The sequence below is a fragment of the Eschrichtius robustus genome, chromosome 3 (genome assembly GCF_028021215.1).
Source record: "Eschrichtius robustus isolate mEscRob2 chromosome 3, mEscRob2.pri, whole genome shotgun sequence".
Classification (NCBI taxonomy): domain Eukaryota; kingdom Metazoa; phylum Chordata; class Mammalia; order Artiodactyla; family Eschrichtiidae; genus Eschrichtius; species Eschrichtius robustus.
This window is the reverse complement of record NC_090826.1, coordinates 126,039,062-126,111,150: the sequence shown is the minus strand read 5'-3', so window position 1 is coordinate 126,111,150 and position 72,089 is coordinate 126,039,062. Positions and strand designations below refer to the sequence as shown.

The window sequence follows — 72,089 nt, the reverse complement described above, 5'->3', positions numbered from 1 at the left end:
TGGCGATAGTCTGACCCCATTTGTAGTTGACGCATGATGTGACCCGAGGCTACTCAGCAATCAGGGCTCCCAGGAGTGTCTTATGGGCGGATACCCGGGCCATCCCAACAGGCCCCACCTGAGCAAGGCAGTCAGGTTTCTTGAGCTCTACCTTCAAGGGAAATATGCACCATTGGGTAGGTTACGGCTTGGTATTAGGCAGATGTCTTTCCCCCAAGAATCCACACCTTTGACCTCACGTCTGCGAACCTCTGCCCTGTGCCAGATCCATGGCTACCTTGAACTTTGCTAAATGTGCATGTGCACTTTGCACCCCTTCCTCGAGCCTCCAGCAGCCAGGGCTCTTCAGGTCTGCCTGCGGAGCTATCGCCCGGCCCCAGTTCTTCCGTAGCCTCCAAGATGGAGGAAGAATACGCCCTGCAAATCACTCTGAGGCGGGAGCTGGACATGGACCACAGGTGGTCCCCATTCAGATTTGCTGCATGAAGGGACCCAGGTCTCCCCAACAACCCAACAGGGCTCCCAGGTTTCTATCATGGGAGGATAATCTGGCTAGCTGGCCAGGCAGCCAATTTCCCTCCAGCTCTGCCGTAACGGGGAATATTCTCCAAAGAGTAAGTTAGGGCTTGGAATAAGGCAGAAACCTGGTTGCTCTAAGAACCGGATACCATGACCGAGACTCTCTGGAACCTTGCCCTGTTCCAGACCCCTGGCTCCCGTGAGCCACGCTGCATGCACATGCGCAGTACAAACACCTTCAGTGGGCTTTGGCCTACTAAGTTCCTTAGGTGTGTGGATCTAGGGCCCAGCACAAAGAACCTGCATAGCCTACATTGTGGAGGAAACCCAACCCCCCAAAATCACATGGAAGCGATGGCTGAAAATGGGCAACAGTCCGATCCAAGGGTTCTCCAGCACCTAGGGCTTCCAAATGACTCTTACTGAGGGATACTCACGCCAGCCTGCCCAGACCTGCCCTGGCAAGACAGTGCAGTTTCCTGCAGCTCTGCCTTCAGGGGGAACGTGTACACGAGAGGGTTAGGGTTTGGGATTAGGCAGATGCCTTGTACCCCCAATAGCCCCTCCTGCAACAAGTCCTCTCCAGACCCCGGCCCTGTTCCAGATCACTGGATCCCCTGAGCCGTGCTTGCTCAGGCCTGCACAGCACCACCCCTTCATCAGGCATTGGGCAGCTGGGGCCCTCCGGGTCTTGGAGCTACAGCTGACCCCAGCCTCTTGCATAGCCTCCAGGAGGAAGGGAGCCTACCCCCGCAAGTCACTCTAAGGAGGCAGCAGCAAAAGGGTGACTGTCAGTCCTGTTAAATAACAAAAATTCAACAGAGTAAATTTAAAAGATCTAAGTGGCTTTATTGAATCAGCATCATCCCACCTAGCACGTAGGGTGGAGCTCCAAGGAGCTGTACAAAATGAAAGGCTATTATAAGTGGGAGGGGGAAGGGAAGAGGAGAGTGCAGATTACCTCATCCTCCTTTCAGGATGGAAAGGGCCTATGTGCCAGTTAACCTCATTAATGCTGACCAGAAAAGTCCAGACGGACAGGTTAAGACTACATTACTGGGGAAAGTTGAAATTGCAATTAGGTTAGGTCTTAAACCTTGGTCTAGTGATGTGAGCTTAGCACAATTGACTCCATTTTGAGCCTGTTGTTTCTTCTGTAGCAGTCCCCATTTGGACTTGTTGCCTGATGGGTCCCAGTCTTCTCCAGCAACCAGGACTTCTAGGTGTCTCTTACAGAGGGATACCCTGGCCATTGCCCCTGGTCCCACCCTGGTAGGGGAATCCAGATTTCTCCTGCTCTGCCTTCAGTGGGCATACGCCCATTTGGGTAGGTTAGGGCTTGGACTCAGGTGGATGCCTTGCTCCCCCAAGAGCCTACCCCTATGACCTGGCCACTCCTGTGACCCAGCCACTCCCACCCGACCCTTGCTCTGTTCCAGATCTCTGGCTCCCTCGAACTGCACTGTGCACACCTGCAAAACACACACCCCTTAGGCAGGCCTTGGGCAGCTGGGGCTGTCAAGGTCTCTAGAGCTAGGGCCCACCCCAATCACTTTCATAGCATCCAGGGGAGGAGGGAGCCCCACACACATCAGTCTGAGGTGGCAGCTGCCAATGGTCGTGTGTCAGTTCCCACTAGGACTAGCTGCCAGTTGGAGCCCTGGGCTCCTGTGTCAACCAGAGGTCCCAAGTGTCTCTTACTGATGGATAACCCCTTAGCCTGCCAGCCCCTGCCCTGGCAAGGCAGTGCAGTGTCCTGCAGCTCTGCCTTCAGGGGGACTATGGGCACTTGAATAGGTTAGGGATGGAATAGAGTAGATGACTTCCTGTGGCCTGGCTTCAGCAGATCCTCGCCCTGTGCCCTGCTCTTGGATCCCCTGAACTGCTGCGCTCCAGAAGCAGTATGCACCTTAAGCAGGCCTTGGGCAAGATCGAGTTTCTTACCCTCTGTAAACTTACAGGTCTCAACTGCACTGAAATTCAGGGCAACTTAGATGATGGCGAAACAGAAAAAGAAAAGGTATCTGAGAGCTATCGCCCTTGCTCTGATTCTGGCTTCCCCTCTCTGGCCTTTTGGCATCTGCATGCCATCTCTAGAGCCCCATGAATAGCTTTCAAGCAAGCTGAAAACCTCACCGTCAGCAAGAACATGGCCTCTGCAGGTGTAACAGCCTCAGCTGAAACAGGCTGGCTTCTTAAAGGACTTTGATGGCACTCTTTAAAAAAGTCCTGTTGAAGTAGCAGCGTGTGGGGGTGGGAGTGGAGAGCAGGGATGATGGGGTGGGTTCACTAAATTCTAAGGACCATTTGGTCTTTGGCGGACAGGACTCAGGTGTTCTGGACCCTAGCAGAGTGGTCTTGTCTTCACTGTCTCCTCTCTCCCCATTTGTCCTTTTCCTTCCTCTGGGATGCAGCTTGCAACAAGGTTGTGTCACGTGATGGGCTGAATCATCCCCTCTCTGAAGGCTCTGCCTTAAAAGCAGACGGATTGTTCCTGCTGAGCGAATCCTTGTCGATTAGAAAGCCCCATCCTGACATCTGCCTGGGGTGCATATATTATCTACAAGACACTCACTAATACTGCAGGCATGCATCAGAAGCTGGAGACCCCTAAAGCATGCAAAACTACCTCCCCTAGAGCCAGCAACCTTTCAGGAAACCTTCACCTTTTAACTGTCAAGCGACCCAGAAAAAGGGCCTCCGAAAACCACAAGCTCTGTCTCCTTGCACACCTGCAGTATCGAATTGTCAGGCCCTAAGCATCAAGAACAAAATTGCATTGTATTCTCAGAGGCGTTTCATACGTGATGACTTGGTTTGGGGGTTTTCGTTTGTTTCTCTGTTTTGATTGTTTGCCTATCCTATTCAGAAGGCAGCTTTCATCCTGATGACATTTCGGTTATCGCCATGGCTCCCTTTAAAACTGATAGTTTTGCATGGGTAGCTCTTTCTCTGAAAGGAAAATCTGCAGTATCACTTCTTTTTTTAAGTTCTGCGTCAGAAGACAGCCAGGACGCAGTGGGGGGCCGTTGGTGAACCGGCGCTTTGCTGCCACCTAGTGTCGGCGTGCGAGATTGACGCGGTAAAGAAGCAGGGACCGCTAATGGACGTGGGGGGATCTTCAGACGTTCACAGTCAGTAGTCCACAGATGGAAGATTTGCCTGCCGGCTCTGGGCCTAATGCGGCATGGCGGTAGGGGTGAGGGTTGTGCAGAGTGTTGGGTCACATGGTTGTTTCTGAACGGTTCAGCTGCTAGGCCCTGATTTAAGAAGGCTGACCACACACACCGACAGACAGAAAATGAGGCTGGCACCTGACCTCCTACCCCATCACCAGGGCAAAGTTGGTGTGACCAGCACTTTCCTCCACTAACAACAGAACTTTTCAGTTTCCCTCTGGTGAGTTCTCCCTCCCACCTGAATCCAGTAGCCTTCCCCCCCACACCCCCACCCCCACCCCACCGGTGTCCTTCCCTGGTGAATAAGTGGAAAGAGGGAAGAGAAGGAAGCAGAGAAACATAAGCAGAGTGATTTTCTCTGGGTTCCTCAGTCCCCTACAGAGAGAACGCTGAGCACTAAAACCAAGACTGTTGAGGGAGAGAAAGTGATCTTGAGTCCGTGCACTGAAATCTCCAGGAGATGCAAGCTATCACGGTGATATGAGTAGCTTCTCACCAGGAAGGGCTGGAGAGGACCCTGCGAGTCAGCTAGAAACAGGAAAAATAGCTTCAAGCTAATTTAATATGTCTGATGGTTGGTTGTGGTTCATCTGCAAGTTCAAAGCCCCAGTTGCAGCACCTGGTGTGTACTTATGTATACCCCAATTTGGGAAAACTCACACAAGACTTCTTCACACCTTTAACAAAAATACTGCGAACTTCAACTAATCAGAAGGGTCAGGTACTAGAAGGTTGAATTCATTTTTCTAGTTAACTGAGAATTAATGAAGAAATTGCCTCTCTTATCCAAGAAAATGGTTGCTGGTACATAGTTGCAACTCTCACACGTCTGTGCTCTATTCAGTATTTCCGTTAACACAGAAAACTTTGAGACATGCTGATCAAATTTGATACAGCATAGAGTGCGGAGGATTGATGATGCATTATATGGCAAAATTCCATCCAAAAAATAATTCAACAGGCTAGAATCCAACAGACTTCTCTTATAAGAGATAAGACTAAAGTCCTGCAAATAGGTTTTTTTTCTTTAAGTTGACCACACAGATACAGGATGTACAAATTTGACTTAATAGCAGTCGATGTGGGGAAACCCAGGTGTTTTAGTTACCTGATACAGCTGCCCAAAATGGCAAAACAGCCTCTGGCAGCACTGAGAGAGGTGTCAAAGATAAACAAAACCAGATGCTAGTTAAAGGACAGATTTTAATCAGTAATATACTATTGCAATAGGGAAAAGAGTCCGGTGTGAATCTGACTCAACTTTGACTTGCACAGAGGCGACCAGGTGTTTTAAAGGGAGAATGAGGGAATAGGGAGGGAGGGGATGCGCAGGGGCTCAGTAGAGTCAGGAAAGTGAAAAAAAAACAGGAAGAGAGTTGATCCACGTGAAACCCATCTGGGTTTGCTAACTGGTGCTTACCGAAGTTAAACTCCAACATCCCACAGAGGCTGGGAAACAGAGACTCTATCTTCAGGTGTTGGCTGGAACAAACAGTCGATTCTTTGGCAGCCTTGTTTTCTTCGGCAGGTACTTTCAGTGGAGCTGAAGTCATCCTAGGGATATGCCCCTGAGCTGTTAGAAATCATATTAGTGTTTCGTTTAAATCTTTATAGGCCAAAGTGAAGGCCTAGTTGCGAAAGGGCTCAGAGGAGCCTAGCTACAGTTTGGTCAAGGAGAGAATTTTTGTCAGAGGTCATGTTTGGAGCAGGGAAGATAGTAGTTCTACTGATTACTGCAATGGTAGGATCATGCCTGCAGTGCTGCATTCCATTCTGGCCACCACAACACAAAATGGAAAGGGGACCAGGATAATGAAAGTTCCGGAAATCATGTCACATGGGGAAAATCTGAAACTGCTGAGGAATGGAAGAATGGAAGACCCAGGAGAAAATTAAAGAGCTCTGGGGAAGGGGGAACAGAATTAAAAGCTTTCCAACAGAATTGTTTAAAACAATCAAGTAAACTGAATTGTGAGAAAATGGGGGTCCCGCTGAAACCACGGGTAATCATCGGTTAAATCCATTACACCTGTAACCTGCCTTCACTGACCAAGGTCGTTTTAATTGTTGCTACAAAAAACTTGCATGTCCTCCAAACAACACTTAGCCTAAACAATAAGAGGTTTGCCCCAGTTGTTTTCCAGAAGCTTGGAGTCACCTGTGTCTAGTTCGAGCTGAGCCAGGTAAAACTGGATAGGACCACTGACCCTAAAACTGGACCTGCACAAGTGTCTAATGAATGACCTCGACGTCAGAGGGCCAAAAACTCTTGTGCTAAATGCCACCATTTTTTAATGTGCATCCTATGAAGAAGCATACAACTCAGATATGCCTGCACAGAACACCACTTAGCTCACCTTTTCCCTACCTCCAATCACCTTTCTCCAGGCCTAAGACCACCCTGCTTCTTTATCCCGTAAATATCCCAAGCCCCTCACCTTCGGGGAGGCAGATCCGAGACTTGTTCTCCTATCACCTCACTTGGCTGCCTTGTAAATAAACTCTTTCTCGGCTGCAAACCTCGCTGTCTCAGTATCTGGTTTGCTGTGCACTGGGCAAATGGACCTGGCTCAGCAAAACCACCATATATTGAGTTGGCCAAAAAGTTCACTTGGGTTTTTCCTCTTACAGAAAAACCCGAATGAACTTTTTGACCAACACAATAATTCAGAGTCTAACCACTGTGAGAGATGTCATAGAAATAATTCCTGTCCTGGACAGGACTTGGTCACTCTCACACACACACACACACACACACACACACACATACACACAAGTCTCTTCCTGGCTCAACTACTTAACCAGCTGTGTGAACTTAAGAAAACTTCTTAACCTCTCTGAGCTTGTTTCCTTTCCTATGAGATAATAATGGTGCCCATGTCATAGAATGGTTGTAAGAACTAAAGGAGATAACAAATGTACAGCATCTAATTCTTGGTACATTAGCAAGTGTTCAACAGATGTTACCTCTTACATCAACTCTGAGAGTTAATGATCTGAATTTCCCCATTAGCTATGGAGAGGAAAATATAACACAATGGGGCAGATCATAGACTCATGAGCCAGATTCCCTGGATATCATGCCCAGTTCTACCACTTAAATAATTTAACTTCTGTTTCTCCATTTCCTCATCTGTAAAATAGGTATCATAACAGTCCTTACTTCATGGGTTTTTTGTGAGAATAAATGAGTTAATATATGTAAAGTGCTTAGAAGAATACCTAGTATGTGTAAGTACTATATAAGGTGGTTTGACCCACTGGATTAGTTAGGAATCTTTGGTGACAAGTACAGTCATTCCTCAGTATCCTGGGGAATTTGTTCCAGGACCACCCCCCTGCCCCTTGCAGATACCAAAATCCATGGGTACTCAAGTCGCTTATATAAAAGGGTATCGTATTTGCATATAACCTATGCACATTCTCCCGTATACTTTTAAATCATCTCTAGATTACTTGCAATACCTAATACAATGTAAATGCTGTGTAAATAGTTGCCAGAACATGGCAAATTCAAGTTTTGTTTTTTAGAAACTTCTGGAATATTTTTGCCAAATATTTTCAATCCACAGTTGGTTGAATCTGAGGATGCGGACCCCACAGATAGAGACAGCTGACTGCAAAAGAAACCAAAGCAAGCTGTATTAAGCTAAAAGAGGATTTGTGGCAAAGATTCAGGGAACTCTCCTGATGATGGCTGATCTGGAACCAGAACCTGAAAAGTGCATCCACCCTCATAGAGCTTAAATCTAGAGGGGAGACAGATATTAATCTTATACTCACACATGTTTAATGTAAATTCAGCTAAGTGGCTGTGAGATAATATCACAGGGGACTGACCTCTCCAGGGGGACTGGGAAGGATTTCATGAGAAACTCAGTGAGGTGAAATGGTTCTCAACTGGCACAACACCATGCACCCGTGGCCGTTGTGAAATCCGAGGGTGCTTTTGGTTGCTTCAGTGCCTGGGACCACTCCTGAGCAGGGACGCTGTACGCCCTGCAAGGAGCAAACAGTCCCACGCAAGGAAGCACTGTGCTACCCAAAATGCCAGTGTTGCCCCGATGAGAAACAACGTGTCATATCAAACTAGAGCAGGGCTGGCTTCCTTACTTCCATCATGGGCTTTCTCCTTGAGACCCAGCAACACGTGTGTTTCTGCCTCTCTGCTTTGTTTATTCTTTCCCATCTGGTTTATTTACTGAGCGTCTACTAACACTTGATTCTTTCCCAAAATGAACTTACAAAGTGTTAGAATTTGGGGGTGCCAGTCCCTCCCCACCCATGCCTCTGGGTAATAATCCAGAGGAGTATAAATACGAAGAACAGGTAAGCAGGTAAAGGTTGAAGGATTAGTAAAGTTGGGTGGAGCAAGCAGGTTTCAAAATAGAAGAAGGTACACTATGACAAAGATAGGTAGATAAGAGTGAAAGAGAGAGAGAGAGGGATTTGTTATAAAAATTTGACTTGATGCAATTGTGGGAGCAGGTTAAGCAGTCTCTACAAGTCTGTCATCTTCACATCTCATACTGGAGCTCGAAGTCCTCAGGGCAGGCAGTTCGGAAGGGAAGTGGAGAGCAGGGACAAGCTGGAAATCACAATTACGAGCCAGAGCCCATGAAGAGGGATGGAAACCAGGGTCAGTTTCAGTTCTTATTGCCTTGACACTGATGGCATGAGTGTCCTGCTGCAGCCGGGGCCCTTCATCGTGGAACTAAGCCAAGCACCCGGCCCAGGAACCAGAGAAGTTGAAGGAGCATCAGGGAGGATAGAGCAGATGCAGGTCCTACCATTGCCTCCCTCACCCAGGTCATCCAGTGGATAAGCAAAAACATTTGTGAGTTGCAAAGTGGCTGCTCTTTACCTCTGCCCATAAGAATCTCTCTCATGGCCTATCCTTACTAGAAATACATAGGAAAAGAAATTCTGGGAAATATGGTACAGTCTACCTAAATTCACACATTGCAAAGCCACCACATTGGGCTGGAGAATGCGTCTCAGACCTGAAGCCAAAACAAGGCACTTGTCTCAACGCAGACCTTGGGGCAGATCTGGGCAGCCCTGGTCTAGAGAATGACAGTGAGGGGAGTGGCCTACCTCACATCCTGGTGGATGGCAGAATGGAGCGCTCTGGACGGGGGATTCAGGCTGCTTTGCCAACGTGGTGACCTGCCCTGGGGTTTATCAGGAAGCTAGTGAAGTTTAAGTTTTAGAGCCCTCACTTGCAAACGCCCTTCCAAAGCCGTGGGGGCACTATCAATTTTGTACTCACAATTTTGTATTCCCAAAATTGTTCAGATTCAGGTATCACACAACTTGAGTCTGTCCTGCAACCTGTACTCTAGTTAACCTGGCCCAGGGGTGTCTGATCATCACTGATCTCTCTAATAAGATGAGCTATTTCTCCCCTCGTGGGGAAAAGCAAGTGAAGAGTGGAGAGGTGGCAGAATCTTCTTCCCCCAGAACTCTTAGGGGAAAAAAATATTGCCTGAGTTTCCTTCTTTAAGAGCGATGATGGAACACTAAGGAAGGAGGGAAATTGTAGCATTCTGTGAAGAAACCAGCCACCCAATGAGTTTGCTCGCAAACTCATTTCCTTTTCTTCATAGTCACAGATCTAGACATTTCCCATCCTCTGCTATGGCCTGTGACAGATTTCTAATGGAATATGAGAGGAAGTGGTATGCACTATTTCCAGCTTTCACTGATAAGAACCATCTGTACACTTCTGTCCGTGTTCTTTCCCCTTCTGGCTGATGGGAAAGAAAGAAGATAGCCACCACCACTACCACCAAAGGAAACTCATTCGAGAGTCTGTGTTAAAAATGGTGGAGGGGGCTTCCCTGGTGGCGCAGTGGTTGAGAATCTGCCTGCCAATGCAGGGGACACGGGTTCGAGCCCTGGCCTGGGAAGATCCCACATGCCGCAGAGCAACTAGGCCCGTGAGCCACAACTACTGAGCCTGTGCGTCTGGAGCCTGTGCTCCGCAACAAGAGAGGCCGCGATAGTGAGAGGCCCGCTCACCGCGATGAGGAGTGGCCCCCACTTGCCACAACTAGAGAAAGCCCTCGCACAGAAACGAAGACCCAACACAGCCATAAATAAATAAATAAATAATAAATAAAATTAAAAAACAAAACAAAACAAAACTTAAAAAAAAAAAAAATGGTGGAGCCACAACATGGCGTCTTCCTACCAGGAAGCCACCTTAGAATGTCACAGGAGTGAAAAAACAAAGTCTTATTGAATAAAATACTAAGATTCAGGGTTTTACTTGTTGCAGTACCTAAGATCCTTAACAAAGACACATACCTATGTAATGTAATAAGGAAAGTTAGATACATTTAAAATTAACCAGTTTTTTAAAATCAGAAATAGAGATCTTACAAACAATGTAGTACAGGAGGCTAAAGAGAGAAAGAGCTGTTTGGTCATCAGAGAAAGCTCGATGGAGAAGATGGATTGTGCGCTGGACATTATAAATTAGAGTTTTAATAGGAAAAGATGAAAGGAGATAGTTCCCCATGAAAAGAACAGTAAGAGCTGAAACTAAGATGTGAAAAGAATAATAGTGGACTGGTTAGAACATACATTTTATGTAAGAGAATAGTGGGAGATTAGACTGAAATAGTATGTTGATTCAATTTTGGAATGTTTTAAATGACGGGCTAAGGAATTTGACCTTTATATGTACGTTGCCAACAGTGAGTCATTGAAGGTTTTTGAGCAGAGGGGTGCCATATCCAGATAGGACTTCAGGAAGATGGTGCTGACATCAATTGCAGGATGGCCTGGAAGGCAGAGAGGAGAACCCAGAGCCACAATCCAAGGACACCGTAACCAGTGTCTGGTTGAGAGCAGCGTTCAGGACAATTCTCCGTGGTTCTCCCTCATCTTAGTTTTTGAGATAATGTGAAAATGTGCTGTAAACTCCCAAGCACAATACAAATACCATGTATTAGTCTTATTATTACTAACATTATCAAATGAAAAAGAGAGGATGAAATTCCAATAAGCCAATGTTTGCTGCTTAAGAAAGCGACCCACACAGAGAGTTGGATGGGTGGAGAGAGGGCAAAAGGTTAAACTAATGACTAAAGTGAGGTCTGGGAATTAATTTTTAAAACTGTCCCATTCTCCCCATTAGCATGAAAAATTCAGTCATCCACATCAGAACCAGTGGGAAACATCTCATGAGGAGTTGAAGAGCTACAGAGAAAGAAATATACTGGGAATTATTGAAAAGAAGACTCTACCATAAATAATGGTGAGTATATCTTTGGTGACCGTAAAATTTTACTTTAAGTACACCTTCAATGCTGCCTTCTCCTCCTAACTTCATTTATCCTCCACTCTTCTCTTTTTAGGTCCACAAGTTGCATCATAAAAGATACTGTGACCAGCAGCTTCGCTAAAATTACATCTGATAGCACTTAGCCAGGATTGAAGGGAACAGCTCTAGATCCCTAAACCTAGCACATTACTGGAGGCCACAGGCTTTTTAAAGGACTTTCAATGTCCATACAGGATAAATTGGAGGGAGGGAGGATCAAATTTGTGTTTGCTTTTGTATTTGGATAGAAGCAAGAGAGAAGAATCACCCCAAGGGGCCGTAGAACCAAGGAAATACTTTTCGACTCTGCTACATTTTAAGTGCATTGCACTGAAATATTTATGCTTGCTGCATTGTAAATATACAGAATCATATAAATGCTAAACTCGTAACATTATTAATTTATCAGATATCTACGGGCCTATGTCTCCAATAATCACAGAGAGTCTTTAAACAATAAATAACTTTTTAAAAAATACCAAGATAAAATAATGAAGTCAGCAGGAATGCATGGATACTTAATGAAGCACAGAAACATGAGGTCAAAATAGAGGAAAGAGAGTTCAGTTCAGAAACACTCACTGAGCCTCTAGTGTATAACAGGTATTTGTGTTGGTTTCTAGAAATACAAAAATGAAGGAGACCCAACTGCTGTTCTTGGGGAGCTTCATCCAGTGAGATAGAAAGATGCCTAAAACACTAAAACTGGGACTATGATAGAAACTATGACCTTCAAAAGGCTACATTGTCAACAAAAGAGTGACATTGGGAATGTTCACCAACCGGCATAGGAAAAATTACATGGAAGATCATCCATCTTTGTCTGGGCTCTGGGTGAGAGAAAAATTCTCCCTTTATTGTTTAAACATTTGAACTGAGACACTGGATTGGTTCAAACATTGGAGACAAGAAAACCCCAAGTTTAACAATTAACATTAAAATTGGGCCTGGACAGGCATGGCAGAGGGTTTTTCTCCAAGATGGTGGCAAGAACATTTCCCAGGCCACGTGTTCTTCTTCCAGTGTGACTTTGGCACACCTACTATCAAAATGTAGAGTCCACCTTCCCTCGCCCTTGAATCTGGGTGGGTTGAGACTATGACAGAAGTGATATTATATGACTTCCAAGGCTATGACATAAAAGGCAAGACAGCTTTTTTTTAATAGACTTTATTTATTAGACCAGTTTTAGGTTCACAGCATTATTGAGAGGATGGTACAGATTTCCCATATACCTCCTGCTTTTACACATGCAAGCCTTCCCCCTTATCAACATCCCCCACCAGAATGGTACGTTTGTTACAACTGTTGAACCTACATACACATCACTATCACCCAGAGTCCATAGTCTACATCAGGGCTCACACTTCATGTTGTATGTTCTACGGGTTTGAACAAACGTATGACATGTATCCTACATTACAGTATCATACAGAGTATTTTCACTGCCCTAAAAATCCTCTGTTCTCCTCCTATTCATCCCTCTCCCCACCGAGTCCCTGGCAACCATTACTCTTTTTACTGCAAGATGGCTTTTTTCTAGTTCTCTTCAGGATGTTGGCTCTTAGAACTCGGCCACCATGCCAAGAGCTCAAGCAGTCACTTGAAGGGGCCACATGTAGACGTTCCAGCCAACAGTTCTGGCTGAGGTCCCAGCCAACAGCCAGCATCAACCACCAGACATGAACTTAAGAAGCCTTCAGATGAGAAGCCTTATGAAGCCTTCAGATAAGAAACCTTCAGCACTTGGTTCCTCTCAGCTGAGGTTCCAGGTACCATGGAGCAGAGACCAGCCATCCCTACTCTGCCCTTTTTGAATTTCTGTCCGACAGAAGCCATAAGCATTATAAATCATTGTTGTTTGTACCACTATGGAATATATGCCTGACAGGAGACAATTTCCATTTCGACTCGGTGTCAATGATCACTGAGTTCGCCACTTAGAGGTCTATACCTCTGATGACGGGATAAAATTTCCACACAGCAGCTTCCTGGTCTGTACATTTCAATCATGTTTCTCTTCCATTACCCAAACTCCTCTAGTGCCAGGTGCCATAGGGCGTGTTTGTGTCACAGTGCAATCTCTGGCACTGCGTTTTCATGTCATGACCAGTAGGAGTCTCCCTGGATGCCATTTTTTGCAGGATTGATGGGAGACCAACCATAGCATGGAAATGACTGAGAACCCCATATATATATTTCACTAAATCCAAATTCAATTTCCTTTTAGTCAGATTCCAAAAATGCCCAACACTACCCAATACAAAGACAAGTGTTACAGAAGGAGATGGAAAGAAAAATTGGACTTAACCAGATGGTATAAAAATATCTTCGATTTGCAAATTTTACAAAAATATATGATCATATGAACATATTGCTGTGTCCCTTCCCACAGCATTCATTGGAAGAGGCTTATACAAGCAAGGAGCCCTAAAGCTAAGTTTCTTTAGCTTTCACTAGATCCACCTCTGCTAACAAAGAAATATCATTCAAAACCTGTACAGAGAAACAAACTACTCATAAGAATTATGGACACAAGAAATAAAGAGGCTTTTCATAGAAGAGAAGCTCAAATGGCCATAATACTATGAAAAGATATTCAACCTCAGCAAAGATGGAAGTTAAAACAACCAGATAAAATTTTGGCATTCAAATCAAAAAATATTAATAGCTCAGTAAAACAGGGTGTTAGCAAAGTTGGAAACTTACATATTACTACTGAGATCGTAAACTGATACAACCAGTTTAGAGAACAATTTAACAATACCCACCAAAGTTGAGCTGTACCTATCCGAAGACCAGGAGTCTACTTTTGGGTGTCTATCCTACAGACACTCTCACAAGAGACATGTACAAGGATGTTCATTGCATCACTGTTGATAACAGAAAACAAGTGAAAATTAACTGTCCTAAGTAGGGGCATGACAAACTAAGATTTGTTCATAAAATGGAAAACTAATAAATGATGACAGAACAATTAAAATGAATTAACTGTAACTAGGTTTATAAATGTGGGTATATTTTTAAATCATTTGTTGAATTGCTTAAAAATGTGTCAAAATGACTTGTAGAGGTTGATATCATTTACCTATAATTTAAGATATATAAAATCATTTTGTGTATTAGTTATGGATCCATATACGTTAGGAAATTTACAAGAGCATACCTGGGAGTGATATACGTCACCTTCAAGATTGCCAAGTACTGTGAAGGATCTAAGAATTTGCCCTCCTCCTAAACTAACAAGTTAGCTTGCCAGTTTTATGGATGCTGGCAAAAGACACGAGATTCCTGGGTCAGAGACAAAGCACGTCATCACTCACGGCAGAGCAGGCAGCACGTGCTTGATGTTTGCATCAGTTCCCCCTGCCTCGCAAGTCTCACAAGGGTGATGCTGAGTGGCCCAGGTGGAGATTGTACACACAATGGGTTTCTCTCATAGCTGAGGAACCCCCAAGCTTTTATGATGAACTGTAAGAAAACTTGAACCCTGGAGGGAGACACTCTCTTTACTGTACCAGATAGTAAACAAAGCTGCCCTCTGCTCGTAGGGAGAAAGCATCTCCATCTTCTAAGATTGTTCACTCCACAAACAACCTTGCAAAGATAGTCTGGGACAAAATCTGTCAGTGCTTCTGCTCAAAAGATGTGCAGAAACATGAGCAACGTCTCTGAAAAGTTATTTCAGGGAAAGAAATGTGGGGAAATATATTGGAGTGTGAAGCTTTAGTATCTGTAATATTGTTTTTTTTTTGATAAAAGGGAAAAACTTTTCTAATTTAACATAAGAAAAAATTTTAAAGAATGATTTGAAGTAGATATGGCAAATGTGAACATCTATTTAATATTGTTGGTGGGGATATATATTTCTGCTATCTTATTATCTGTAACTTTCTGAATGTTTAACATATTTAAAATATTCCTTTTTAAACATGAAATTAATTGCAGCCAGGTGCTTTCTAGCTGCTCCCATCTATATTCACACAGGCCACTTTATGGGGCTGTTCTCAGAATCTTCTCTCCTTTGGCCAAGGGAGCCTCCATTCCTGGCTTCCTGTCTTTGACACCAAAACTCAGAGAGGAGACTACAGTTGGTCTTTGGATACACAAAAGATTTACCTATATTTCAAAAGAAGTTCTGACTCAGTCTTCCTTGGAAAAGCAAACAGCTAACTGAGGTATTTTGCTCAGTGAGGGTAAGAGGGCAGAGGGTCTATTACTGTGGTTTCCATTTCTGGCTAAATGAGGCTAATGGCAGTGGGATCGAGAAAAGGAGGTGGTACAGTTGAACCAAAAAGTATTCCTGAGGTGGCATAGACCAAGTTTATTGACTAATCAGATGTGGCAGACGAAAGAGAGCAATTCTCTGATAACTCACAGGGCTCTAGTACCTGAGTCAATGGTGATGTCATTCATCTAAACAGGGAATATATTGAAAGAGAAGTTATTAACTTCAGGTTTACACGTGTTGACATTGAGGCACTCAAAGGACACAGAAGTGGAGATGTCCTGTAGGCCATAGTACATATAGGTCTGGAACCAAAAGAAGAGGTCTAGTCTCAAGAATTTATGAGTCATTGGCACATGCATTGAAAGCTGAAGCCATGGGCTGAGCATATCACTCAACAAGCAGTAGGTCTTAACTTTGGAGAGTGATGGATGCTATTGGAAATCTAATGAAAGCTACGGATCCCTTACTTTTACGCCATCCCCATCAAAATTACCCTATGAGCATATACATACATTTCTGCCTACACCATAGCCCTTGCTTATGGAGTTGCTGGTACCCCAGGTTTCTGTATATTCATTAAATGAATTAAGGGCATTCAAGAAAGTGCCCTTATCTTACCTGTGGTGTAACACTTCAGGACTCATAGGGCACTAGCCTTACACAGCAGGAGACCAGGGCGTTGGAAGAAGGTTGTGCTTTCTCTACTTTCATTTCCCTCCCTACGTAAACCCACTAATGGGGTTCCCTCCTCTTAAACAACAATCTAATGATTGATCCTGGGCAGTTTCATTATCACAAGCCCAGGGCCTCTGTTGGACTGCCTGTGGTTTGAACTGGTAAATAAATCCTATGCCTGTGGTTGTGAGTGCTGTGAGCCTGCAGGACTCACCAGTTCTGCTTCCTGATTCGTTACGCGAAATCTCACCAACTCTGGGCCATGCTACAAGTCTGGAGTTTTGCAACAACTTGGAGAGAAGAAAATCTTAAGATGGTACGCAGCGTTTCTAGGTCTCAGACCATATCAAGCACTTGGCAGGGAGACACTCGCTCGAGCTAGGACAGGTGAACAGAGTTGTCTGTAATGAAACAAGCAGCCACTTTTACTGTCTCCAGCACTTCCGGCTGCTCTAAGCAACAGCTTTATTTCCTTCTGTAAATAGTGTGCTAAGTAATAGACCCACCTACAGGATACTGAGAAAAGTGCAGCAGTAGGAATTTAAGGCCACAAAGGAGGGCTCATCTGTTGGCTTCTCTACTTCTCTGCTCATCTCTGCCCTATTCCTTTTGAGAAAAATATTCACTCCTTATATGCTCAAAACGGCAGGATTCTTTACCCCCACTGACCAGCCCACAATCACATGTTCCACGTTGCAGGTTGACCAACCCATCCTGAGCAAACCCATGCTGTCTGGTTTCAAAATGAAGATCCCACATTCCAGGGAGGTCCTCAGTCCCAAGCAAGCCAGGGTGGTCACCTTCCATGTTTGCCACTTCTGTTTCCCAAGGACTCACTGACTTCCCTCTGGGACAAGAAGGTATCCTTGGTGCCCTGTATCTCATCCTCCCTGCTGGGAGAGAAATTTATGGCCTCCTCCTGCTCATGGCCCTCCTGGCAGCAGACTTACCAAACAGTGGCGTAACTTATACATATATGCCCCCAATTTGAAGTATAGTCATTAGAAAGGATTATAAAATCCTCTTCATCCATTTCATCACATTTGTGAATTTTAAAAATGCAAACTTAGTCCATCACTTCTGAACTACTTTTGTCAGTGCTTTGACTACAGCACATTTTTTTCGATGTCAATACGTCTACTTTATAAAATCTATCCTAAAATCAACCCCCTCTTTTTAATGACAATCAATATTTTTGAGACTTCATTAGACTTTGAGGTCACATTTCCATTAATAATCCAAACTATAATAGGTTCACACCTATAGCCTACTCACTCCAGGAAATTCAGTCTTTTGCCAGACTCTGTCCCAAAAAGCTTCTGACGATCCCCTAGAGATGCTTCCCTGTCACTCAGTCCTTCCTGGAGGACAGCAATCAGCCAGCAGCACTCCTGGTCCTCGCTTGCCCCTGACGCCCTGCTCATATCACCGTGTCCTTACCTCCTGCTTCTCTGCTCCCTACAGCCAGCCTCCCCATAAGCGTGAGCACAGATCCCTTCCTTAATTGCCACAGTAGTCCTAGAGACCTGGCATACATTTGATAAGAAACCAAGAGGAAGCACAAGCAGAGTAAATAACTGCTCGTACTAGGTCCACTCTCAGTACAGTGGGGATATCGCTGTATTGTGGATGGGAGCATGGTAGGGAGACCTACCATCGCATGGTCTGAATTCCACCCTTTAGTAGTTGTGTGATATTGGGAAACCCATCTAAGCTCTCCAAGCCTGTTTCCTCATCTATAAAGGGGGGATAATGATAACATCTATCCAACATGAAAACTGGTACATGAATGTTTATAGCATCATTATTCATAATAGCCAAAAAGTAGAAACAACCCAAACGTCCATCAACAACTGAAAGGGTAGACAAATGGGGGTATATAGTGGAATATTACTTGGAACAAAAAGGTATGAAGTACTGATTCATGCTACAACATTGATGAACCTCAAAAACCATATGTTAAGTGAATGAAGCCAGTCACCAGGGACCATATCTTACCTGGTTCCATTTAAATTAAATGTCTAGAAATCTATACAGAAAGAAAGTAGATTAGTGGCTGCCTAGGGCTAGGGATGGAAGGGAGCAGGAAGAAAATGGAAAGGGACTACTAATGGCCACAAGGTTTCTTTTTATTTTATTGGAGTATAGTTGCTTGACGATATTGTGTTAGTTTATACTATACAGCAAAATGAATCAGCTATACGTATACACATATCCCCTCTTTTTTGGATTTCCTTCTCAGAGCACTGAGTAGAGTTCCCTGTGCTATACAGTAGGTTCTCATTAGTTATCTATCTTATACATAATATCAATTGTGTATATATGTCAATCCCAATCCCCCAATTCATCCCACTCCCCTCCCCCCTTGGTATCCATAGTTTGTTCTCTACGTCTGTGTCTCTATTTCTGCTTTGTAAATAAGATCATCTATACCAATTTTTTCAGATTCTACACATATGTGTTAGTATACAATATTTGTTTTTCTCTTTCTGACTTACTTCACTCTGTGTGACAGACTCTAGGTCCATCCACATCTCTGCAAATGACCCAGTTTTGTTCCTTTTTATGGCTGAGTAATATTCCATTGTATATATGTATCACATCTTCTTTATCCATTCCTCTGTTCATGGGCAGTTAAGTTGTTTCCATGTCCTGGTTATTGTAAACAGGGGCACAAGGTTTCTTTGTGGAATAATTAAAATATTCTAAAATTAGATTATGATGATGGTTACACAACTCTATAAATATACTTGGAAAACCAATGAATTGTATGCTTTAAACAGGTAAATTTTATGATATGTAATTTGTACATCATAAAGCTACTTAAAAAGTAATAGAACCTACCTTGTAAGCTTATTGTAAGAGTTAAACTAGATAATGCATGTAAAGTGCTTAGCACAGTGACTGGCACATATTAAGTGCTCAGTAAATGTTAGCAGTTATGATTAACACACAGCAGTCCAACTCAAGACATTTCAGCGAGTCATTCTTAAATAGAACGGAGTGTAAACTATCATCGACAGCTGTGGGTAGGTTGTGCTGCAACAAGCCTGCCCAGTTTCTTTTTGGTTTGTTTGTTTGTTTTTACCATCCACCTCTTCCCCCAGGTAAGATGAAGGTCATGGCTTTATGAGCTGCTCCCCTCATCCATCATGGGATGCTTTCAACAGCATCTGTAAGCAACACTTTAAAAAAAGAGGGAAAGAATGAAAGAGAGGGAGGAAGGAAGGAGAGAAAGTGAAAGAATCAAAGGAGAGAAGCAAGGTAGGAGGGAAAGAGGGATGCACAGAGTAACCTCCAAGGAAGCATGATAAAACTCCAGGTGTGCAGAGGTTAACAATATACAGACCAAAAACAAACAAAAAAGTTCTGCCAAAGAGATATGATCTTACAAAGACAAAAACTTAACAAAAATATATACAAACCAAACATGTTGCTTCCCCATCTAAATTTTCCAAGCACTGCTAAGGATTATTTCTATACACTCTGGGTTAATATCTATGGAGTACCAACCATGTGCCAGGCACACGTGCAGGGTATTAGAGATATATCAGTGGAAAACAGTCTTTGTCCTCAAGTATAACCAAGACAATCACCCACCCTGGAACAGCAAAATAAATCATTTCTTTAATTTAAATCTCTAACTAGAGTGACTGTCAACATCTGCCAGCTCAAGTTAATAGAATTCATAGGGGTGTCCTCACTTCTCTCATGACTGTCTGCGGTACGGCCCTGGACGCTCCTTCCCCAAGTATCCCACTCAGCAGTTTCAGCCCAGGCCCCAAATGTGCAAGCTCTTGAGGATCAACTCTTTCAACTCACACACCAGCCATTTTTCTCAGTACATATGAGTGTCCAGGTGGCTGCAGGAGTCCACATGGGGTCCAGAAGCATCTGTTACCTTTGATGGTTCTTGTGTAGAAACCAATCGTCCCTTCAAACCATCCCTCCCATTTGGTGAATTTTGTCTTAGAGGTCATATTATACTTTTCCTGCTGCCCAACCTTGGTCTGGGCTATCCCAGGCTACCCAATATATTTCACTAAATTTGAACCACAAAGAGAGAGAGTTAAGATCTGAATCCCTTTCCTTCTAAGACATCAATACAGTCCTAACTACCTTTGTCCAATCTCTGCTCAACAGCCTCCAAGCTCCACGTCATCCAATGGGTATGTGGGAGGGAAACCGCGGCTCCCCCTCTGGAACCAGCCGTGGTTCGCCTGAAACTCCCTGTATGCTCCTCCCCACAACCCTGCTCCCCAAAAGTGCTCTTCTAGAACAGAGTGAGTCTGCACCAAAGGTTACTAACTTCTCCAGTAGGAACAGGAAACTCCCCGCTAAATAGATACACAGGTACATCCACGTGCATGTAAACACACACCCAGTTACTCCCACGAGGCACTGCAAGTCAGAGCGGTCATGAACAGAAAAAGTGAATTTCAGATTCTTCCATGTTGAGAACAAGAATGTGACCAACGTCTCACTCCAGTCCCAGGCTGATTCTCTCCAAGTCCTAACATGGGCCTGACAAGTTGTGCTGACCTCCAGGTCTCCCAGATTCCAGTTTTCTCTCGGTTGCCTGGGGTCCCCACCACTGCTCTTCCTACACCCTTGTGCCTGTGAGAACAACGGAAGAGGGAGGGGCTTTTGTGCCTTCTCTTTTGGGATCACAGGCAGTTCCCTTGTTAACGATTCCTAGATTGACTCTCCGAGGACCAGAGGGCAGGTTTTTTCCACAGAGGGCTGGCATCTCTACAATATTTTGTTTGTTCCACATAAATAGCACCCCAGGGATGTTCCCCCGGCTCTCAGAGGCTGCAACAAGAACAAGGAAAACCAAGCTTGGGTGCTGCGTTGGTTAGTTTAATGTGTAACTTGGCTAGGTTGAAGGTATTTTGTAGATGTGACTAACATCATCTACAATCAATTGACTTTAAATAAAAGTGATTATCCTCAGTAATGTGGATGAACCTCAGCCAATCAGTTGAAAGTTCCTAAGAACAAAAGTGAAGTTTCCTTGAGGAAGGAGAAATTCCACCTGTGGACCGTGGTGTCCACACCTGCTTGAGCTTGCCTACAGAGTTCAAGTTTGCCTAAACTCGCCCCACAAGTGCATACGCCAATTCCTTGCAGCCAATCAATCCACACATACACATATACGTATATGATTTACTGGTTTTGTTTCTCCAGTAGAACCCAGAGCGTTGCAGATGCCTCATACTCTTTGTAAAATCTGCTACTACAGAACATTGTTTTATAGATGTGGAAACTGAAGTCCAGTAAGGTGTAGTAACTTGCTCAATGCCAAGGTGAGGTAACTTGCTCAATGCCAGTGGCAGAACTGACATGTAAATTTCAGGTTTCTTCCTCTGTGCCCATTGCTCTCAATGCTCTTTCCTCTGTAGTTTTTAGACTGTCATCCATCAGGAGTGGCACTGTATTGGTCTGCAAGATCTTCACTACAGAGAATCCCTACTTTTTATAGCATTAAACGTCAAAATCTTCTGCACAGGCCCAAACACCTACCTGTCAATGCCAAAAGCCCTGCTGAGCTGCAGTGTCAAATGCTGCCTATTGCTCCCAATCCAATTCCAGGTATTTGGTGGGTCTTGACACAGTAATTTAGAAATTAGGAGGTAGCTACCTGCTCACGTACCCCGTCTGTCCCTGCTCCTCTCTGCCATCACCACCTCTGCAGAGGAGTGAGAAGCAGTGGGTCTTTGCAAACAAATGATTGCTATAAAATGCCTTCCATATCTGCCGATTTTCTCCTCACTCTGCCCTGCCACATATACTCTATGCTTTCTTTTTGTCTCTTGGCTGACAAACATCAGCGAATTTTTATACAGTCATCAATTAATCTCTTCACCTCAGTAAGTCAGAAAGAGACAGACAAATACCATATGATATCACTTATATGTGGAATCTGAAATATGACACAAATGAACTTCTCTGCGAAACAGAAACAGACTCACAGACATAGAGAACAGACTTGTGGTTGCCAAGGGGGAGGGGGAGTCGGGGAGGAAAAGACTGGGAGTTTGGGATTAGCAGATGCAAACTATTATATATAGAATGGATAAACAAGGTCTGACTGTATTAGCATAGGGAACTGTATTCAATATCCTGTGATAAACCAAAATGGAAAAGAATATGAAAAGGAATGTGTGTATATGTATAACTGAATCACTTTGCTGTACATCAGAAATTAACACAACATTGTAAATCAACAACACTTCAATGAGAGAATTTTTTTTTTAAATAGTAATAATCTCTTCACCTCAATAAAACTTACCTCTGATGTCCTTCTCTCAGGAACTCAATTAATAGCTAAATAATTTGATAATTTATATTGCCTGTGGTAATGTAGGCAACAAACAAGTCAAACAGCTATTCTTCACAGATAATATTTATACAGTAAAATGATTTTTCTTGTCTCAACCTAAAAGAAACACAAACTGGAAAAATAAGTTTGGGTAGGTCAGGCACCAGGAGATAAAGTCTTAGGGGATCCTAAGTCAGTGCCTTTCAAATCCTGTCACATACACTGTGACCTACTCCATTCATGGGTAATGTTAAACCAGTGTTTTCTCATCCCTAAACTGAATGGACAGCAATAAACGCTTTCTAAAGTCCTTGTAACAAAACAGCCCTTTAACTGCTAGAAGTGTTCAGAGGCTGAATTTACTATGCTGCATTCTGGTGTAATTGTCTTGTGGAGGTGGGGAAAAAGTGAGAATCTACTACAAGAAGGTAGACATTGCCTCTGCCAGTCATCCAGAGAGACGATGGGAAACCTCAGAAAAGAAACTCCTACGTTTTTCTGGGCATCAGTCTCTTGGTTTGAACATCAAAGAATCGAATTAATATACTGAGGGTATTTCTACTAAAAACTGAAAAGATGATCTGAATGGAGGGCTAGATGGGAGGTAGACAGGGTGCCAGAGACAGAGTTCCTACTATTTGATTCCATTTATATGAAGGTCAAGAACAGGTTAAACTAACATGCGGTGATAGTGGTCAGAGTAGTATTTATCTTGGGGGCGAGTATTGCCTGGGAAGGGGCACACGGAGCCCTCTAGGGTGCTGGAAATATTCTATATTTTGATCTTATTAGGAGTTTTACAAGTATGTACATATGTAAACATTCATCAAGCTTTAAGCTTTAAACATTAAGATTTGTGGGCTTCCTATCATATATGTACATCTCAATACAAATAAAAATGTTAAAATCAATGCTAGTAAATTGAAGATGATTAAACTAACTTGAAAACAAAGTTATGTAGATGTATATAATATAATCCTTTCTGTTATCGAGTTTCCCTCTATAAGCCTCTAGAAAAAAGACAGTACAACTTGGCTGGTGCATCCAAGTGGGGTGATCATGGGTCCACAGCTGAGGCAGTGATAGAGCCCATTGCAGTGGAGACTAGTGATTTTTGAGAGATTCTCCAGGAACCTAGAAGCTGCAAAATCTAACTGCCCCTCTCACAGAACATTCTCCCTCCATTGCCAACTGAGGAGGATCTGGGGTCACTTTGATAACGGTGGTTTTCCTTGCAGCCCCTTCTGTACTTTTGTAATCATGATCCAAGATCCTAACCACAGCCTGAGAACCAAGATGTCGGTGGTGTTGCCAGGCAGACACGCTGACCTGCAGACGGATGTGATTAGAACACACACACTAGGACCCAGCCACACCACGGAGGTGATCTCCACTAGTCAACAAGAAAGAGCTGCATTTGCCCAAGTAGCTGTGTAACGAGTGCTTAGCACAGAATCCAGCCAGTACAGATCTGCAGAAACCATGTGTTGGATGCCCCAAGGGGAGAAACTTCACTTAAAAAGAGCGTCTCAGTCCCTTTTCTAGGCGAGACTAGTCACACGTACTAACGAAGCTTGCTACTTGCCACAACTTTTAACCACTGGCCTTAGCAGGTATTTCCAATTCCATTTTGTTTACGATAAATATAAGCTCCATTTTTTTCCATTTTTAAAGCATCTTTACAGGCCTAACATAGCCTGTAACATAGTGAAGCTTGGAATTAATGAGCCGGTGCGTGTTTGCCCATGTTGGGTGGCTTGTTCATCCCATAGCAGATGGGACTCTGGCAGCGAGTCCCTCCAAACCAACCAGCTCAGCAGGATGGAGTATGGGCATGGCAGCCCCCACTGCAGATGTAGAGAGCAAGAGGAGGGGAGGTAGTTCCCCCAAGTGCATGGGAGGGGCTGTGGGAATTTGTACCCAGAAGGTTGGGGTGTGTGGCAGACATCGTGGCTGTCTCTACAGCGACGGTAATGGGAAGGGTTTGGAATCTTCAGACCCCAGAGACTCTTCCCTTATGCCTTTTCCAGCACTGCATACACCTTCCCTGACCTCTGCTCCCGGATTCCCATATTCTGTTTACCAACCTTGCCAGGAGCCAATGAGTGGCTCAATGAGTGGAGAAAATAAAACAGAGGGGGTTGAAACAAGTGCCACTGGAATGTCCCAGTTGCCTTTCCCCAACTTTGATTAACCTATAGTTCCATAAAACAGGACTAATAGTCTTCACAAATGTGACATGCTATTATTCACCCAAAGTTATTCCAGTCTTGGGGAAACGTGGCAAACATCTACCAGACTTCAGATATCTTTTACTGAGTTTTTTTCTTAATAACCTAGTGTTCTCACTCTCCTCATATCACACCTCCCCACCCCTTCATCCCAGGTCTAGGAGGTGCCGAAGGGAATGAGCAGTGCCTGCAAACTCCTGGCCTAAATCCGGTGGGCAGAGGTGTTTGGTGATAAGAGTGGCTCAGCAGGACAGGGGAGAGCCACGGAGATGCCGTTAGGTTCCACAAGGGGAGACACTTTCAAATAGACCAGGCCTTCAAGAGAGTTAAAATCTCCACCACCTGGCTAAAGGAATTGTATTAACTCTTTCTATCCAAGTGGGATTTAAATTTCTTTTAAATGTCGTGTGATAGAAGAGGTAAAGAAGCCTAAAACTCTGAAGTGGCACCATTTCTGAGTCAGATAAAGAAGATGCATGAGCAAGGAAAGGATGTAAAAGGCTTCAAAGTTTGTCTAATATGTCAGAGACTCTGTCATTTATTAAACTGACTTAAGCAATTAATCAGAAATTAGCCCTGGACTATCTGGAGAAAACACCAGAAAGTATATGACTCTAGCTGCATGGCTAAATAGAGATCCTCCACGTGGAAGCAGCTATCACGTTGTGTTTAAAAATCATCGCAGGTTCCAAGCTGAGCATCCAGTTAAGACTGATAAGGTATAATCGCCCCACACTCAGCTAACACTTACATTACTGCTTCACAGAGGCCCCAATTCACCTGAGCAACATAAATGAAGAAAGGAAGGAGGTTACTGGCTTCTTTCTGCTCTGTGCCTCTGGGCCCATCTTCTGGCTCCTCCAGGCTGGGGTGAGGCGCAGGATGGTGAGACTAAATGTAGGTTTTCATAGACCTAATTGTACTTGCTAAGCACTTAGGTGTGTGACCAATCACTGCAGTGACTGGTGAAGAGGCCTAAACTTCTAACTTACCAAAATACCATCTTGCAGAGATGCTAGTATGTTAATATCTTAATGGCCTCTAATGATATAGCAGAGGGACCAGGGAACCAAAAACAGTCCTGCCTCAGGGAGCTTTTCAAAGAGCAGTCGTGTAGGTACATTGTGCCTTGGTCACTCACACACCAGTTAGGGACCCGGAGCTCTGGCCAGGCAACCCTAAGTGTGGTCAAGTGGCTTCCCAGGATACCATGTGGTGGGACTGGCATTGTTTCTAGAGATCCAGGTCCAAAAATGGAATGGCACCAAAATACCAGGCTAACCACAACATGTTAAAAGACCCTTCTCTGCAGAAAGATCCATGGACTCAACAGGACGTCCCAGGCTAAGGCTTGGCCTGCGTGGGTTTGCATGGGCTCCACTGATGGAATAGAGGTGGGAGCAGCTGAGCCATTGCCAGGCTCTGAGTGGACCCTCAGACTCCCTCAGGGATGACCCAAGAAGGCCACCAGTCCGTTCAGCGTGATGTTGATGATGGGAGAACCGCCCATCACCCAGGTCTGGAAACCTCACTCCTGTGGCGATCAGCACGTCCAGTGGTGGGTAGAAAAGGAAAAGGAAAACCAATGAAACCGTGATTCTGCTCATTGGCTACAGCAATGGCCTAGGCTGGGGCAGAGGTTGAAACTCTTATCTGATGAGGTTCCTGGAGTATTTATCATTCTCTTTCTCTATTCCAGGCAAGTTGTTTCCAAATTTGGCTCTGAGGTCACTATCTGGGACACTTGTAAGAAACGCAGATTCCTGGGCTCCAGCCCCAAAGATTCTGATCCAAGAGGTATGGAGTTTGCCCAGGAATCTGTTTCTAACTGGTGTTCCAGGTGATCCCAGCACAGGGGATCCAAGGACCGGTGTTTGGGAATAACCGCTCTAGTCCACACCGACTCCTTATATCATCAGTCACTGAGAATGGGCTGCATCTCATATGTAACACCGAGCATGTCCCCGGGCTCCCACTCTGACCTGCTGCCCTGTCCCGGGACACGTGTCTCTGAGCTCTGCCCCCCAGTGAGCTCCACAACTGTCCATTTAGCACATGCACTTCACACCCACTCAACTCAACCAGTGTTTATTGGGCACCTACTATAGGCAAGGCACAGAACCAGATACTGCTATGGGGAACAGAGACAAGAAGGCTGGGCCTCACCCTCGAGGGGCTCACAGTCTAGTGGGAGAGAGACACACGCACAGGTACTAAAAATACAAGGCAGAATGAGGTGAGCTCTAGAAGAGAGGCAAAACCAGTGGGAGGTCAGGGAGCCCAGCAGATCAGATGCTTGATGCAGTGGGTGGTGCTCTGGCCAGTCCCTGGGAGATGGGCAGGATTCGTACAGGCAGGACTGAACAGAGAAGGATATTTCAGGTACAGGAGTAGGTTTAGAGCTGGTAAAGTACACTGAATGTTCAAAAGACAGGGGCAGAATGTATGCCTTGACTGAAATATAGGATGCTAAAGGGAAAACAGGTAGCTAAAGATGGAAAAGTGGTCTGAGGGCAGATGGCAGAGGAGATCGACTCCAATCTGTAGGCAATGGTGAGCCATCGAAGGTTTCTAAGCCAGGGAGTGACATGATCTCATTTCCTCAATTCTCAATGCTGTAATATGTGATTAGCTCTATTTCTGTTAACTTCACTCCATGGACTTAGACCCTTTCTTGGTCTCAGAGCAGAAGCTCTGTGGCCACACATCCTTTCAGGGCTGCACAAAGCTACAAAGCAGTGGCCTTAGGCCAAGTAAATTTTGAGCTCACTTAACAGCCTTGCACCAACCGCCTCCACAGAACAAGAAGGACAGCCTTCTAGAATCACTTGACAGTAAGGGGCAGGGCACAAGGAAAATACTCAAAGAACTTTTGTTGCCTAAGCATAGCGTGGATAAGTTGCAGAGAAAATGGGAGCACAAAAAAAAAAAATGGTGGAGAGGTGCAGGTGACAAAATTAGCATCATCCAAACTAAACCATCTCCCTGTAGGCTTCTGGTATAACCCCGTTCACTGGGTGGGGAGACTCTGCAGTCTGACTCACTGGGATTAGTAGGTGAGACTTCTAAGAGCTCTACACCTAGCAGGTTCTCTGCTGACACCTCTCCTAGGATCCCGCTTAACTATCCAGTGAGGAGGGAGAATGGCGCCCACCCCCACCCGGGCTACCACAGCCTGAGAAGGGACGCGAGGTCACTGCTGTCCAGGTAGACACAGCGATGCTGGTCAGCGAGGGCTCCCCCAGAACCTCCACACCAGCCGAAGCAGGTGCCTGGGTGGAGAGGGGCGAAGTCACAGCTGGATTACCCAGGAGAAACGCTCCCGGGGAGCCGGCATGCACCTCTGAGCCCGACCCGGAAGGGCCCCCGCCACCGTTGCTGATGGTCCACAGGCACGGGTAGGGGCTGCAGAGAAACAAAGAGAGAGAGAGAGAGAGAGAAAATGCTTGACGACACACCCAGGAAGGATTGCCACCTGACAAGCACGCACGCAGTGCTGAGAGGGGCACAGGTCTAGGATGAGAGTATCTGACCATGGCGTTATTTCTAGCTCTGACACACACTGGCCCAGTTTCTGCAGAGAAGCAGCAAGATGTAATAGAATAAGCATATGATTAGGTGTCCTGAGACCTGCATTTTGATGCTGGCCCTACCTCTAGCTGAACATGGCATTTTATTTCTCTAGGCCTCACTTGCCACCTGTGTAAATGGACAGGGGAGTGAAAGGATGATATTTGGGCAGTATGATCTATGAGTAAGATCCCTCACTGACCAAGAGAGGTGATGTGGCCTAATAGCCAGGACACATTGTTGTCAGAAAACCTAGGTTTGAATCCTTGCACTACCACTTATTAGCTCTGTGACTTTGATCAAATTATTTAATGTATGAGCCTCAGTTTCCTCATCTTCAAGATTTGGAGTGATAATTAGTCATACCTTACAGATGTTGTTATGAGGGTTAAATAAGAAAATGAGTATGTGATGTCTAACACATAGGACTCAGTAAATGATGGTTCTTATAATTAATTCTTCCATTCCAGGTTTCTACCTGTCAGCTCTGGTCCCTGGTAGAAAGGCTGGGGAGCTGTACCACTTTCTTGGACTTCTCTCATCCTATGTCACTGGTTCACAAACTTGACTGCACACTGGAATCACTTAGCAAATTAAAAAAGAAAAAATACTGATGCCCGGGTTCTATCCCCCAAGATTCTGATCTAATTAGTCTGGCATGCGGTATCAGAAGTTTTTAAAGCTTTTCTGTTGACTGTAATGTGCAGCCAATTTTGCACCTTAACATAGAAACTAGATGAAAACGACTACAGTTGACACAGGCAGAATAACCTCCAGTGCTTTAGCCCTCACCATGTTCTGACTTTTCAGAGTCCCCATTTTGCCTGATACCGTATTGCTTGATAATAGGCTCATTACCTAATGTCAGTACTGAACACATTTGTTTTTCTCTAGCAAAACCTTTATAGCGTCAGCAATGGGTTAAACATGCCACTGATGAAGCCAGAGGTAGCAATGCCACCCTGCACTCTCTGCCGTAGTTCAGATATCACAGACCTCACTGGACCATATGAAACCTGCAGAAACCCAGGCTTTGTGGTTTTGGTGTTTTCGTTTTTGTTTTTAGCCAGCTCAGCTTGCTGGGATTCTGACCCCAATTCCCCAGTTTCCAGAAGAGACTCTTCTACAATTTCAGGCATCAGAGCCCCTTTCTGATGCCTCCTGGACCAGTGGGAAAACCATGGGCTCTGAGTTACATTACTTACTGTATGACCTTCAGGCAGTTTTTAATGCCTCTGAGCTTTAGTTTCTCCAACAGGAAAATAGGAATTTTAATAGCAGCCTTATGGATGTCTTTGAATCCTATGAATGACTTACATAAAGGATCTAGTACAAAACTTGGCACATGGTTGTTTAATATCTTCAAGGACACTCTTTCCCTCACTTTCTACACAGCCCCAGTCAGTGCATTTCCCTGAGGTCCTCCAGTCAAGCACTGTCCAATAGGCTAAATTTTTGAGTAGCCACATTTTAAAAAGAAAAAGAATGAAAAGAAAACAATGAACTTATTGTTAATAATATTTTATGTAACTGAGAATATTCAAAATATTATCATTTCCACATGCATTCGGTATTAAAAAATTGTTGAGATTTTTATTCTTTGTTTTGTACTGAGTCTTCAAAATTCTGTGTGTTACACTTAACAGCACATCTCAGTTCGGAACAGCTGCATTTCAAGGGTCCAGAGCCAGAGGCGGCTGGGGGGCTGCTGCATTGAACAGTACAACACTAGACCCTCGGGGCCCCCAGTGACATTAACATCAAAATCAAGATCACAGTTTACAGCAACACCTGGAAGCTGGTTAAAAATGCAGAATCTCAGGCCTCAACCCAGACCTATTAATCAGACTGTACAGTTGAACAACATCCCAGGTGATTCTAATGCACATTAAAGTGTGAGAAGCACTGCTGTGGATCAAAGTTCTACCTTCCCCAAACTTTTTCTAGACCTGCAAGTCATAAGTCATCTACCATCTCCCTCCTCTGCCGCCAAAAAAAGGATGGGACATCTTTTAATTTTGAATCCCTTTTTGGACCGTCTCAAAATTCTGCATACTTATATTGAACATAACAGCTGACATGTATATATTGATAGAATGTTACTGCTTACAACGCACTGTAATGCTTTTTCTAATTTTGGTGCTCACCATAACTCTACAGAGTAACTCACATTATTGCCATGTTACAGATAAGAAAGCTGAAGCTCAGTGAGGCTAAGAAAATTGCCCAAAGTCACAAAGTCAATAAGAAGTAAAACTGGGGCTCAAGCCCACATTTGTCAGACTCCAGGCCCCTTCCCTTTCCCCTCCACCACGTGGATTTCCAGTCAGAACTGAATGCAAGTCTCTGGTGTGAGAGTTATGCCATGGGTCCTACAAGCTACACTCAGCCCTATTGCCTGGGTTGAGGCCCGGACACCCAAAATCTGTCCCTCTGTTAGAATGAACAACTTGTAAGGATATGGACAATCAAGGGTCTTGAATTCTCAGTGTGTATTTACACTTTTCCCCTTCAGTTCCCCTATATTCAGTATCTATCTGCTACCACCACAGTTCACAGTATTTCTTCCTGGTTTGAGATAAATGATTCCAGGCCATAATATCTTTTCCCTTCTAAAAATAAAATACGAAAGCTACAAAGAAAAGAGTACATGACTGAGCATGTGCTTTCCCACCACCCTTCCTCCAGGGATGAAAGGTGGATCCTGTCGTTACTTTCACTTTCTAGTGGCTTAGAAGTCAGGACAATAGCTTAGGCCAAGCCACCCCAGGTAAAAGAATGAACTCGAGTCCCCAGTGCTAAAGTAAACCCTCAAGACCAATGAGCAAGTTGCTGGTGTTGGTCTTACCTAGGCCCTGGATTGATTGGTCCGCTGGTGTGAGGTACAGACAGGATGCTGGCGTGGGGTGTGGAGGATAAGGAAGTCCAGCTGTCAGCTCCAGAGAAAACTTGCAGATTATTGCTGGAGCTTTCTATCAAATTCACTTTTGGGAAATAACAACAGTTCAATTGATGGAGCATGGAAAACATAAAGATGGTGACCAATGACATTATCCTAGGTCAAGATATAACCGTGGCCTGTGCCACATGTGCCAACAGTTGTTAGTCCTTTCTGAAGGCCACAGAAAGGAGTGAGGAACTTAGGTTAATTCAGTGTCAGCCATATGTCACGTACCGTTCATCTTTTAATCTTCACAGCAATGACTTCTCATCTCCATTTTATAGATGAGGCTCAGATAGGTGGGAGGATTTGTCCTTTATGACACAGATCTAACTCATGTCACCACACTCATCCCCCCTTTAACATGGGCCATGTCATCATCTCAAGACAAGCCTAAGGACCACCAGTGCCCCAGATGAGATTTCTGAGGACCAAGACCTATTTTCTCAGCAACCCCAAGGAGATTTAAACATCTCAAGAATAGTGCCTTCTGTCTTTGAATTGCCATTTGCATAAATAGTGCCTATACAATAGAGAGGAAGAAGGAAAAGAAGGAGGGGAGGAAGGAGGGGAAAAAGGAAAGAGAGGAAGAAGATTCCATGTATATCCCTGGGCACGTCACTCCTTTTCATGATGTGGCCCTTGCAACTTCCTCCGCCTCAGCTCTTTCATCCACCACCTCGCCCCCCTCCCTCTACACTCTTTTCCCAAACTATTCCCCAGACAACCTAGGTTCTCTCCTCCTTCTGTGTCTTTGCTCATACCACTCTCTCACCTGGAATGCCCTTCACCTCTGCCTGTGTCCCATGTCATCCCTCTTTCACCCCTGCCCACTCCCACCCCTGTCCTTTTCTATTTATTCTTCAAATCTCAACTTAAATGTTAAGCCCTCTGGGTAGATCTAGCTGCTCTTTTTCCTTCATTCCCATAGCACCTTGGCTTGTGTGTTCTATAGGATGTTTTTCAAACTTTAATGTGCATAGGAATCACCTGGGGATCTTGTTAAACTGAAGACTCTTTCAGAAGGAGAACCTGAGAGCCTACATTTCTAACAAGTTCCCAGGAGATGCTGTGGGTCCGAGGACCACATTAGAGCTCTCACTACATTGTATTAGGATTAATTATTTATGTATTCATGTAGCACTGAGCTCCTTCAGGGAAGAAACTAGACTTTAATCACCTTCCTAGCCCCACTGCCTAGAAGAGTGCCTGGTGCATAGCATTTGCTCAGAAGATGTGTTTTGTGTGCTGACCATGGGAAAGAACCAGAAAGTAGACGAGAACCCTGCTCAGTTTCTGATACATTAAGCTACATCTTCTCCCTTCGTGGCAGCAGCTGTCAAGGCTGCTGGGAGTAGCAGGTGATGGGGCACAGGGACATGTAGCTGGTGACCAGCAAAGTCCTCTGCAGGTACAGAGCTCAGGGTGTCCCTGAGGCTGGAACCTTAACACTCTCCTCCGTCTCCCATGCCATGAACTTTACCTATTTGTTTCATTTAGTGTCAGTCTCCCCATATGAGAATAGAATCTCTATGAGAGGTAGGTATTAATCTATTTTGTTCATGGACAAAACCTGGCTCACAGTCAACCCTCAATAAATATTTGCTGCATGAATAACTGAACGAGAAATCAACCCTTGGTTTCATGTCTCCCTTCCTTCATACAGATCTAATAACCAGGCAAGATCTGGGCTTACACAAGGCCAAGGCAGACAAGGCAGCAGTCAATGAGGAAGAAACTACACAAACAACAGCATCAGCTTAAAAAATAATCAGACTGCAGAAATTATCAAGGTTGGGTTTGCATGCCTCCAACTGAATCCGACTAAAGCAAGGATGTAGAGTCATCCACCTTCCCAGAGACCTTCCTAATAGCTCTCCAGTACTGGGCCCAGTATTCCCTGGACTGAGCCATACACTACAAATGTAGAAAAGAGCCATGTGAGGGCAATGAGCTGAGGGTCTCAGAGTCCCACGACTTAACTTGGCTTGTAGAGATGCAGCCTGAAACTGCTCAGTACACCAGCGCCCTGGGAGGAGGACTTCCACAACCACTAGAAACTGGGTGTCTCCCAGTTTTTGTAATTATTTGAAATAATTACAAAACACTAATAATGTTGTAACTATATAATCAACTATTAGTATAGAAAATTAAAAATTAAAATATTAATATACAGTATTACATATTTTAGATGAAAGGGATTCTATCTTCAGATATTTCCCCCTTTCTAGCTGTTTATCCATTTCTCACCACCACCACCCACACCCACACCCCCAAGGGTTTAATTAGCAGAGTCACACACCTGAGGGAGAATGGTTTCTGTGCATGTACGCAGAAGGGTAGGGAGCCTGCCGGTGGTGTCCTCGGAGGCCAGGATAGTGCTCACAGCCATGGTGGGTGTGGGGAGCAGACAGAGGCAAAGGAGTAGCATACTGGTAATTGGTGTTTCCTGCTGTGCATACTCCATCCGGATTGGAAAAGATCCAGCCTCCCACTAGAAGACACAAGAGGAAGACACAGAGAATGACTCTGTGAACTTCCACACCAAAATCAGGTTACCAGCCACTTTGCATAGTTATGTTTCTGTGTGAATGACACAAGGTCTTTCCATGTGGAGTTATATACCACCCCCGCCACTGCCACTCCCCTTCTATGTTAGCAGCAAAGTTGGCTTCTTTGGAAGTGGATGATGGGTCCTATCAAAGTTTGGAAAACCTCTTAAGAAATACTGTGGAATCACAGCTATATAAAATATTATTTGAATGTATAAGTTAATAGAAGTGCAAAAGTTAAGTTGCTTCTGACTTAACTGGATTAAATTAAAAGTCAATCTAAGAAGGAGGTGTTAGATGTATATCCTACTCACTGATCTACAGCTACCGAATGTTTAATTTGGTTACCCAGAAAGAGTGAAGGCCTCTCTGTTTCTGCCCAGTGGGAAGGTATCTTTAGTTCTCACTCCAAGCATGAGGAGCCATGATCCCTCCCATCACCACCCCACAAAGAGGATTCTGAAAGCAAAAAGAGAGGGAGCTCGCTAGAAAACTTGACAAGAATCTTGTGACACATTTTGGAAAACTGCAAAATATTTCACAGAAATGTGTTTGTGAATGACCATCTCAATTGATGCAGAAAAAGCATATGACAAAAGTTAACACCCTATCGTAATAAAAACACTCAACAAACAAAGAATACAAGGAAATTGCCTCAAAATAATAAAGGCCATATAGGACAAGCCCACAGCTAACATCATACTCAATGGTAAAAAACTGAAAGCTTTTTCTCTAAGATCATGAACAGGACAAGAATATCCACTCTCACCACTTCCATTCAATATAGTACTGGAAGTCCTAGCTGAAGCAAATTGGAAAAAAGGAAAAGAAAGAAAGAAAAGGCATCCGAATTGGAAAGGAAGAATAAAATTATCTCTGTTCACAGATGACGCAATCTTATATGTAGAAAACCCTAAATATTTCACACACAAAAAATTTTGGAACTAATAAACAAATTCAGCAAAGTTGCAGGATACAAAATCAACACACAAAAATCAGTTGCTTTTCTACACACTAACCATGAACGATCTGAAAAGTAAACTAGGAAAACAATTCCATTTAGAATAGCATCGAAAAGAGGAAAGTACTTTGGAATAAACTCTAGCAAGGAGGCAAAAGACTTGTACACTGAAAACTACTAAACACTTATGAAAGAAACTAAAGAAGATACAAATAAATAGAAAGACATCCTATGTTCATGGATTGGAAGACTTAATATTATTAAAATGTTCATACAACCCAAAGCAATCTCTATCAAAATCCCAACGGCATTTTTGTCAGAAGTGTAAAGCAATACTAAAATTCACATAGACTCTCAAAGAACCCCAAATAGCCAAAACAATCCTGAGAAATAAGAACAAAGCTGGAGGCCTCACACTTCCTGATTTCAAAACACATTACAAACTACAATACTCTAAATAGTATGGTACTGGCATAAAGACATATCGACCAATGGAAGAATAGAGAGCCTAGAAATAAACCCCGCTTATATGGTCAAATAATTTTCAACAAGGGTGCCAAGATTACATGATGGGGAAAGGATAGTCTCTTTAGCAAATGGTGTTGGGAAAACCGGATATCCACATGCAAAAGAAAGAAGTTTAACTCTTATATTACACCATATAAAAACATTTAACTTAACTTAAAACAAATAAATAAAAAAATTTAAGACCTATAAAACTCCTAGAAGAAAACACAGGAGAAAACTGCATGAAATTGGATTTGGCAATGATATCTTGGATATGACACCAAAACACAGACAACAAAAGCAAAAACAGACAAACTATGTCAATCTTTAAAACTTCTGCACAGCAAAAGAAGCAATCAACAGAGTGAAAAGGAAATCTACAGAATGGAAGAAAATATTGGCAAACTATATATCTGATAAGGGATTAATGTCTAGCATATATAAAGAACTCCTACAACTCAACAATAAAAACAACAACAAAACCCCAATTAAAAATGAGAAAAGGGCTTGAATAGACATTTCTCCAAAGATATACAAATGACCAATAAGTATATGAAAAGATGTTCAACATCATTATTCATCAGCGAAATGCAAATCAAAACTAGACATCACATCATACTATTAAGATGGCCATTATCCAAAAACCAAAAAAACAAAACAGGAAACAACAAGTGTTGGTGAGAATGTGGAGAAATTAGAACCCTTGTGAACTGCTGGTGGGAATGCAGAATGGTGCAGCTGTCATGGAAAACACTATGGAGTTTCCTTAAAAAATTAAAAACAGAAGTACTACATGATCCACCAATCCCACTTCTGGGTATGTATACAGGAGAATTAAAGACATTTGCAAACCTATGTTCACTGCAGCATTATTCACAGTAGCCAAGAGGTAGAAGTAATCTAAATGACCAACAACAGATTATTGGATAAGCAAATTTGGTATATACATGCAAGTAAATATTATTTCAGCCTTAAAAAAGGAGGAAATCCTGTCATATGATAAAACATGGATGAGCCTTGAGGGACATTAGGCTAAGCAAAAGAAGCCAGTCACAAAAAATCAAATATTGCATGATTCCTCTTACACTAGGTATCTGGAGGATATGCAAATAGAGATAGAAAGTAGAAGAGTGGTAGCCAGGGGCTTTGTGGGGAGGGAGATGTGAAGAGATGTAGTTTGGTGAATATATGTAGTTTCAGTCATGCAGGAATGGGGGTGGGGGGCAGGCAGGTGGTTCTGGGAATCTGTTGCACTAAAATGTGCCTGTGGTTAACAATATTACACTGTACATGTGGAAATCGTTGTGAGGGTGCATTTATGTCATGGTTTTTTGCCACAATAAAAAAAATTCAGTGAACATTCTGAATAGAAGGCTCTACTTCAGGTGAATTCATGGAAAAAGATTGAGACTTAGTAATACAGGCCCTGGAACAAGAAGTACATCCTTTTACCAAACTAGCTCTCAACTGAGGGGCCCACAGATAAGGATTCAGACACACCAGAGATGTTCCTTAAGAATATTGACTAGGGATTGTCACCAGGGCTTCAGTAATATGGAAATGGAACTTTTATTGAAAACCATTTGCTTAATACTTTTTAAGTATAAGTAAGAAAATTGTACAGAATTCATATTACAAAATGTATGTCAGTCATTCTCAACAAATCCTTTTGTTATCTTCATTTTCTCATTTTTGTATAGACACGTGGCCCAAGGGATCCCTACCTGAATAACAGAATCAAGATTCAGGTGTCCAGTGAGCAAAGCTAGGCAAGTGGTCCCACAGAACCAGACTTTTGTCCATGTAGTTTGTCACATATAAGGTATATACCTTAAGAAGCTTACTGAGAAGCAACGTATGAACTTTGAAAAGGTATGGTTCCACATGTGATCCTATCCTATACAAAAATGCTTTTTACTCCAGGTCACTTAAAAAGTGCTTTTTCTATGGATAAATTCCTAGAAATGTACAATCTCCCAAGACTGAATCAGGAAGAAATAGAAAATATGAACAAATTGATTACCAGTAATGAAATTGAATCAGTAATCAAAAAACTCCCAACAAACAAAAGTCCAGGACCAGACCACTTTACAGTTTAATTCTACCAAATATTTTAAAAAGTTAACACCTATCCTTCTCAACTATCCCAAAAGCTGAAGAGGAAGGAATGCTTCTGAGCTCTTTCTATGAGTCCAGCATCACCCTAATACCAAAACCAGACAAAAGCACCACAAACAAGAAAATTACAAAACAAAACAAAAAGGAAAAAACAATAAAAAAGAAAATTACAGGCCAATATCTCTGATGAACATAGATGTAAAAATGCTACAAAAAATTAGCAAACTAAATTCAACAATATATAAAAAGGATTATATACCATGATCAAGTAGGATTTATCCCAGAGATGCAAGGATGGTTTGATATCTGTAAATCAATCAATGTGATACACATTAATAAACTGAAAAATAAAAATCATATGATCATCTGCATAGAGGCAAAAAAAAAAAGCTTTTGACAAAATATAACATCCATTTATGATAAAAACTTTTAACGAAGTGGGCATAGTGGGAACATACCTCAACATATTAAGACCATATATTGACAAGCCCACAGCTAACATCATACTCAATGATGAAAAGCTGAAAGCATTTTCTCTAAGATCAGGAACAAGACAAGTATGCCCACCCTTGCCACTTTTATTCACCATATTATTGGAAGTCCATAGCCACAGCAATCAGACCAGAAAAATAAATAACAGGAATCCAAATTTGAAAGGAAGAAGTAAAACTGTCACTGTTTGCAGATGATACTATATAATGAAAATTCTAAAGACACCACCAAAAAATTACTAGAACTAATAAATGAATTCAGTACAGTTGCCAGATACAAAAATAATATACTGAAATCTGTTATTTCTATACACTAACAATGAACTATCAGAAAGAGAAATAAAGAAAACAATCCCATTTATAATTATATCAAAAAGAATAAAATATCTAGGAATAAATCTAACCAAGGAGGTAAAAGACCTGTACTTGGAAAATTATAAGACACTGATGAAAGATAGTGAAGATAACACAACCAAATGGAAAGACACACCATGTTGATGGATTGAAGTAATTAATATTGTTAAAATGACCATGCAACCCAAGGCAATCTACAGATTCAATGCAATTCCTGTCAAAATACCAAAGATAATTTTCACAGAACTAAAACAAATAATTCTAAAATTTGTATGGAAACACAAAAGACCTTGAATAGCCAAAGCAATCTTGAGAAAGAAGAACAAAGCTGGAGGTATCATGCTCCCTGATTTCAAACTAAACTGCAAACCTACAATAATCAAAACACCATGGTACTGGCATAAAAACAGATACATACATCAATGAAACAGAATAGAGAGCCCAGAAATAAACCTACACTTACATGATCAATTAATCTATGACAAAAGAGGCAAGAATATACAATGGGGAAAAGATAGCCTTTTCAAAAAGTGGTGCTGGGAAAACTAGACAGCTACATGAAAAAGAATCAAACTGGACTACTTTCTCATATCATATACGAAAATAAACTCAAAATGGATTAAAGACTTAAATGGAAGGCCTGAAAGCATAAAACTCCTAGGAAAAAACATAGGCAGTACACTCTTTGACATCAGTCTTAGCAATATATTTTTTTGGATCTGTCTTCTCAGGAAAGGGAAACAAAAGCAAAAATAAACAAATGAGACTACCTCAAACTAAAAAGCTTTTACACAGAGAAAAAACAAAAAGGCCACCTACTGAATGAGAGAAGATATTTGCAAATGATATATGTGGTTAATATCCAAAATATACAAAGAACTCGTACAACTTATCATCAAAAAAGCAAACAACCCAACTGAAAAATGGGAAGAGGAACTGAAGAGACATTTTTCCAAAGAAGACCTACAGATGGGCAACAGACACATGAAAAGATGCTCAACATCATTAATTATCAGATTAATGCAAATCAAAACCACAATGAGATATTACCTCACACCTGTCAGAATGGCTATTATCAAAAAAATAATGTGTTTGTGAGGATGTGGAAAAAATGGAACCCTTGTGAGTGGTTGGCAGGAATGTAAACTGGTATAGCCACTATGGAAAACAGTATAGAGTTTCCTCAAAAAATTAAAAATAGGGACTTCCCTGGTGGTCCAGTGGTTAAGAATCCACCTTCCAATGCAGGGGACTTGGGTTCAATCCCTGGTTGGGGAACTAAGATCCCACATGCCACAGGGCAACTAAGGCCATGCACCGTAACTACTGAGCCTGCACACCCTAGAGCCCTCACACCACAGCTAGAGAGAAGCCCGTGTGCCACAATGAAAGATCCTGCATGCTGCAGCGAAGTTCCTGCGTGCCACAACTAAGACCTGACACAGCCAAATAAATAAAATTTTAAAAAAGTTAAATTAAAAAAATTAAAAATAGAACTACTGTACAATCCAGCAATTCCACTTCTCAGTATTTTTCCAAGGAAAACAAAAACACTAATTGGAAAAGATATATGCACCCTTATGTTCATTGCAGCATTATTTACAATAGCTAAGATATGGAAGCAACTTAAGTGACCATCAAGAGATGAATGGATAAAGAAGAGATACAGATATAGATATAGATATATCTAGATCTATCTATATCTAAATATAGATAGATAGATATAGCTATAATGGAATATTACTCAGCCATAAAAAAGAATGAGATCTTGCAACAAGATGGATGGACCTAGAGGGTATTATGCTAAGTGAAATAAGTCAGATAAAAAAAGTTAAATACCATATGATTTCACTTACACGTGGAATCTAAAAAACAAAATAAATGAGCAAACATAACAAAGCAGAACAGACTCATAGATACAGAGAACAAACAGGTGGTTACCAGAGAAGAGGGGGATGGGGAGGAAATAAATAGGTGAGGGAGATTAAGAGGTACAAACTTCCAGTCACAAATGAGTCATGAGGATGAAATGTACAGCATAGGGGATATAGTCAATAATATTGTAATAATTTTCTATGGTGACAGATGGTAACTAGACAAAACAAACAAAAAGAAGACTCCTGAGAAAAGTTTTTTTAAATGCTTTTCTGAGAGCTGCTTCTCTTTATGTGGCTATACTGCCACTTCGGCAATGAAAAATGCACTGAGGTTTAGGGGAAGGAGAGAGTAAGGAATACCATAGCTGGAAAACTGCAGAAGGAATCCTAGCAAGCCACTATCATCTAAATTAAAGAGTATCTCAGACACTGATGCCACTGACTTTGTGTTACTGTTGCAGGTTTAGAGGACCTGCTCCACCATGGGACCTTCTCTCTGATCTGAGACATGGAGAGGGTGGCAACCTGTCAGGAACATCCAACCTACCTGCAGAATCCCAGGTATATTACTCCACTAATACTACAGCTTTCCAGTCAACAAATGCAGAAGCTTCCTCATATGCAAAGCAATGGCCTTCCTGAGGCATTGCAACAGTGACCAACTCAAAAACTAGCAAGTACTAAGAACAAGGGAAATCCAAAACAGAGAGGCGAAAGCGGGGTGTAAGGGTAGGAGGTACACCCAGAATGCACTTTTATGAGCTCTTTAGCCTCACTGACACAAAAGTGAGAGTCTAAGAAATTTACTATTTCCATTCTTCTCTCCTGCCTAGGATTTGAGTAAGCCCCCCCAGGAGCACTGGTTCTCTCTGGGAATTCTTGCAAGGGAATATACTTGTCTTGAGTGGAAGAAATAACCTGTTGGGTCTTGATAGAAGATTTGGGACAAGGCTGAAGCAGTCATGACAGGTAAAAAGTCTGAGTGCGGTGGAGAGGCTCCTTGTGTAGCCCCAGGCCCCTCCCACCCAGTGTTCACCCAACTCACAATGAGAATAGGCCACATGCTGGCTCTCAGACATAGCTTCCGGAACATCTTTGAGGTGGTTCCTGAAAGAGCAATGAGAGCGCACCATGGCTGTCCAGCTTATTATACAAGTCTTGTGTCAAGTACACCCAAGATTCTCTTTGGAGAGCAATACATTTCTTGGAATAAGAAAATCAAACACCTTTTATCCCCTCAAAGCTATTATCTTTCCCACAATATCCTTCTCCTACTTTATCTACTTGTGCAATTGCTATTTGAATTGCAATTTTATAGTCACTCCAGTTTACCTTATTTACACCTATCCCTATTTAGCTTGATCTTACTGATTTGTGGTCAGTGCTCCTGCTGACAAAATTCAAGCAACAATAACAATAGCTAAGATTTGCATAGGACTTCAGGGCACAATCACATCTGTGATATGCTAGATCCACCAATGATCCTGTGAGAGAATATTACTAGGCCCATTTCCCAGATTTAAAAAATGGGTCCCAGAAAAGTAAACTGACTTATGCAAGTCAGGAAATGGCAAAGCCAGGACTCAAAGCTAGGATCTCTCACTCAAAGTCCTAAATTTTTTTTTATTATACTACTTTTCTTATCTGAAAAAGTTATTTCTTCTACATCATCAAAATTAAATCAAGTATTGACAGGACAGACCCCTGTGACACATCACTGTAAATATCTGTCTATTAATCTAGAGCCTTTAAGATGAAAAGGAAAAATTAGACAGCTATAGGAGTTAGTGTAAAGATTTGAAACAGACAATAAAATCTGAACACTTCAAAGGAAATCATTCACACCCCCAAAAGTCTCTGACTTCTCTTCTCTCAGACCTGAAAGACATGAGCCTCTCACCTTTATGAATAACTCATATGAATTACTCACCTTTCCTAGGTGAAATCTAGTTTTTAAAAAAAAAAAACTTATTGAAATCATATTATTCAGATAATTGTAGGAAGGACAGAGTGAATTATTAAAAATTTAAATCACTTATTTGTTTTTAATGGGATTGTACTACTTTTAAGAATCTGTAGTAGAATAGGGCGAATAAAACATGGCCAGTTCTGGGATCTCCTGGACCCATATTATAAGGGACACGTAATTATGAGTTTGTTCTGTTTTGCTGATTTTTTTGGACACTGAATTGAATATTAAAAACATGCTTCCATCAAAGGTAATGCAAGTGCTACTAGTTAGTTCCTTTCAAGATGATTATAAATTTCACATTTGCAGAAATCATAAGATTTCACTGAAATTTCTCTACTCACCTTTCCTTAGCATCCAAGAAGGCTTTGGCAAAAGGGTTGTACTTGATTTTGAGAGCTGTTATCTTGTGTTTACAAAGACAAGAAGTGTTAGTGAAAGTAGAACATGCATGGGCAGACAGAACCCTTTATCTTCACCTGTGAATTTCTGTAAAATCAGAATAATTCTCCTTTCTCTTTTTTTCTCCCTCTCCATGTTTCTTTGCTTACTTCTGCACAAAATCACTATTGCACTGTCCAACAAGAAACGCTTTATTGTCACATGTGGTAAAAATGGCAAATATAGGATAAAGTGAGCAAAGAAAGGACAAAGCATTAGAAATGCACAAGCCTGATGTGCCAAACCCAGCATTCATTCCATTACTCATTCATTCTTTTGAACAACAATTGAACACCTACCATCTGTCAGTTAGTTTTCCAGTCACTGAGACACAGAGGAGAGTTATACAGGTGAGAACCTGCCTCTAGAGTCTTGAGTACAGACTAGCACAACTCCCTAAGTCTTAAATAATCACTTACCCTTTGGACCATGTTAACACAAAAAACAAACTATCACTTCCAACCACTGTCACTCTTTAACCCCCCTGGCCTTAGCCTGCTTCATTTTTCTTCAGAGCCATCTGACTAAACATATATATATATATATTTGGTTTTCATCTCTCCCCACTGGGATTTAAGTGCCTTGAGGACAGTGCAGTATTACCAGCATGTAGTAATACTCAACAAATATTTGCTGAATAAAGGAAGATTTTGGCTCCCTTATCCACCCCTGTGGCCACTCTCCTCTCAGGGTGCATCTACATCGAATGGGATACATCATCAGGAGACGGAGGCTCTGAGGTTAGATTTTCCTGAGCTTGATTCCCCTGAGGCATGTTCAAGACCAGAATTACAGCATCAGGCTGGTAGCTTGCTGGAGGTGTGGCCTTAGCCCTGCTTGTAGTTCAGAGGGAACTGTCCAGCCCATGTCCAGGAAAAGCTTCTGAGCACTTACCCAGAGGGCAACCAGACGACAGGTTCCACCAGCCACGCACTAAGAGAGCAGGCAGCATGTAAGTGGATAAGGGGCATTGCCCGGAGACCAGAGGAGGCCAGGATGTGGTCCCCAACTCCTCCCTACTTTCCAAAATCGCAAAAGCCCACCCCTTCCCTCATAGACCCAGACTCCATCCTACAGAGAGTAGCAGAGGAGGGAGGGCAATCTGACGAACAAAGTGGTTCAGCCTATAAAAACTGAGCAGTACTTGAGGGCCTATTTAAATTATCAGATATTTAGTTAATTTCTCTTCCCACTGACCTGCTAGAGGGACTCAGCCAAGAGGCCAGATTACCTATAGAAGAGAAATTACATTTCCCTGCACATCTGTGGTGTGAGTTAAATCTGCAACTAGTTTCACCTGTAGGCACTAAGGCAGCAGTTTCCAAACCGGGATGATCATCAGAATCCTTTAAGGAGACTCTTAAAACTACAGATTCCGGGCACCATCACTGGAGATTCTGACTCAGTTGGCTGGGTGGGATCCCAAAAATCTTTTAAAGCTTCCAAATAAAGAAATGCAAATTAAAGCAACAATAAGATACCATTTTTTTCTGCCCTATCGAATTATCAAAGCTGAAAAGGTAGGTAATCACAAATGTTGAGAATGGTGTGGGGATTGTAAATGGATATGCCCTTTGGAGGGAGGTGATGGGGCTTTGTCTATCACCGTTCTAAACACACACTCTCCTCAACAGAACAATTCCATTTCTGGGTGCTTAATATTCTCTGCAGTATTATTCATCATAGAAGATAAAACAACTGGAAAGACCTAAATGTCCATTGGTGGGGAACTGATTGCCTGAAATATGGTATATCCTTTGCAGGCATTTCAGAAAAGGAGATAAGCCTAAATCTAATTACATAGAAAGATATTCATAATACACTGTTAAATACGGGGAGAAAAGTAATTGCAGAGTAATAGGAACATGAACCAATTTGTGTGAGGAAATCTATACACTCATATATATTTATAAATGCACAGAATATGAGTGGGGAAAAAAAACCACACTCTAAGCTATTATTTGTAGTGCCCCGGGGGAGATGGATTGATAAAGCAGGAAGGAAAGGGTACACTTTTACCTTTTATTTTTTTATTTCATTGTACATACTTCTGTACTATTTGTTTATCATGTGGGGTTTTTTTTAATAGACATGTACTACCATTAAAAAAATTTTTAGGGGTGGGGGAGGGATGGACTGGGAGTTTGGGGTTGGTAGATGCAAACTATTTTATATAGAATGGATAAACAACAAGGTCCTACTGTATAGCACAGGGAACTATGTTCAATATGCTGAGATAAACCATAATGGAAAATAATATAAAAAAGAATGTATATGTATAACTGAATCACTTTGCTGTACAGCAGAAATTAACAACGTTGTAAATCAACTATACTCCAGTAAAAAAAATTTTTACGTTTAATCAAAAAGAATCCAATCCGGGCTTCCCTGGTGGCGCAGTGGTTGAGAACCTGCCTGCCAATGCAGGGGACACAGGTTCGAGCCCTGGTCTGGGAAGATCCCATATGCCACGGAGCAGCTGGGCCCGTGAGCCACAACTACTGAGCCTGCGCGTCTGGAGCCTGTGCTCCGCAACAAGAGAGGCCGCGATAGTGAGAGGCCCGCGCACCGCGATGAAGAGTGGCCCCCGCTTGCCGCAACTAGAGAAAGCCCTCGCACAGAAACGAAGACCCAACACAGCCAAAAATAAATAAATAAAAATTCAAAAAAAAAAAAAAAAAAAAGAATCCAACCCATCAGGTGTCCTGGTGACCAGCAGGCCTGGAAACTCCTAAAGTATGTGGATGGACCAAAACATCCTGCTCCCACAGAGTTCACGGAGACCAGATTCTGGCTACTCTGCTCTAACCACCAGAGTGGCTCAAGCTAAGCAGGAAAAGACCTACGTGTGCCCCAGAAAAGCTAACAAATGGGACAGATAGCATAACACAAACCCAAAGAAGGTGCGCGATTGGATCAATTCCCACAGACTTGCTTTAAAATAGGAGAGACACGCAGCTCTTTGTAGGCCAAGGGGCTGGAGACAGACTTCCGCGTTTCTGCTAATTGTATTACAATGCACAGCCGTGCCTTATTGGCACCAGGAGAAGAAGCACTGGCGAGCCTTTGGCAAACAAGGAGGAGGGTGTGGAAAGCGAGACTGCCGCACTGTTTAACTTCACCTCTGCCGAGTGTATCTGAGTCCTGGAAAACCTACCTTTCATCCAAGCTTGGTCGTGGCAATAAAAGCACCACCACCCAGTCCTACCACATTCTCCCAGGTGACATCTACACACACACACACACACACACACTCACTCACCTCCTCGTTCTGATAGGCAGTCACAGCTATGAACTGAGTTTCAGGGAAGGAGCAGTTCATCACCATTCGATGGGCACCTCCAACACGTACTATGTGAACCTGGGGTTCATATTTATGCAGAGAATTCAACATTATCTGTTGAGGTGGAAGGAGAGAGAGGACATGCAAAGCCTGGGGCATCACAAGTGACAGATGACCCAGCGCCTTTGGTTAGTCCCAAGCTCAGCACCTACCTACCTCGGTTAAGGCTACACACACCGAATCGCCGGTCGTCTGAGCTGCCTCCACCTCTCTGAGAAATTATTGAGGGGATATTTTTTAGAAGCTCTTAGGGAGCCTAACTTTGGAGCTGCTTATAGGAGGGTGAGGGGTGGGTTGGTCTAAAGGGTGTTCAGTTTTCTGCCAAAATCCTGGCTTCCCTTTTTTTTCTCTCCCATTTTCAGCACAATGATGTGGATTTTGCTCTGTTAAAACATACTGTTCTTCTTCCTATAAAGAATCCTCATATCTCAAAATCCTGACAAGGGCTGCATTACCTAAAGTGTAATGACAGCTGACATCTGCCGGCTACATAAAATCCACTCTTTGTGATTCAAACCAGAGGTTTATTGAAAATCTCATGTTGTGAAATCTGGGAGGGAATAATAGTTTACTTTTCAATTTCCTGTTTTAATAAATAACTGGAACCTTCTGAATATTGCAAAGACTTAGGTAGATGACTTCCGCTCTTAAAACAAGAACCCCTATGTCCCAGCTAGGTCAGCACAGAGATCAGAGAAGGGGTGAAAAGTCTGAGGGCTAAGGGGCTGACCAAAGGGAAATCTGGGGGAACAAGACCTCTTCCTCCCAGCTGTGTCTCTAATCCCCCAAAACAGTCTACATTTTATAAACCAAATAACAACCTTGCACGGTACACTAGTGTTCACAATCCTACCAGAGAAAACAAAAGAGTAAAAAGCCTCAAAATCTTGTTTACTCTAATTGGAGACCTTAAATAAAACCTTCCTTATTTAAGGTTTGTTTGGATATTTTTTTCTGAAAACCCAAAGCTGATTCAATATTCTATTGATAATTATCATAATGCCCAAGTGGAGGGAGCAATTATTTCATTTAGGAGCAGCTTTTTATTAAGGTAGTTGTCTATTGCCAACATGCCACTTACACCAAAAAGAGGGGAGAGGGAATAACAAAACTCTGGTACCCACAAATATCTCCCTCCTCCCCAGCTGGGTAAAAAGCACCACACACAAGACAAAACTCTGAAAGGCCCCCGATGATTAAGTAAACTACTGCGCTCTCTCACTCTCTCTTAACATCAGGAAGTCCATTAAAAACTGAAAGCACCAATTAAGAGCTGTTTATTCCTGTTCACATTTGGACTCCGGGGAATAATTGGCTTCCGTGAGAGAAGAGGTCGGTGAGGACCCCCTAATTGCCTAAATGCACCCTTGATATTTCTTGATTGGTGTTGTGGGGTTAGGGTGGCCGGGCGACAGTCGTACCTGCCCACCTCCATTGAGCTTGTTGGTCAGCTTCACTTTGCTGAAGGAGATGGGCGCCTTCATCCAGTGGGCCCCGAAGTTGGGGGAGTCCGGGTGGATGTAGACGCAGCTGTGGCTGGAGACCTCTGGCTTGCCCGCGGGCACCCATTCCCCATTGACGTACTTCCAGCGGTGACTGTCCGTTGGGACAAAGTCCAGCAGGAGCGAGTACATGGCATTGGGGTCCAGCCCCGTGACGCTAATCTTTAGGACCGGGAACATCCGTCTAAAAGAAAAGGCAGAAACTGAGCCACAGGAAGGATGTTAGAGTGTTAGGGACACCCCCCTGCTTGTCCAGCCCTCTCTCCACTCAGAGGAGACCTTCCATTTTCTGCCCCCAGGGGTGCAGAAAATGCCCCAGGGGAGGCCAAATAAAGAGGGGCCAGGCCAGCGGCCCCAAGTCCAGCTGAGCCTCTTTTTACCAATGTATTTTATATCGGGGTTTTACTTTTAAATGTTGTGCTCCATTTTAAAGTCTGAAAACCACTGATCAAGTCATTTGACTAGAATGAAGTACCTCCTGAAGCTTAAGGTATATAGTCAGATGCCAGGTTCTCACAGAGCTTCCTCCAGAGGTTTCCTCCCAGCCTACGTCAGATTCTCATGCTAATGACACAAAGCAGCCCTTCTCCATCTCACAAAGAACAGAAGTTCTGAATAATAGTAATAACGTTATAGGGAAAACATGGTTTTGTGGTAAAGTGAGTGGAGGGAACGCTTGACTACACCAATTTAGACCACTTCCTTTCCTGCAGGACTTGTCAGAGGCTTTAATGTACAAGTGAGCACCGTGAACCTTTGGAAAGGAGGTGAGGGGTTGTGCACACTCTGCACTTATGTACCAGTGCTACCTTCTTCTCACCGATCATCTTGTGGGAATTTGCATTCAAGAAATACACTTTGAGACACGCTGATCTGGATTTGCTGGTCCTTCTCCCACCCTCTAGGGCAACACCAGCAAGCTTACTCTCACAAACATTTGGAGAAGCTATCTCACCTGGCTTCTGATTCTCTTTAGTTTCCTTTCCCTTCACCAAACTTTCTAAGTTGCTCCAATCTCCTCAAAAGACCTAGTTTCCAGACAGACCCTCACCACCGCGCAATTGCCCCAGAGGCTGTCTTATTTGTCAATAAATCTTTCAAAATCTGAATCCCCAAGTTGAGAAGCTAACAATCTAGGGTCTAGACATGTGCTACTCAGAGTGGTCCATGAATCAGCAGCATCAGTATCAGCTGGAAATTTATCAGAAATGCAGGACCTCAGGTAGCGCTCCAGACCTACTCAGTCAGAATCTGTGCTTTTACAAAATCCCCAGGTGAGTCATTGGAACATTAGAGCTTAAAATGCACTGGTCTAGGGAATCTTTAGCTTTTAAGACAATAACTAAGGAGATATCCAAGGGAATAAGGGGGAGTCACTCTGAGGATTTGTGCTTCTGGTGAGGCTGGGAGGAGAATGAAAAGGGGGAAACTGGAATGTGCCCACTGCTAAGAGAAGGGGTTGCCAGAAGCGGAAGTGTTAAAAGCAGAATGGGCACAGATGAGGAACTGGAGGGTCACGAAGAGCACCTCCTGTGTCCAGAGGTGCCTGGCTTTGAGGTGAGGTACAATGGGAATTGGTACAGATGTTAAGTGAAGAAACTGACCAACAGATGACAAGGGATGGATGTAGAGATGGACTCGAGCCCTCCAGGCTTCTCAGTCTCCTGAGTTCAGCTTACATGGGCTCCCTGAGCTCTCTGGACAGAAAGGATTTTTTTCCCTTTGGTTCGCCCACCTCATCAATATTTCCTTTCCAACTCCTTTGCTGGATCCTCTTCCAAATTAGTCCTCCAGTTGTGGATGCATAATGGGGATCTGTTTTCAGCACCTCCTCTTTTCTAAATGTGTCCTACCTTAGAGACCACTTCTAATCTCATGGCAGAATATAAAGAGCCTGGAGGATTTTATACCAACCAAGTTTCATACCCCTGGTATGGTGTTTAGCAAGCATTTAATAGATAGTACCTTTGAGTACTAGAGGGTGGGTGACTGAGATAATGAAATTGAAGCTTGATGAGTTTAAGTAAAGTAGCTTAAGGCCATATATTCAGGAAGGGTAGGAGTTGAAACCAAACAAACTGAACCAGAACCTACCCTTGAAATCATTCTTCACACTCACTAGGATGGCTATAAAAAAAAGGTGAACAACAGCAAGCATAGGTAAGGATGTGGAGAAATTGGAACCCTCATACATTGCTGGTGGGAATATAAAATGGTCCAGCCACTTTGGAAAAAAGTCTTGCAGTTTCCTCTGTTAAAATACAGTTACCATATGACCCAGCAATTCCATTCCTAGGTGTATATGCAAGAGAAATGAAAACATACACCCATAAAAACCTGTATACAGACAGTCATAGCAGCATTATTCATTACAGTCAAAAAATGGAAACACACGTGTCCATTGATGAGTGAATAAATAAAACGAGGTATATTTATACAATGAAATGTAGTTTATCAATAAAAATGCTATAACATGGATGAACCTTGAAGACATTATGCTATACTTTAAATCGGTGAATTGTATGGTATGTAAATTATCACAATAAAGCTGTTAACAAAAGAAAAGTAAAGAAGTAAAGAAGTCATGGTGTCTTGGCTCTTAGAAGGACACATCCAAAACGTGGTAGAACCATTTGTTGTTTTATTCTCTAGTACTTCATTTGCCAAGGATTTTATTTTTATTCTTTATCACAACGCAAATGAACTAAGAGATGCTATGTATTTTTATCTCCATTATGCCAATGAGGAGTAAATAAAAGTCAGTCAACCAGCCAAAAGTCTTGTAACTGGCAATGGAACTCACCCTGCCTCTAAGCCAAGTTCAGTTCCTCTTGCCTCCCCCCTGCCTCTTTCTCTGGCCTCACAAGGACCCGGATGTGTTATCTATTTACTTATGGGCAGCAGTCATGACCAGGCTATGCTTTCAGGGATAAACTGCACTTCTTATCAATTTGATCTTTTCTCCCTTTTCTTCCCAAGGTGTGGCTAACCACAGAGATGGCCAAGAGTCTTTGAGAAGCTGAGAAATATGTAAATCAGACCCCATATCAGAGAGAGAGAGAGAGAAAGAAGCAAATGTGGCAGGGCATATAAGCACTCCCCAAAACCAGGCTTGAGGAACCACACATGCTTAGGCTTGGCCAGTGAACTCTGTGCTGCTTTGCTGTGAGGCTAGTTTTTTCAGTTTTTATTTCTCTAACAGAGGATCTTGAGAGCCAGCACTGCTGGAGAAGGCTCTGAGGAGTGAGGTCTGTGGGAAGGAAGGAAGAGGGCAGAGATAAAGCAGATTTTCTAGGTGGGAAAAAACAGCAGAGATGGCTAAAGGCAAAATTCAGGAAGTTTCACTTGTAAACTCCTTCCTCCATTTCCCCACAGAACTATAATAATCCTGAAACACTCATCAGAGCTTTAGGAGTGCGCGTGCTTGTGTACACATAGGACATGGATGTTGAGGCTTATAGGAAGAGCAGCGAGAAACCAAAGTAGCCTGGTTAGAGGCGGATCACACAAATACATATGATTCTCCTAAACTGCAATTGTAGACTTCAGAGAAAAATATCCATGGACTACAGGGACATGGAAAATTATTTCCTGATGTGCAACCTTGGTTTTCTCTCCTCTTGCAACTCCATCCCTGGAAACTATGAACATTAGCTCACTGCACCAACATCACTTAATCACTGGCAAGTTCAACTTAATGATCCTAACACTTATTTTATGATAACAAATGGATACACCAATTACATCAGAAATCCTTCCAATTTCTTAAAATCTCCTCAAGGCAAATTTAATCCAAATGAAATCAAATTATTTAACTGCATGGAAATACACATGAAATATAGCTTTTTCCCCTAAGGTGAAGATGTTACCGTAGAGAAAACAAAAGGTGCAAGAGATTTCACTTACTTGCCACTGAAAGCTGAAATAAATTTTTTTCTGCAACCTAAAATATAAGTTCCTAGCTTAAAGGATGGAGAAGAAAGGAAGTACTTACAAGCTGGATGCACTAGTGGTGATTCAAATGAGCTCTAGGGGAGTATTATAATTGTTATTGTTAGGTCTGAAAGAGTATTGAATATGAATAAGTGAGCATTTTAAATAAAAAAGAAGGGAAGAAAAAAGAAAGAGGAAAGGGAAAAGAAATAGTAAAACGGGGAGGGGGGGAGGGAGGGACAGGAGCGGGAGGAACGAAGAACCATCATAATCCCAGTTTCTGGGGATAATTCAATGATTTTCAGGGAAAATCTCTGTTTACTACTTCTGATCAATGTCAGAAGCAAGCCTCCTATTTATACACATAAATAAGTATCCATTTGAAAATGACTCTTTTAATTCATCAGCCCATCCTACGCTATTTTAAAACTTGCTATTACACAGAACAATTACACTCAAGTGTGCAAGAGCTATCTGATTACCCTCACTGAAGCTTTAGAAAAGTCAGAAAGTCAACTGCCTGCAGGGGCAGGCGAGTAACGCAAATGAAAAGGGCATAGGACAGGGTATTAACAACCAGGAATGTTTTTCTCCCCAGAGAAGGGCCACAAATCCATCTGCCTCAGGCTCAGGAGTTCGTGTGAAAGGCAGGGATGCTGCATCTAGAGCAGACATTCTACAGCCAGAGGAAAATGGGTAAAACGGAGAGATACAGGAATAGATGGTGAGGAGAAAAAAAGCGGGGGGGAAGAGATGAAGACGAGAATAAAGAAGACAACGTAACAAGAAACATGTGTCTATATCCAGAGCAGGAAAGTGTTGTTAACAATTTATTCTGAGAAACTAAGAGATTGAGAGTAATTCCAGACCACGCTCATTGATTATCAACCACATCAGTTTCTTAGAGATTTGTCTTCCCTTCTTTATCTTAAGTACAAAGGGAACCTTCTATCTCCTGGCAAAAACTTGATGCTAAGGGGTTCAGAAACCCTAAGAAAAGATTCAGTTCACTAAGGAGGTGAAATGTCAGCAGGACCTCCACAGAAAATAAGAATAACCACGTTGACCATACTTAGACTCTACAAAGAATAGTTTTCACATAGTTAATGACTTTAAACAGGTGAAGACTTTTCAGTTTTAAATATGGAGAAAAAATTATATAGGTGCAAAAAGGCAAGAAAAAGCTCTTCTGAAATTATAAAAGTACATACCAATATGACATATTATTAAATTGAATTTTATAATGGTTTTAGAAACTTTTATTTATTCCTCATTGAAATAGATGAACTACATTTTTTCTTGACGGTTGTTACTTATTTTACTTCCATATATGACTGCTTTGACAGCCAAACAGATAGTATGAGGCTAAGTATTGGTATAACTACAGAGAATAATGAACAGAAAGTTCTACCTGTCATCAGACATCATAAAATTTTTACCATTGTGTCATCACTCATCTTTGAAAGGGAAGAAAGTAAATCCAATTAGGAATTGGAGATGATTCTTTGAAATTAAAAACATGTTTTCTATTTCTTTCTACCAAAAATAACGTGTCAATACAGATCAAGAGTAGGAACAGGTGTAATTATTACAAATATTAAAAATAATAAATCCTATATATGAAATAAATATGGGACCCATTTAGAGAGAGAAAATAGAAGCATCAAGCAAGGTTGATATTCCTGTTACTATTAATAATCACAATTTATTGAAACGCCCTTATTTCTGGAACACGTTTTACTTACCAAGCACTTTAATGTCACACAACAACACTCAAGTTCATAATTTTCCAGATAGATGGGAATGGTTCATTCTCTATACCGTGCGTTTTATGCAGAAATGGAAAAGTGAGACATCAGGAATGGAAGCATTTTTCACAAGGACAAAAGCCTGCCAGAAGTTCAACTAGCCTGGACTTTTCTGTCATTGGAGAACAGAATTTCTCTCAAGGGTCACAATCAAAGTTCTGCTGAAACTAACCATATTGAAAATGCCTTTCGACGTTTTGTACTTTTGTGACCATGTGAACAGAATGATCAGCGTCAACTGAACGTTGGGACCTGCCTGGCCAAGCTGGGAGCACTGAGATCTTCTTTCTAAATATTTTTATCTCCTCTACTAAATAGAAGCTCCTAATATTACCTAGACGTCACTTGGCAAGGCTAGATTTAATAGAACCCAAGAAATGCCAACAGAGATCCATTTCAGTTAATCCCTAATTTGTTGCAACGAAAAAAAAAAGGAAAGCATCTTCTCTTTTCTCAGGTCAGTAAATTATGGTTTCATTAACTATTACTGCAACAGCTCTCACATCGTCCTAAACACACACAATCTCAAGTGAACACTCACCACAAACACACAGGAAGAAGCAGAGGCAGTGATAGGCCAGTGAGATTAAATTTGCCTTTTGCCTCTGAATCTTCAACTAGTCAGAAATGTCTGGCAAGTTCCCTACACTTCAGAGGAAACCATCCAGCTTCCAAATAAAGTGGCCTTTTACCTTATCTGAACAGAGTTGGGGCTCAAAGAATAATAATCTGCTCCAGGATAAACAGTCAGTCAAAAATTAACATCATTTTCTGACATTTGAGTGCATTTCCCAAACCCATGGGACATGCCCCCCTTTATAATAATTTCCCAGAATTTCTTCACTTAAAATGCACACAGGACAGGTGGCTTCACCCTCCACTTCTCTGATGATCTCAGAGAAATTAATTAAGTTGGCTGGGGGAAAGCCGTGGGAGACTGTCCTTCTCGGGAGCATGTTTAATCAGACCCCGCTGCCTCTGAGTTAAGAGCGGCAGCCTCTGCAATATTCAAGGGGCTTCGCTTCCCTTGCCAAGCCCCGCCAGCCCAAGCAGGGCCGTACATAAACTCACCTGCCGTTCTTGGTCACGATCATTTCATTAGTGACTTCCTTGAACCTCTGCCAGAGAGGGGCATCCTCCAGAATGATCTGAAGTTGCTTCTCCGAAGGGTCGCCTTTTTCCCTCCCTGCCTGAAGCTCACTTTCCACCACATTGAGCAGGCGAGAGACGGTGCCATCGCTGGTCTTCTGTGTGCCCAGCTCACTCATGGCCCCTCTCAAACTTTGCTGAGAAACGTTACCTACTTTGCCTTCTTCCACCTCTTTCCTCCTGTCACTTGCCTGCTTTTCAAATCCAGCTGGACATGCCTGGGGAGCTGGGGAAGAGACACCCTGTCTCTTGCCTAAGCTCCTAGCACGACACCCCTGAAAGTCTCCAAATTATACCACCAACCTGTTAAGCTTTAGTTGGGGTGGGGGGTGGAGGGAGGGGAGAGATGGGGAAGAAAAAGCCCTCTCTTAATTACTCACTGGATCAGGTGGGAGACAGCCTGGCTTTCCCATTGGCTGCTGTGTATAGAGTAGACATTGAAGAAGAGTACTCCATCCAAATTATCAGGCTTTTATCTTGCTGTACCTGAAGAGGTCTAATCGGTGTATTGAGGACCATTTTCCTGTTAATTAAAATTGTTCTGGGCCCAGACTGCAACAATCAGGCAAATCATGTTTGTGTATAAATCATGGCATGTGGCACCTATAGGGAAAGAGGTCCTGGGGAGGATCGACAAACTTGAAGCCAATACAGGCTTTCCTGACCCAGTCGAGAACCTAAATCCATAAGCTATTCGCTAGCTCTGAGTAGAACAGCATATATGGAAGGCCAAGGGCACTGTGCCAAGGATTATGACAACTGTGTCGCAGAATGAAGGAAGGTGCTCTGTGTGCCACCTGCTCAAGGGTCAGAGATCAGGAGAAAAGCGCTAAGGACCTCTTTCTCCCAGGGTATCCCCTACTGGTCATCGCTCTCCTGAGGAATCCTACACATTCACACCCTGCTCATCTCCAGTGTCCTCATTGCCTCTACAAGCAGACGAGCTCTGAACCTTGTTCCTCCTCCCTAGAATCCACAGCCTAAGTATTTCTTGTCTCCAAACCTAGCCAGTGGGAGAAAAAAAAAAATCATTTAGCATCATATTAATCTAAGGAAGCACTCTGCCCCCAGTGAGTGAAAATAAGCTTTTTACATTATTATGCAGAGCAATTTTAATCCCAAGTCCAGAAAGGCGTTCTGGCTTTCCCCTTAGATGGTCCACAGCCTATCTGGCATTCTGGGGTGAATCCCCACTTTCCCTTGGGAGATACTACTAGTAGAAAACATTCCTTTTACCCATGACACATAGTACAAATGGGGAGGGGCGAAGGGCAGAGATAGCTCTACCTCCTCAACTCTGAGTAGATCCTGGGACTTGGGAGTTTTTCTCTTGCTACAGCAGAAAGCTGTAGAAGATCCAAACAAAAGGAAAATAGTATAACTGACTCACTTTGCTGTACAGCAGAAACTAACACAACATTGTAAATCAACTATACTCCAACAAAGGAAATTTCTTTAAAAAGGAAAATAAAAGCAAAAAGGTAAGATAAAGTCAGAGTAAGGATAATATACGAAGTGCATTCAGTGCCTCCTAAGTGCCAAATACCGATGAAGCATCCAATGATGAATGAAACAGAAATGGTCCTGCCTTCGTGGAATTAACAACCTGAGAGAGAAGATGAATGACATAAACAGCAACTGAGCAATTACCAATAGTGATAAGTCTATGAAGACTATGGAAAGGGGTGAGGTGGTGGAGAAAAATGGGTGCAAAGCAATGTGGGGTTGCGTGGACAGTCATCTCTGAGGAGGAGACATTTCAGCTGAGACCAAAATGATGACAAGGATTTAGTCAGGGAAGAGTTGGGGGAAGAGTTCAGAGGAACCACATGCAAGAAGCATGGCTTGGGCCATTTAGAGAACAATGAGGGGGCTGGCGTGGCAAGAATACGGTGGTGAAGAGAGCAGAGTGAGATGTGCTTTAAGAGGGGCCTTATGAGATATAGGAAGGAGTTTGGATTTTATTCCATGTGAGAAAGGAAACTACTGTATTAGTGTGTATTAAAGCAGGAAGATAGCATGTTTTGCTTTGTGGTTTGTTTTTTTTTTTAATCTGGATGATTTATAGAGAATATAGTAAAAGGCAAGAGTTGAAGAGAAAAATTAGAGGGCTGTTATAGTGGTTCAGGCGAGAGATGGTGGCGGCTTAGCCTAGGGTGGTGGCAGTGACCACAAAGACACGTGATTGGACTCTAGATACATCTTAGAAGTGGATATGGCAGAACCACATGAGGGACTGGATGTGGGGGGAGGGAGGGAGTGTCTGCAGTGAATGATTAGTAGATGGGAGGGCCATTTACTGACATGGGGAAGGATGCAGGGAGAGGGGTTTACAGAGGTACTGCTTTAGTTAGGGAAAGAAAAATTTTCATTTTCACGGAATTAATATTGAGAAGATTGTGACAGTCTGAATAAGATGACCATGCCCTAATCCCCAGAACCTGCGCATGTTACCTCACGTGATAAAAAGGAACTCTGCTGCTCAACATCATATGTCATCAGGAAAATGCAGGTTAAACCAATAATGAGTTAACACTACGTGACTATTAGAATGACCAAAGCCCCAGACACTGACAACACCAAATGCTGATGAGGATGCAGTGCAATAGGAATTCTCAGTCACCACTGGTGGGAATGCGAAATGGTACACCCACTTCGAAAGACAGTTTGGTGGTTTCTTACAAAACTAAACATACTCTTACCACACGATCCAACAATCACACTGCATGGTATTTACTCAAATAAGTTGAAAACTTATGTCCACACAAAAACCTGCACACATGTTAACAGCAGCTTTATTTATAACTGCCAAAACTTGGAAGTAACCAAGAAGTCCTTCAGTAGGTGACTGGATTAAATAAACTGTGGCACATCCCAACAATGGAATACTATTCAGTGCTAAAAAGAAATGAGCTATCAAGCCATGAAAATACTTGGAGGAAATTTAAGTGTATATTGCTAAGTGAAAAAAGCCAATCCAAAAAGGCTACATACTGTGTAACTCCAACTATATGACCCTCTGGAAAAGGCAAAACTATGGAGACAATGAAAAGAACAGTGGTTGCCAGGGGTTGGGAGAAAGAGAGATGAATAGGCAGAGCACAGAGGAATTTTAGGGCAGTGAAAATACTCTGTATGATATCATAATAATGAATACCTGTCATTATACATTTGTCCAAACCCATAGAATGTACAACACCAAAAGGGTACAACACCAAGAATGTAAACAATGGACTTTGGGTGATGATGACGTGCCAATGTAGGTTCATCATTGTGACAAATGTACCACTCTGGTGCAGGATATTGATAGTGGAGGAGGCTATGCATGTATGGGGGTCGAAAGTATACGGGAAATCTCTGTACTTTCTGCTCAATTTTCCTGTGAACCTAAAACTGTTCTAAAAACTAAAATCTATTAAAGGGGCGGGGGGAAGAGGCTTTGCAGGTATGACTAAGTTAAAAATTTGAGATGGGGAGATTTTATCCTGGATTATCAGGGTAGGCTCAAGGTAATCACAAGGGTCTTTATAAGAAGGAGGAAAAAGGATCAGAGTCAGAAAAGATGTAGGCACAGAAGCAGAAGTCAGAGAGAAGAGAAGATAATGTGCTGCTGGCTTTGAAAACGGAGGAAGGGGTAACAAGCCCAGGAAGTTGTAAAAGATAAGGAAATGGATTCTCCCCTACAGTCTCCAGAAGAAACACCTGCCAACACCTGGATTTTAGTCCAGTGAAACTGATTTAAGATTCCTGAGCTCCAGAACTGTAAGATGATAACTTTGTGTTGCTTTAAGCCACTAAGTTTATGGTAATTGTTACAGCAGCAATAAGAAACTAATAGAAAAACCACAAGACATCTAAGCAGAGATTTCAAGAAGGAACTGCTTAGAACTATGGCACAAGTGTGGCTCTGAGCTTCCTAGCAGCCCGCGCAAAGTGGGGGAAATACAATCTGGCATACATTACACTGTGCTCCTAAACTAAAAACAAGCCATTTGCCCAAGAGAAGTTTCTCCTATGAATCTTTAGAGGAAAACACTGTGTGATACACTGAGCAGTGTTTCCTCAAACAATCCATAAATACGAGTAAGATGAGGATCCCTACCTTCAAAGAGTGTAACAATCTAGAAGAGAGAAAAAGGCATATGCCCAGGGAATTCCAATACAGATATGTGTGAAGTGTACCAATAAGGGAGAAAAGAAGGAAATAATACTTTTTTTCTTATCAGTTATATCCAAATCAGTGTGCTCCTGAAAACTAGATTAGCACATGAGTATCTTCAACCAGTGGGCCCAGTAAAGAATGGCCCTTGGAGAGTAGCACAGGCAATGGCTCTGGGGTGAACCCCAAGAGTCACCTAGCAATAAAAAATGGTTTACATACTCTTGACTTTTAATCTGACCTGTCTAGACAACGGCTCCACTTTCCAGGCTATGTCACCTCTAAGGTCTGTACTATATTAGATAGTTTAGATTGAACCATATGAAATTACTGTTATTCAACCTCTGTTTTATTTGAAAAAATAGCAATTTCATATGGTTCAACTAATCATTAGATTTGAAACTAATATAAAATGCTTTGACTGAGATAGCTATATAGTAATATCATTTTACTTAGATCATTGTTTTCTAGTTACTAAGTATCTTGCTATAGATAATTTTGAAAAATATAAGCAAGTAAAGAAAAACTACCCATAATCGCAACACCCAGAGATGACCTCTGCTAACAAGTTTGGTGTAGATATTTTTTATTTACAATATATGCATACTTTTTCCTTTAAAAATGGAATTTTTAAATGCTTCTGAGTAGCCATGGCAGATTGAACACATTCTTTTATATCTGCTCTCCAAACAGTTCTAAAATGGTACTAAGGTAAAATGAAATGTAAACCCACAAAGTCGAGGAGTACAGGAGAGGAAACAACAGCAGATAAGAGATGTCAACAAAATTTTGGAAACTGACAAAACAAATGGCTGAGTGGTAAGTGATGAGGCAGATCAGAGAAAGTTGAAATCTAAGTTTCAAGGTGAAGAAGCCAATAAGAAGCAAGCCAACTGTGCCACAAAACTCTGAAATATCTCAGGAATTTGATGCATCATATACCTCTGAAAGGAAGAGTGGGCAGGTAGTTCTGGCTAGGACCAAATAGGAAAATTTCTTGAAATTTTATTTAAGAAACAGTTAACTTTTGAGATCTTTACCCCTCAGCCAGGCAATTGTGCCTACCCATTGCAGCAGAAAACAAGAGAATGACTTTCAGAAGAGAGGGGATTTGAGAGGATTTGTACTCAAAGACAGCAGTCGCTGGTGGGGGTAGTGGTGAGGAACATACTGAAAACAGAATATTAGAATAGAATTAGAACAGAATATTACACACTCCTTAGGTAATAGACTTGGTGATTCCTCAATGCAATGACCCATCCGCAATTATCACCAACCCCAATCAAATGGGAAAAGCCAAACTTTGTAAAACTCTGCCCATGCACATAGGCATTCCATTGGCATTTACAGGCACACCTCAGAGATATTGTGTGTTCAGTTCTAAACCACCACAACGAAGCGAATATTGCAATAAAGAGAGTCACATAAATTTTTTTGGTTTCCCAGTGCATATAAAAGTTATGTTTACACTATACTGTAGTCTATTAAGTGTGCAATAGCATTATGTCTAAAAAACAATGTACATACCTTAATTAAAAAATTCTTTATTGCTAAAAATGCTTTATTGCTAAAAAAAATACTTTATTGCTAAAAAATGCTAACCATCAGAAAATGCTAGCCTTCACAGACTTGCCTGGTGGTCCAGTGGCTAAGACTCCACGCTCCCAATGCAGGGGGCCCGGGTTCGATCCCTCATCAGGGAACTAGATCCCACATGCCGCAACTAAGAGTTCACATGCCGCAACTAAAAGATCCCGCATGCCGCAACTAAGACCTGGAGCAGCCAAATCAATATTTTTTTTTTTTTTAAAAAGGGTGAATTTAGAAAATGCTAGCCTTCAGAAAGTTATAATCTTTTTGCAGTAGTTACATCACACAGATCACAACAAATATAATAATAGTGAAAAAGCTTGAAATATTGTGAGAATTACCAAAATGTAACAGAAACATGAAGTGAGCAAACGCTTTTGGAAAAATGGCACTGATAGACTTGCTCGACACAGGGTTGCCACAAACCTTCGATTTGTAAAAAAAAAAAAAAAAACCCAGTATCTGTGAAGTGCAATAAACCAGGTATGCCTGCATGTGCCTCATCCTTAAATATGACAGTAAGAGACTATCAGACATCAGACGTGGAAGTCAGAGACCAAAGCAAAAAATAAATAAATTTAAAAAGGAATTCTGAGTAAACAGAGACCATGCAGGGAGCAAAATATAACAAAAGAAAACTATAACTATTTTCCACTTAAACATAAAAGAAAATCTTGCATTCATGAAATAAGACAAAGAGGAAGGAAGGAAGGAGGAAGGGAGGGAGGAAGGGAGGAAGGAAGGGAGGGAGGGAGGAATTGTGGAGGAGAGGAGAGAAGGAAGGAAGGAAGAGAAAAGGGGGGCAGAAAGGAAGGGAAGGAAGAACTGGAGGACAAAATAGAGCTCTTGAAAATTAAAGACATCAAAACATGAATTTAAAATTCAATAAGAGCTTGGAAGAGAGAGTTGATGAAATCTCTAAGAAAGTAAAACAAAGTGACAATGAGTTCCAAAAAGAAAGAACAGAGAAGACAAAGGGGCAGAAATTCTCCAATAAATAATACAGGAAAAGTTCCCAGAATTGAAGAACATAGGTTTCCAGAATGAAAAGTCCATGGAGGGCCCAGCACAATGAATAAAAAATATATCTGCTCCAAAACACATACATCATTATGAAACTTCAAACACTGGTGATAAAGAGGAAAAAAACCATAAAAACCTTTTAGAGAAAAAAACAGGTCATATACAATAAATCATAAAATATAATGCCATCAGCCTTCTCAATAACAACCTGAAAGCTACAAGAAAATTAATTAATGCTCACAGAATTGTGATGGAAAATTATTATTCATTCAGAATTCTATACCCATTCAAACTATCCAGTGTGACACTAGAATAAATACATTTTCAGACCTACAAGGTATGAAAATTTTTACAATACTTCCCATGCCCTTTTGCTCAGAAGTTGCTAGGTAACTTCTTTTAAGTGTTCACCTGATTAGGCCTGACCCACCTAAGATGATCTTCCTTATATTAACTTAGAGTAAACTGATTAGGAATCTTAATTATATCTGCAAAGTCCTTTTTGCCATATAATTAGCGTAATCACAGGATTGATATCTCCTCATATTTAGAGGTCCAAGGAGAGGGGATTACACAGGGCATGTCCACCAGGGAGCCATCTTCAAATTCTGCCTACCAGAGTATATTAAAAACAAAGAAGCAAGAAAACAAATGAAATAAACTGAAGCAACTATGAACTACAAGGGAAAAAACAAGTTGTCCAAGAAAGGAAATGTAATCACAGTATACAATGGCTCAGCTGGAACCAAAATTGTAAAAAAGTAAATATTAAATGTTGATTTAGTAGAATGATGACAGTTGAATGATGAGAAGGGGAAGCTTGTATTGTGGGAGGAAGGGGTTGCTAAATTCTCATCTTCTATGGTAGGAAGACAGTAAACATTGTCTAAAATTGAAAAATCAAGAAAGAGCAGTACAAATACGATGTTTAAAAATCTGGAGATAAATGGTTGAAGTAATAGTAAAAAGAAAGGAAAGTGACTGCTTTTGGAGAGAAGGACAGATGAATGCTGGGTTTTTCCTTAAAATAAGTTTTTAAACATATGAGTAAATAAAATACTAATAAGATTTATTATTTTTAACAATGTATAAAGAATATTTTCCCATATCATCAAATAACTTTCTACATTGTTATTTTAATGCTTGCAACTTATTCCATCTTATGAATGGGTCATGTTTTATCTAACCAATCTTTTACACTTACATATATGCTGCTTCTCCATTTTTTATCATTTTAAATAATTAGATAAGAATTCTGGACAATAAATATTTGGGAAAACATAATGATTGTTTTCTTACACGTTCTAAAATTACACATGTAATTTTAGAAGCAGTGTTAATTGACAAGAACAAAATATGCTAAGTATGTTATATGCATTATCTCATTTAATCCTTATAACAATTCTATAAGGTAAGTGCTTAATTATATCCATTTTTTAGGTGAGAAAAGTTGAAACTCAGAGTGGTGAAGTAACTTGTCCATGGGCATCTAGCCAATGAGTAGTAAGGCCAGTCTTTGAGCCTAAGGATAGTTTATTCTCTTAACCACTATGTTATACTGATTATTTACTATGGACCAGGCACTGTATTATGTGTTATATGCGTGACCTCATATAATATTCATAACCTTGTAAAGAATCATTGCCATCCCCTTTTTTTAAAATGAGGAGGGCACTCCAGCTCTGAGAGATTATGTAGCCTGCCCATGTCACATAACAAGTAAATGGTAAATCCATTTCAGTCTGGGTCATTCTCGTTCTGAAGGCTGAGTACCAATTTATAGTCCAAATAGATAGACTTTATTTTAACCCATCTATCTCCAGGAATTTATTCATTCAGCAATTTAATGATGAAATCAGGAGCTCCTAATCATCTCCATATTATAGTAGATGAAAAAACTAGGTAAAGAAGGAAAAATGATTTGTCCAGTAAGACGTGAACCAGGAAAAGAGAAAAGAAATGACCCTCCCACCCCCAGTGAATCTCCACCTGAGTACAGAGCATCCCAGTGCACAAATAAGTGCACTTTTAGGGATCAAGGAAGACCTCATGGGTGGTCCTCTATCCCCTCGCTAGGCTGGACGGTTAACAGGAAACTAGCAGGTGGGAATCTTCACCCTACCTTCCCCTTGCTCCACTGAACATCCTTCAATCACAGAAATATTTTTTCTACATTAGATAATGGGCTACCATGGAACTTCTTGTTTTTTTTTTTTTTTTAAAGAAAAGGTGGGAAGGTGTTCTCATGTTTTAAGAATAGATATATAAACTTTAAATATACATTTCAAAATCCTTGGACTAAATGATGCCAAAGGTGTTTCCCCACTCTATCAATCTAGCATTCCCTCTGATATATATTGGTGGTACTACTATAACTGTTGTTATTTTACATACTAGCAAGGGACCTTTTTGTTTTTTTGTTTTGTTTTGTTTTGTTTTGTTTTGTTTGGCTGCGTTGAGACTTCGTTGCTGCACGTGGGCTTTCTCTAGTTGCAGCAAGCCAATTATTTTACATCTTAAAAAAAAAGCTCAAAACCCCTCTTGGAAGTCTTGTCTTCCTCAGATATAATATGCTATTCCAGCTTTCCATGACAGTGAGTTACCACTTTCTGAATTATTTTCTAAGAGCCTCACATTTGGGTCCCTGGCATATTTTATAAGTAGGGTTTCTGGTCAAGCTTTTTAGAAAACAAATCACTCGTTTTTTTCTCTCTTCAGGTGTCTTTACAGCACGATGCCTTCCTGTAGAGTTAAATCTTAGCCAATATGTGATTCGGTATCATATCTTCGATAGTTTAAAATAGAGCTTCATATCTACATCTTAGGATTAAATCACTAAATTGTTTTGCGTCCAATATCATAAGCCCTTACTACTTTTAACCATAAAGTCTAGTAGCTAGCACACAGTAGGTCCTCTATAATTAGTGCTTGATTTATTGTTTAATATGTCAGATGCAATGAAGTAAAACTTCATATTTATTAAGAAAAAACCATTGTGTTTATTTAATGACATACTTTTAGAGGCATCATAACATATTTTTATTAAAGTATAGTTGATTTACAATATTATATTAGTTTCAGGTGTAAGCATAGTGATTCAGTATTTTTACAGATTATACTTCATTAAGAGTTATCACAAGATAATGGCTATATTCCCCTATGCTATACAACATCTTTGTTGCTTATCTATTTTATACATAGTAGTTTGTATTTCTTAATCCCATACCCATAACATGCCCCTCCTCCCTTCCCTCTCCGCATTGGTAACCACTAGTTTGTTTTTTATATCTGTAAGTCTGTTTCTGTTTTGCTATATACATTCATTTCTATTATTTCTTAGATTCCACATACAAATGATATCATACAGCATTTGTCTTTCTCTGATTTATTTCACTAGTATAATATTCTCTAGGTCCATTCACATTGCTGTAAATGTCAGAATTTCATTCTTTTTATGGCTAATATTCCATTGTATATATATATCTTCTTTATCCATTCATCTGTTGATGGACACTTGGGTTGCTTCCATATCTTGGCAATTATAAATAGTGATGCTATGAATATTGAGGTGCATATATATTTTCAAATTAGCATTTCCTTTTTTTCTGGATATATCCCAGGATGGGATTGCTGGATCATATGGTAGTTCTATTTTCAGTTTTTTGAGGAACTCCCATACTGTTTTCCATAATGGCTGCACCAATTTATATTCCGACCAATAGTGTATGAGGGTTCCCTTTTCTCCACATCCTTGCCGACATTTATTTGGAGGCTTTTTCATAATAGCCATTCTGACAGGTGTGAGGTGATATCTCCTTGTTGTTTTGATTTGCTTTTCTCTGATAATTCACAATCTTGAGCACCTTTTCATGTGCCTATTAGCCAAGTGTATGTCTTCTTTGGAAAAATGTCTACTCAGATCTTCTGCCCATTTTTTTTTTTTTTTTTTTGATTGGGTAGTTAATTTTTTTGATGTTGTATTACGTGAGCTGTTTATATATTTTGGATATTAACCCTTTGTCAGTCACATCATTTGTAAATATTTTCTCCCATTCCGCAGGTTGTCTTTTTCTTTTGTTGATGGCTTCCTTTGCTATGCAAAAGCTTTTAAGTTTAATTAGGTCCCACTTGTTTATTTCGCTTTTATTTATTTTGCCTTGGAGACAGATTGCAAAAAATATTGCTATGATTTATGTCAAAGAGTGTTCTATGTTCTCTTCTAGGAGTTTTATGGTTTCAGGTCTTACATTTAGGTCTTTAATCCGTTTTGAGTTTATTTTTGCATATGGTGTGAGGAAATGTTCTAATCTCATTGTTTTACATGTAGGTATCTAATTTTCCCGCACCATTTATTGAAGAGACTGTCTTTTCTCCATTCTTGCCTCCTTTGTCACAGATTGACCATAGGTACATGGGTTTATTTCTGGGTTCTCTATTCTGTTCCATTGATCTATGTGTCTGCTTTGGCTCCAGTACCATGCTGTTTTGATTACTGTAGCTTTGTAGTATAGTCTGAAGTGTGGGAGGGTTATACCTCCAGCTTTTGTGTGTGTGTGTGTGGTTTAGTATGAATTTTAGGATTATTTGTTCTACTTCTGTGAAAAATGTCATGGGTATTTTGATAGCGATTGCTTTGGGTAGTATAGCCATTTTAACAATATTAATTCTTCCAATCAAAAAGCATGAGACATCTTTTCATTTCTCTGCATCATCTTCAATTTCATCAATTTTTAAATAATTTTTAGGTCTTTTACCTCCTTGGTTAAATTTATTCCTAGGTATTTTATTATTTTGATGTGATTTTTTTTCTTTACATTCTCTTTCTGATAGTTCATTACTAGTGTACAGAAAAGCAACAGATTTCTGTATATTAATCCTGTATCCTGAAACTTTGCTGAATTCATTTATTCTAATAGTTTTGCGGTGGAGACTTTAGGGTTTTCTATATAGAGTATCAAGTCATCTGTGAGTACTGACAGTTTTACTTCTTCCTTTCTAATTTGGATGCCTTTTATTTCTTGTTCTTGGCTGATTGCTGTAGCTAGGACTTCCAGTACTATGTTAAATAGAATTGGTGAGAGTAGGCATCCTTGTCTCATTCCTGAATTTAGAGGAAAGGCTTTCAGCTTTTCACCATTGAGAATGATGTTAGCTGTGGGCTTGTCATAAATGGCCTTTATTATGTTAAGATATGTTCCTTCCATACTCACTTTCTGGAAAGTTATTATCATGGATGTTGAATCTTGTCAAATGCTTTTTCTGCATCTATTGAAATATGATTTTTATTCTTCCTTTTATTAATGTGGTGTATCATATTGATTTGTGAATGCTGAACCATCCTTGTGTCCCTGGAATAAATTCAACTTGACCATGGCATATGATCCTTTTTATATATTGCTGTATTTGGTTTGCTAATATTTTGTTGAGGATTTTAGCACCTATATAGATCAAAGATATCATTTTCTTTTTTTGTAGCGTCTTTGTCTGGTTTTGGTATCATGGTATTTGTGGTCTCACAGAATGAATTTGGGAGTGTTCCCTCCTTTTCAATTTTTTGGAATAGTTTGAGAAGGACAGGTATTAGTTCTTCTTTATATGTTTGGTATTATTCCCCTGTGAAACCATCCAGTCCTGGACTTTTGTTTGCTGGGAGCTTTTATTACAAATTCAATTTTACTACTAGTGATCGATCTGTTCCAATTGTGTGTTTCTTCTTGACTCAGTTTTGGAAGGTTGTATATGTTCAAACAATATCAAGGAGTCAAGCCTGTGGAATATTAGACTAGAGAGGAAATGATAAATGGCTTTGGATATTCAGTATTTCCCACAAGGAAACAATTTTAGGTGGCACGCAGCCTAACACTGATTATTATAGTAGTTACAGCAGAGAACTGTAACTAGCATGTGAAACCCATGCCTTTAAGGATAGTATTTCCGAGGACAAGTAAAAAGTAAAACTAAAAGGAGAGATGTGGTTTAAATTAAAATAATAATAAAGCAATAGTGAAGGTAAAACTTGAACATTACAAAGATGGTAAGATGATTGAAGATTAACAAAAGCAGCTGTAGGTGATTAGGAGCCACTGTGTAACTTTAAGCAAGTAGACAACCTGATGAGATTGACACTTTAGGAAGAGTGCATTGGTGGCAATGTGGAAGCTGGACAGGAAAGTGATGGGATTGCAGGCAGGCAGGGAGAATGCTGCAGAAACCCTCAAGAGGGGTGGTGAAGGAGAACAAGGCAGGTGCAATGGAAAAGGAGAGGATGCAGTAGATGCGAGAGCTATTTAGGAGGCAGAAGGCATATGCAATGATATCAAGCATCTGGCTGGATGACTGGGCAGACAATAGGACCATTCTCAAATAGAGAAAACACAGAGGAGACGAGTTGGAAGGAATGGTGTTCCACATTCACCATGAGCAGGGGCATTCATTTCCAAGAACAGCCAGTAGCTCACAGGCTGTCTGTGAACACACCCTTAGACACCAACTTGAATATTCGGAACTGGGAACTTGAGAAAGCAGATGCCCAGTTCTGTGACCTCTGGCGCTGAATGCTGCTAAAGGGATTAAGAGGGCTAAATGTTCCTCTTCTTCCTGATGACTTAATGGAGTTATACCCCACAGGCCCAGCAGCTGCCCTGCTGGAGGTGGGGGCTACTAATTAAGGTGTGCAGTCTAGCTGACACCTGATAGCACTGCTGTGTCCTCTGGCACACGGCAGCCCATGTCTCAGACTTAAAGGGCAGAAATTGAATGCCACGCAACCTGAGCTCATGAGCTTGATCTCCCCTGAACAGTGTCCACATCCCTGGGCATACACCAGGCAGAATTCATGTCTGCACATTCAGTCCTTGCAGCGTGCAGAAACCTAACACCTTTCTCCACCCACCTCCAGTGCCACCAGGAAATTAACACTCACCCAGGTACTGGGTCATAATTAAACTGAACAAAAAGACAGCTGCTCCTACCTTTCTTTTTTAATCACCGACATGCAGCCCTAGGGATTACTAGCTTTGGGGTGATTCAGGGAGGATTACTCTTTCATTAGTGTCTGGGGTCAGTTCCAAATCAATGTCACAAGAGCTTTTTAAGATACCCTCCCATGCCAGCAGCTCATCCCTTTTCCATGTCTGAGAGGTTAGATTTTACAAAGCCACTGGCAATCTATTTGTCAGACCCCCAAATATCTGTGATTTTTCACCAGAAACCTCACTCAAAAATTAATTTGACCCTGAGTTTCTAGGTGGCAAATGGCAAGTTGGAGCCCATGATCATAAACACAATTTGGGTTGCTTTTCACTGTGTGCTTAGTCATCTACCACTTTTGTGACAATACATAAGATTTGGTTGGATTTTCCTGCATTTTTCCATCAGCTCAGAATTTTTACTTTTCAGATGGATTTTGCATTATCTACAAATTTCTCAATTTCACCTGTAATTCCTCTGGAGGAATATTTATGAAAATGTTGAAATAGAAGCAACCTCAAGTTTGATGCTCAGTGGACCTCACGATTTGACATATTTCTTTATTTCTTACTTTAATCCCCCAATCCCATGATAATTGAGTAAAGTTTTACTTGCTTGTTTAGAAAATAAGACATTTCTATGTAGAAACTTATTAGTGATTTTTGGAGATATTGCCCATTGGTTGATTGGCTTATCTACCTTAAATCAAGTTCTCTGATGTTCTTCCTAGAGGCCAACATTCTTCCCTTCTTCCTAAGTTAGCTTTAGGATAAACATAACTCCAGAAAACAGAATCATGAGTTCCATGAAATAATTCAGAAGAAAATAAATTGAAAGTAGATTTTTATTAATTACCCACTATGAATATATATGTCTAAGGAGAATTTTTTAAATTATATATATATGAATAACCAAAAAACAAGCTTTTAAAAAATGTACAGCTCAAGCATTTTACCTAAATTACTAAATATTATAGTATCTTCTAATACTAAATTCCCAAACAAAAAATTTCTAAGGCCCAACAAACTACTCTTTTTATGAGGAAGACAGGAAGAATGAAAACAAATTTTACCCTGCATATATAGACATATTCACAACACAATTTTTTTTCTTTTGCATCTAGCTTCGATATAACTTGAGAAAAGATGCCAAATAAAAAAAGAAAATGTGAAAGCTGAACAAAAAATGCAAAAAAATAAAAAAGGCAGGGAAGGAGGCTAAATAAGGTCATTACTCTTATTAGTCAAAAGCTTAAACATCCTAAAAAGCATGAAAAAGCCATTTGTGACTATGATAGAAGGCATCGCAAAAGTTGATAGGAGGGCATTTTTGCTTCCATTAACAGCAAGCCAAATAATCTGAACCAACCCTCATCCTGAGAACAAACAGAAAATCTGGACAAAATATAATTATCTACTTGAAAGCATCAGAGATCCAACATAGTGGCGAGGAATTATAAAGTCAGGATAGGGAAGAAGACAGAGTCTGGGGAAGTGATCTGGGTGTTTGGAGTGCGTTTTCTGGGAAGGTTTTGCTGATTCCAAAAGAAGAGGCTAAGGGTCTAGCAAGCACTTCTGAAGGCTTCCTGAATCTAGGTAGGAGCAAGGAGACTAGGACATAAGGAGGGGAACAAGTGATGGATCCTCCTTATCTTTGGGTTTGGCCTTGAAGAGCTGTGCACCAGGAGATAGAGTAAACCAGGAGTAACGTAGCTACCAATCACCTTGAAATTACCCTCAGTGCTGGTACTCCCAATCACTTGCCAGACGTAAATATAAATTATCTACGGAAGATTCTAGGCTTCAAATTATTTCAACAGAGCTTTCTGCAAATGCAACACCTAGCACAAAATAAAAATAGTCAGGCAGGGGCTTCCCTGGTGGCGCAGTGGTTAAGAATCCGTCTGCAAATGCAGGGGACATGGGTTCGAGCCCTGGTCCGGGAAGATCCCACATGCCATGGAGCAACCAAGCCTGTGCACCACAACTACGAAGCCTGCGCTCTAGAGCCCGCGTGCCATAACTACTGAAGCCTGCGTGCCTGGAACTCATGCTCGGCAACAAGAGAAGCCACCGCAATGAGAAGCCCATGCACCGCAACAAAGAGTAGCCCCCCGGACACCGCAACTAGAGAAAGCCCACATGCAGCAATGAACCCAACGCAGCCAAAAATAAGTAAATTAAATAAATAAATTTATTTTTTTTAAAAAAAGGCAAACAAGGGAACAAGACACCATGAATGAAAACCAGAAAAACCAAAAGACACTATAAACAGAACTATCGGGGCCTTCAGAAAATGGATTTAACAGACACATGCTGACCATTTTTAGGGAGATAAAAGATAGTACAGGGATTTTTCAACAGAAAACTGGAAACTGTTTTTTAAAGTACTAAATGAAAACTCTAAAACTAAAAACACAACTGAAATTAAGAATTCAGTGTGGATAGGTTCAACATGATATAAGACACAGCTGAAGAGCAAATGAACTGGAAGAAGCCAGAAGATAACACCTAGAATTAAATGTGAAGAAATAAAAGAACTAAAGCACACAGAAAATAGGGTAAGAGATATAAAGTGAGACTGTCTATCATATTAATTAGAGTCCCAGAAGGAGAGGAGAAAAATAATGTAAGAGATAACAGCTAAGACCTTTCCAAAACTAATGGAAGACACTGAGGTAAAGGTTCATGAAGCCCTAAAAATTCTAAAAAGATAATAAAAAGAAATGGACATTTAATTACATCACAGTAAAATACTGAGTACAAAGAGCCAGGTGGGAAAAAATAGATTGCTTTCAAAGATGCACCAACTATCATAAAACTGATTTCTTAACGGAAACAATGAAAGTAAAAGATGATGAAAATTCTGAGAAAGTGGCAGAGTAGAAAGCACCAGGAATCTGTCTCCCCACCTAGACAATAACTGGATTGGCAGAATCTGTCTGATATAACTATTTTGGAACTCTGGGGTCTGTTGAAGGCTTGCAACTTGGAGGAGAAGGCTTGGACAATAAATTGTGGTTGATTTTAGTCAATTTCAGCTCTTACACAGTAATGGCTACCCATCACCCATCTCCAGCCACCTGGAAGGCAGCTATGCAGTGTTCCTGAAACAGCCTGCACACAGCTTATGGGAGCTAGGGTGGTAAAAAGGATTCAAAGGTGGATTTAAGCAGGTAGAAGAAAGAATCAGTGGATTTAAATATAAGACAATGGAAATTATCAATGTTGGGAAACAAAGAAAAAAAGATTGGAAAAAAGTGAACACAGTCTAAGGAACCTCTCGGATACCAGCAAATACACCAACATATGCATTGTGGGTATCCCAGAAGGAAAAGAGAGAAAGGGAAAGAGAAAATATTTGAAAAAATAATGGCTGAAAACTTCCCAAATTTCATGAAGTACATGATTATAAACATCCAAGAAGCCCAACAAACTCCAAGTAAAGTGAATTCAAAGAAACCCACACCAAACTTTCAAAAGCCAAAAACAAAGAGCAAATATTGAAAGCAGCAAGAGAGAAGCTAATCATCACATACAGGGGATCCTCAATAATATCCTCAAGGAGATTTCTTACCAGAAACTTTGAAGGCCAGAAGACAGTAGGCCAATACATTCAAAGTGCTAAATGAAAAAAACTGCCAGCCAAGAATCATATTCAGCAAAACTGTCCTTCAAAAGTGAGGAATAAATCAAAACACCCAGAGATAAACAAAAGCTGAGGGAGTTCATGACTACTAGACCTGCCCAACAGAAAATGCTCAAGGGAGTCCTGCAAGGTGGCATGAAAAGATACTAAACAATATCTCAAAGCCATATGGGAAAACAAAGATCTCAATAAAGGTAAATACCTAGGCAACTATGAAAACTAGTTTTATTGTAACAATGGTTTATAATTGTACTTTTGTTTTCTACACGATTTTAGAGACTAACACATTTAAAGAAAAAAAGCAATTATTAGCATAAGAGCTTGTATTATTATAACTTTGGTTTGTAACTCCAAATTTTGTTTTCTACAGAACTTAGGAGACTAATGCATTTAAAAGAATTATTAGTTTATGTTTTCAGGCACACAATGTATAAAGGTGTAATTTTATGGCATCAACAACCAAAAGAGGTGACGACAAGAGCTGTAAAGGAACATAGTTTTTACATGTTACTGAAGGTAAGCTGCTATACATTCAACTTAGGATGTTAAGCATAATTCCCATGGTAGCCACAAAGAAAACAGCTATAGAAAAGCACCAAAGGAAACTGAGAAGGTATTTAAATAATTCACTACTAAAAAATCAACTAAACACAAAAGACAAAAATGCAGGAAATGAGGGGCAAAAAAGTTG

At 41.4% G+C, this 72,089-nt stretch overlaps 1 protein-coding gene across 1 annotated transcript; it reads right to left on the bottom strand.

Annotated features, from left to right (window-relative positions):
• Positions 1–27,612: 27,612 nt before the first annotated feature.
• On the bottom strand, positions 27,613–54,128 carry TBX19 (T-box transcription factor 19). The gene is made up of 8 exons (XM_068538363.1): positions 53,932–54,128; positions 47,039–47,303; positions 45,537–45,671; positions 42,178–42,239; positions 40,910–40,971; positions 33,307–33,498; positions 30,912–31,047; positions 27,613–27,898 (listed from the first exon to the last, which is right to left on the bottom strand). The coding sequence occupies exons 1-8, from the start codon at positions 54,126–54,128 to the stop codon at positions 27,613–27,615; spliced, it is 1,335 nt and encodes a 444-aa protein (XP_068394464.1).
• Between the last annotated feature and the right edge of the window lie 17,961 nt (positions 54,129–72,089).

Excerpts from the sequence above, each read along its gene's own strand:
- TBX19 (XM_068538363.1), bottom strand. The coding sequence starts at position 54,128 with ATGAGTGAGCTGGGCACACAGAAGACCAGCGATGGCACCGTCTCTCGC. Across the intron at positions 31,048-33,306 it reads CAGAAACCATTCTCCCTCAG|TGAATTTGATAGAAAGCTCC; the intron begins GTGTGTGACTCT and ends ATTTCCCAAAAG. Across the intron at positions 27,899-30,911 it reads CCAATCAATCCAGGGCCTAG|CCCCTACCCGTGCCTGTGGA; the intron begins GTAAGACCAACA and ends GTTTCTCTGCAG.